The sequence below is a fragment of the Procambarus clarkii genome, chromosome 11 (genome assembly GCF_040958095.1).
Source record: "Procambarus clarkii isolate CNS0578487 chromosome 11, FALCON_Pclarkii_2.0, whole genome shotgun sequence".
Classification (NCBI taxonomy): domain Eukaryota; kingdom Metazoa; phylum Arthropoda; class Malacostraca; order Decapoda; family Cambaridae; genus Procambarus; species Procambarus clarkii.
In genome coordinates, this window is record NC_091160.1 from 47,814,075 (window position 1) to 47,886,163 (window position 72,089).

A 72,089-nucleotide genomic window follows, 5' to 3' on the forward strand; every position below is an offset into this window, starting at 1 on the left:
ACCGAGGTAACGAAAAAACATGAGGCCAACAAGGCGCCGTCGGAAAAAGCAAAACGGCGCCTCGTAGTCCTCATTTCCACTACTCACGTCAACCCTCACAGTTGGGCTCACTCCTCAACTTGAGAACGTAAAACAGGTGTAACTCACACGTCTCCAATTCCCATCACCTCACCAGGTGGTCAACAGGGACAATGGCCAGACGAAACACTGGGTGCGAAACCAGCTTCAGAGGTTTCGCACAGAAACAGTGTACTTACATCAATCTCACCGGCCGGTCACATATATACACTCACACATACGACAACCCCACTTGCTGCTGCTGTAGGTGGTGAAGTAGGCGTTCTCACTACTTTGTACACGTGGTCGGCAGGACCACGGGGTGGCTGGACCACGGTGTCCTCACATACAGGCTAGGGTGGCGCAGTGGCAGGTACCTCTCGCTCGGCCTAGGGTAGGCGGGATGAGCAAGACACGGCGGTACGACCAGGGTACAGCGCTACGACGGTACGGCACGTGAGAATGACAAGAGTCCTGCACTGTTCACTGTTAATTCCTCGGAATTATGAATTTAAGGTTTCCAACACAACACTGAAACCTTCCCAAGATCGTCTCTCCCAGGTACCTTGTAGCTAAGGCACGATAGACGACGGATGTCACTACCACACGACGATAACAGCCTCCCCCAGTCCAGTTTACTCTGGGATGGCGTCCCACAATCACGAGGCTCGGGTGACAATCCCTCAAAGTTCACACTTTAATATCGCCGATTCCTCTCCCCACGATGCCGGATTCTTACTCCCACGGTATCGGGATGATGGCACGACGACGAGAGTGACTTGAGTCGTTTCAGGTGGTATTTTAGGTGCCTGGCCCTAGCACGAGGAATTACGTCCACCTCAAGCAACGTCCACTGTAAGAATCCTTTGTGGTGCCAAAGATGGCCCCAAGGCGCTCACGCGGCATCCTTGGCTTCTTGACCAATCACGGCTCAGCATCTCAGGAGGCCTGGAGCCTCAACCAATCACTGTCCTTCCATGACAACGCTACCCCCTCTATCACAAGGGAAACATGTGATAGGGGTCAGCTCACAACCGTTAACCCCCCCCCCTCACTACACTTGAACTAGTACACAATTTCAACAGAAATCAACTCTTTGCTGTAACTTTCCCCACAGACCTGATACAGCGATCACAATGACATTGATGACTAGCACTCGTCATGGGCTGTCCACCGACACCCAGCACGACTGTTTAAGAGTTGTATTTCGAAAATTGAGTCAAGGTGCACATGCACTCGTGCACACTGCACTGTGTATCCATTCAGTGCACATGGGAGCTGGAAAAATCCATCTTCTTACATATACCTACTTATGATACTATGTGGGGGGAGTTACCTTCAACACAGTGACTCACTATCGAGGAGCAACGCCAAGTCAAACTTGAATCAACGTTGAAGTAACGTTGATTCTACGATGAAATAACATTGATTCAATATCGATCCAACTCCATTCTTGGACATTGTGCTCACTTGGAACTGCCTTCTCTTAATTGTCACTCAGTCAACCTGCTCAGTATGCTTACACTGAGGAACTGTTTCCTTGCATCACTGTGGCTCATCTAAAGTTCTATCGTAGTCTTCTCGTAACAACTCGGGATGTCACCACTGCAACATTTGCAACAATGGCAGCAGCTACCAATGTAGCGTTTGTGTATACGAACAATTCGCTGCAATGGTTGCTATAATCTTGTAACACTTTTAGGCTGTAATAATTGAAGTTATATAACCCAGAGAGCTGGAAGAGTCCGTCCTCACAGCAAGAAATTCTCAGACCAGTTAGCAAGGAAGGAGGGAGAGTTGATCAAGGTGTTAGAGATATCTCGACAGTTAATACAGACCAGAATGAAGATAAGGTTACTAATAAAACAAATATTGCCGCCACCACTCCTCTTGGAACTTTAATTATCAGGTTAATTGACTTGGGAGGAAACTAGTCAACTAACACCAAGTGCTTAGGGAATTTAATCTTTTAATACTTACTGGGTGAATGGAATTTTTTTACATTTTACTTCATGACTTACAAGGGGAATATATTTACTCATAAAAATGCTCATAAGATCACAGGTAATGTCCAGAACAATTCAATATCTATGTCTCAATTAATTAAGGGAAAATATATAAAATACACAGCAGATAATTAAACAGTAACTTTATTTAATAATGCAAATTAGTTAACCCTAAGCTAGTAACATCTTACTTCTAAAAGGCATGGTAATGGACTACAAATTGTAAAAGGAACTGAAAACAAACAATTACGTTCATCCACTGTTTCTACTCTGGCGATGTGGTGGCCCGGTGGCCGGTAACCCCTACCTCCTCTAGCACTCCAGGTCACACTGAAAGATCTTTTACTCTCCATCCTTCAAGGTGAAGTACAGCATCACCCTCAGGCTGTTATACTCTAGAAACTCCGCCCCTCTACTAGGCCTACACCCAATCAGTTTGAACCAAGGCCTCGGACCTGGCACCCTCAGCCAATGACGATTAATCTTTGTCCCTTCTCCAATGAACAACTTAAAAACTCTGGCGGCGAAGTTTTCTCACAAAACTGGATAAAAGTGAGTCTGGCCTACAGAAGGGGAACATTTGACTGCAACTTCTTAATACGACACAGTTGTAACCTTACTCACTCGCCGACCCAGAGGAAAAACAATTAAACGTATATGGTTCAACCACTAGACGAGGGCCGGGATAGTAGGGGAGAGGGTGTGGGAACCGACCTGTGAGATTTATATTTATTTAATTGATATGAATTTATATATAATTTATATTTACGTTAATTTATATATTTCGATAGCAATTGTATGATGTTAAGTGGACTGTATTTCTGCAATAATCTCACAAATCGATCCACTACACATTAGGGGGGGGGGGTTATATTGAATTTATATATATGCAGCCAATCAAACTACAGTATTAAACTACATATATTAGTATATATTGAGGAGGTTCCTTATCTTATTATACAGCAGGCTTAGTTCACCAGATATAACTAGGATGTGGACACCAAATTTCCTCTTTGAGGCAGCTTCCATCACCAAGTAACTGATGCACAAAGTTTGCTTCCTCTTCTTGACCTGTCAAAAGGGCGCTAGCTATGAAGCCAGAATCCTAATATATGACAGCTATATCAGAGAAAACACTGTATAATTAATCAGATAAGGACCAAGGATTAATTACCTTTTATTAAGAGGCTGTTCGCATTCTAACCGGTACGCCCTATCTACTGACATTAATGGCCAAAAATGATTAGATAAATGGGTTTTGGCAGAACACTTTCCTTGTATTTGTTGACAGCGTGTTGATGATGGCAGACCTTTGGTTTCCATAACACTTCGTCTAAGAGAAATTAACAGGAGCCGAATTTGCTCCCGTGCGCCTCTGGTCTAAGAACAACAATAGCTGACCACTCCCTCACCACTGACGCCTCCCTCACTTTACAGAGATGTCAGGAAGTGATAGAAGGGTCACATTTACTCTATTTTAATATTGATAATTTAATTAATTTAAATGAGATGTTTTTATGATGGTAAAAGTCCATAGACTAATGTATTTAAGAACAGTTCCCACCATAATAGGTGGTGAATTTATAATAGTATGTGGCAATGATATCCCATTTTCTTTTGATGGAAAATTCCACTACAAGCTACATTTTCTATGGGTAACTTGTGTAGCGAGTAGATTATCCCAATAATATACTCGCTCCAAATGCATTGTTAATATTCCTGTCAACCTTTGGAGATGAATGAGGTGAGGCGTTGCCCGGGCAACACGGTGAGGTGTTGCCCGGGCAACGCCTCACCTCATTCATCTCCAAAGGTTGACAGGAATATTAACAATGCATTTGGAGCGAGTATATTATTGGGATAATCTACTCGCTACAGACTCAAATGTAAACACAAATAACAGAAGTCAGGTTTCCCAGTTGCTGTCATTCAATGCATAACCCCAACGCCACTTATCACACCCCCAGACCCCACTTTTGTCCAGAAATTACGGGCGGCCATGACAAACATTCGGCCTACACCACCACGCCAACCGACAACTCGTGCTACATATGTGCCTCATGAGCTCCACACAACTGAACACGTGTTTGTAAGAGTCGACGATGTTCGACGCCCTCTACAGTCACCTTACGAAAGACCATTTAAAGTGGTTTCTCGAACACCGAAGTTCTTCACCATTGAACGCCGAGGACAGCGGGTAAACATCTCCATCGATCGCCTTAAACCAGCACACTGTGACGCTGCCCCAGACATCCCTCCAGAGACACATCCGCCGACTACGCAGTTCACTTTTTGACCACAGTTACCAGCAGCACCGCCACCTACGACAACGGACGATCCTGTACGACCTCCCACCCTACAACCCCAGTTACCAGCCGCACCACAACCTGATCCTACGACGACGGACGATCCTGTGCGACCTTCCACCCTATGACCCCAGTTAGATGACATCAGCGAAGAGGGGGAAGTTAACTTTGATGGTTATGTAACGCGAGCAGGGCGTACAATTCACCGACCAGCTAAGTTCCATGATCAAGTATTTTTCCTTTCATCCCCTGGGAGGGAGAGTTCTGTAGCGAGTAGATTACCCCAATAATATACTCGCTCCAAATGCATTGTTAATATTCCTGTCAACCTTTGGAGATGAATGAGGTGAGGCGTTGCCCGGGCAACACGGTGAGGTGTTGCCCGAAGCATATAAGCAGCGGAGTAGCGAACATTGGCTAGTCTACTTTCAAGTGTGGTCTAGAGCAGACACTTGCGAGATACTGTACCGACGCTCAGTGCGCTCAACTCACACCAAAGTATCACCTGTGTACTTCTGTATATTCGACCAAATATATATATAGTATCTTAGTGTCTGTGTTTATTTGTCACCATACTTTACGTAACAATAGAACCGTTACACTTGTGTATACAACGCAGCAATATTATCTGCAATTGCATTGATATTATTAAATGGTGTCGGATTTTCCGACATAATTCCCCGGGGGCTGCTCACGGGTCGAAGTCCTATTTAGAACAGACAAACACCGATACTCCTCCTTTGAATTATTAGATTAATTTGATGTTAGTAGTTAGTAATCACACATTTGTGCGTCTGTACAGGACGGATGTCCCGTACTAGAGTTGCAGGGGTTAGAAGTCTAATGCGATTTCATTTCCCTGTTATGTCTTGAGAGGCTAAAATTATAGCCTAAATACATATTATTTAACCCAGAAGACTGAATGTGATCAAGTACTACAGTCAAGTATGATTCAGGGACTGCAGTGAGATCAGTGACATTATATATAACTTGAAACTTGTTCAGGTAACTGGTCACTGATATATAAACACTGAGGCCCATGGAATTCATCTTGATTAAATAATAAATGTATCAAAATCGGTCATCAGATTTATTGGGGTTTAATTTAGTTAATTGATTCAGGGGATTGAATAGCCCATCATTAAAGTCAAGAATGGTTCTGAGACTGCAGTGGGTTCAGTGACATTGGTCGCAGTGACTTGTAGCTGTTTAGGCTACTGTTCACTGATTTGCCACTGAGGCCTCATGAACTCATCTTCAGCTTTAAATGATGATATTAACATCAACCTCTGCTACTATAGTCAGCTGTAATCTCATTAGTATAATGCTACTGGAGAAATATAATCAGCTGACAAATTTAGATTTCTACTGGTATTGTTTATCTGCAGCCGTAGGTCTCCTCAGGCTTGATACTGGGCCTGAGAGTAATTTACCTCCTGCAGAATTTAACATAGTTATGCCCTGATATTTAGTAGGGCTACCGATGAATCGATGGCAATAGTCTGTCCCTACAGGGAGACCGAAGTCGATGAGGTGATCAAACTTAATATTATCTGCCAATTTTTTTCCTCTGTCTCTCAGGAATTTGGCTGTTGTTCTCAGACCTTGAACATGTAGGTCTACTGGTATTTTGTCCACCACAATGGCTTGTACTCGACAGACGTACCTGCCTAAACGTACTGATGGTTGTACCACCTGGTAGACTTGAGGTCCTGCATCTGTTACAAACCCTGAGATGTTGAATGACGTCTGGGCTACAGGCTTTAATTGTAGTTCATCTGCCAACCTTTTAGTGACATATGTTTTCTGGGATCCTTGGTCAAACAACCCACGGGTATGGACCTTGGCCCTCTTATTCAGGATGGTAATTTGGGCAGTAGGCAAAGTCGTATTACCTTTAGACTTTGCCGATTGGACACTCTTTGTTTATTGCACCTTGCAGTACTGTACTGTGGTGGGAATGCTATCTTCCACCTTGGGTCTTGAATACGTTAATTTCGTATATTTGCACAGTGCTGCATGGTGTCTACCTCTTCTACACCTGTTGCAGGTGTTGAATTGGGTATCACAATAGTCTATGTTGTGTGACTTGAGACACCTTGAACATCTCCCTAATTCCTGGAGTCGCTTAATACGAGTGTCTCTGTCTGGATAATTAGCACAACAGTATGTTGAATGTTTCTTTTTGCAGAACATACATGTCCCCCAGCCTACTGCACGTATGGAAGTTACGGGTTTGGGTGAACTAGTAACAGTAGGCTTGGAGGATGCTGCTGCATTGTCAGATTTTCTGCAACTTGATGTTAGAGTAATTGGTTGATGTTTATTTGGGGTAGTTGTTTTACCCTTTAATTGACTATTATTTTCTATTTCTGAAGGCTTGCATGAGGCTTTAACTTCCTCATTTGCACGTCATTTGTTTATTTTGGAATGTAAACCTTCATTGATGTCCTGTACTGTCAGGATGGTGTTATGTTGATGTGTATATAATTCATCAAGTATATCGCTGGACAATTTTCGTTGAAGGACTACTCTGGTCATCCATTCACTAGTAGTTATATCAACCTTAAGACTGAATGTTCTTAGTAGCGACTCAAACTAAATGCTGAAGGATTGTAATGAGTCAGCAGTCTGATCAGGTTGAGGTAAGTCCAGCAATTGTAGTACTAGATGTATGACAGTTTTCTCATTGCCAACATTATTCATATTGGCTAGTTGATACAGCCTTGTGGGGCTTGTACTTGGGTTGTTCATAATGCTGAACAAGTACTGATGGTAGCCTAGAGTAAAAATTCTGCACTCGCTAGGCGATAATCCTACCTCTACTAGAGGTTAGCACTTAAAATTAATACACATTATATATATATATATATATATATATATATATATATATATATATATATATATATATATATATATATATATATATATATATATATATGTCGTACCTAATAGCCAGAACGCACTTTTCAGCCTACTATTCAAGGCCCGATTTGCCTAATAAGCCAAGTTTTCATGAATTAATGTATTTTCGACTACCTAACCTACCTAACCTAACCTAACCTAACTTTTTCTGCTACCTAACCTAACCTAACCTATAAAGATAGGTTTGGTTAGGTTAGGTAGGGTTGGTTAGGTTCGGTCATATATCTACGCTAATTTTAACTTCAATAAAAGAAAATTGACCTCATACATAATGAAATGGGTAGCTTTATCATTTCATAAGAAAAAAAATAGAGAAAATATATTAATTCATGAAAACTTGGCTTATTAGGCAAATCGGGCCTTGCATAGTAGGCTGAAAAGTGCGTTCTGGCTATTAGGTACGACATATATATATATATATATATATATATATATATATATATATATATATATATATATATATATACACAATCATACACACTAATGATTTGAGTGATAAACCAATGTCACTAGAAGTACCTTTAGGTTAGCTCTTCTATATCACCCTAGGATGGTATAAACACTAATTAATCACTCAATGGTGTAATGATCATATATAAATTATTATATATACAACTCAACTCGAGTTGACAAAAATTATACCCAAAATAGGGTCTGCACCATTCATTAATGGTGCTAGGTTGTTTAATATAGTACAACTAGACTATGGTAATAATGGGACTAGGATGAACAATAAATAGTTCAACTAGTCAATGGTAATATCCTACCCTGTTGTGGGTTGGCAATTGGTAAATATTATATTGTGAACACTAGTGCAATATAATTAAATAATTCTCTATTTTGGAGAAATAATATACACAATTATTGATGATAGCCTCTTAATTGCCTCTATGAAACTTCTAATATTATCATGAAGTATTAAATATTATTAGTGACCTCGCGAAATTAACTGTACAAAATTCGTTGATAATCTCTCACGAAATTTAACACTACAAAATCTGTGAACAATCTCGCAAAGACACGGCCACTAATTTGGCTGGCTTCAATATAAGCGCTGTCATTTCACGGAATAAGAACCCACCAAATCTGTGGTTGACTATGAAACGCTGATGAAGCTGGACTGAGCTGTGGGGTTCCTGAGCTCGCTCGAGGGAGGCTACGCCGCCAGTCATTGACTGGCTTTGTATAAATCACACTGCACTAGTATATTTAATGAATCCACTGGTTAACTGGTTCATCCGGTACTAAGATGACCAAATAATCTGTCATCCGACTCGAAGATGACCAATAATGTGGGTTCAAAGGACCAAATAATGTGGGAACCAACCTGTGAGATTTATATTTATTTAATTTATATGAATTTATATTTAGGTTAATTTATATATTTCGATAGCAATTGTATGATGTTAAGTGGACGGTATTTCTGCAATAATCTCACAAATCGATCCACTACACATTAGGGGGGTTTATATTGAATTTATATAAATGCAGCCAATCGAACTACAGTATTAAACTACATATATTAGTATACATTGAGGAGGTTCCTTATCTTATTATACAGCAGGCTTAGTTCACCAGATGGATGTGGACACCAAATTTCCTCTTTGAGGCAGCTTCCATCACCCAGTAACTGATGCACAGAGTTTGCTTCCTCTTCTTGACCTGTTAAAAGGTTGCTAGATATGAAGCCAGAATCCTAATATATGAGAGCTATATCAGAGAAAACATTGTATAATTAATCAGATAAGGACCAAGGATTAATTACCTTTTATTAAGAGGATGTTCGCATTCTAACCGGTACGCCCTATCTACTGACATTAATGGCCAAAAATGATTAGATAAATGGGTTTTGGCAGAACACTTTCCTTGTATTTGTTGACAGCGTGTTGATGATGGCAGACCTTTGGTTTCCATAACACTTCGTCCAAGAGAAATTAACAGGAGCTGAATTTGCTCCCATGCGCCTCTGGTCTAAGAACAACAATGGCTGACCACTCCCTCACTTTGTAGAGATGTCAGGAAGTGATAGAAGGGTCACATTTACTCTATTTTAATATTGATAATTAAATTAATTTAAATGAGGTGTTTTTATGATGGTAAAAGTCCATAGACTAATGTTTTTAAGAACAATTCCCACCATAATAGGTGGTGAATTTATAATAGTATGTGGCAATGATATCCCATTTTCTTTTGACAAAATTCCACTACAAGCTACATTTTCTATGGGTAACTTGTGTATACAACACAGCAATATTATCTGCAATTGCATTGGTATTATTAAATGGTGTCGGATTTTCCGACAGAGAAGAGAGGGGAGATGCGAGGAAGGGGGGAAGGAAAGGAGGAAGGATAATTAGGAAGAGGGAAAGAGAGGAGAGGGGAGGGGGAGAAGGGAACTATCAGGAGAAAGCACCAAGCTACCACAACTATATAGCACTTGGAAGGGGTCAGGATAAGGATTTGGGATGGAACAGGTTATCGGTTAATATCATCACAGCCTCTCACGCTCCAGAGAAACTGTGACGATATCAACACCTTCTCTGGAGCGAGGTGTGGCGATAGTGGCGCCACGGCTCTGTACTCCAACTCCAAGTCATTAGGTGTAACGAAGGCAACGCCATCTGTTGACGGAGGTGTGGCAGGTTCAGTTCTGCTAGCATGTAGATAGACTTCTGCCAGGGTGTTGGTAAAGACACCTAGAAATGTTATTTGTGACCCCTGTCAGCGTGTTGCTGAAGACCTCTGCCAGCGTATTTCTGGAGAGCAGACTGATACTGAATCTGAATGAAGGGGTTGACACCGTGAACTCATCACAAAACCATAAATTTTGAGTTAAGGATGCAATTGAAAACAGGATTGCACCAGATGACCTCTCTTATGACAATCAGAGCACAAACGGTCAGACTGGGGCCTAGAGGGGGCTCATAGAATTTCTAACATTATTGTTAGATCTGAAACCAGACTGAGAAATCTGAACCGGTAGCTTAGGATTATGAGAAGTCATCTGAGTTGTATCAGGCACGGGTGAGGATGGGGTATTTGTCAGTGATCTCAAAGGGGGCTTGGTGATGTTACCATTAACAGGCGAAGAATTATTTGATGCTCTATAAGCCATTTTTTGCAAAAAGCTCATGATCATCGGCCTTCAAGGCCAGTTGGTGAACAGATTTAGTGTTACATTTCTCAGTCATATGGGCTGCAGTTTTGTCTGGTAAGCAGGAGAGAACTGCCTCCTTAAGAAGATCTTCTAAGCCTTAAAAAGTGTTTATATTAATGGAGTGTAGCCATCTCTCGAATATTCCTACCTTTCTAAGAAAATCAACATAAGATTGGGTAGGTGAGCGTCTTATATTTCTATATTGTTACCTATGGGCCTCGGGGTTCAATTCTTAACCATTTAAGATGCTTAACGAAGTTATACTCAAAACATTGAGATATGGGTAACGAAGCAAATATTTCCTAGGCCTTACCAGTTAACTTATCTTGAAACCTAGCTGCCCACTGATTCTCAGGCCATGTAAAACTGGTTGCCACTTTCTCAAAGTGGTTAAAAAATATATCGGGATCTGACTCGGTAAAGGTAGGTAACGTTATCTCCTTATGCAAATTGGCAAAAGTTAAGGAATGCTTAAGGTCCTCCTGAAGATTTCCCACAACGTCTAATCTACCTTGCTGAACTACGTTTTTGCTATCCGCTATTTGCTGCTGGATAAACAGCTGCTTGGTCTGTTCTTCCAAAGCCTTCTGCTGCATTTCCAGCTCTAAATGGTGCTGTTTATAAGGTGTCTCAACTTTAAAGGTTTCGAGTTCCAGCCGTTTAAGAGCTAGTACATCTTGGAACCTGCCTCTCGCTCCCCCAAGGCCTCCTCGTAAAAAATTTCCTCCTCCGCCAATTTCGCCACAATGGTAGTTACCAGCTGCCTTTTCAGCGAGTTGGGGTTAAGGGTTAATTCTACTTTCTCCCCAACCACGACGAGAATGGCCTTCTTAAGACCTTGAAGTTCCTGAACTGAAGGAGACTTAAAAAAGTCAGCTACTAGGGCTTCCATAATGCGGGTAAAAAAACGGGGCTCATTAAAATCATTGGAGCACTTTAACACAGCACTGTACTCAATAATATAGTACTAAAGGTACTAAACACAATTAAGCATGGCCAACCTGGCACAAGCTATGACATGTACCTTAATCCATAAGTGTTGAATATTGAGTCAAACCCTCGCTCACAAAGTTTTTCTTCCAGGTGATACAAATGACAGTTACTAGGCTCCAGAATCAGTATCGTACCTAGGACACCGACCGATGCATTAGCAAGATACAATAAAATGTAGTAAAACTGAAGTAATATTAATGTTTACTAAATGCATTCGAAATAAAGGCTCAGGCAAAATATAAACCTTAGCAGTGATCACTTAAAAACTAAAAATCAATAACAACATGCCACAGTAAAACAGGCAACACAAATTAATTCACTACTAAAACAAATATCACAGGCAACAAAATAGGCAGCTCAATAAATTAACTATAATGAACTAATTAAAAATATGCAGACTCTTATACACTACCAGGCAATAAATACAGGGTAATGTATAAGTGGTCCTGTCATGGCCGCCAAAATATGTTACGTGACCGTCTAATAATGCTCAACAATAGCACAAAATCCCACTAATTCCCCGACTCCTAACATTGGCACAGAAAATGTGGATAAAGAAAGTTAGGACTGCCTAATCTCCAGTCTATTTACAAGTCCGTAACATACAATTAAAACAAAGGTTAATCAGATACCCTATAGTACACCACGTGGCTCACTCTGAAGGACTCAGACACGGGCAAAGAATTATCTATGAATTTCAATATTACAAGACGCTAGTCAAGAGGGTTCAAATTTTCCCACGCACTGTGAAGGCTAACAATAAAAAAAGGCTATCACTGCTCACTTAACATACAACACAATTAAACAACTATGTCCTACTTAAACATAACAAACAATACTTAAACCTCGGGAACCACATGGGCCAGCGGAGATCACAGTACCATCCTAGCTCCACCTTGCACCTGGAACAAATGAGGGTGAGGGAGAGTTGCTCCTTCCTTATATGGAGACAGGTGCCGTGTTCGAACATAAAGTTGCGTTCGGACGCAGGTCTAATTATTAGTAGCTATTAGGTCATTTTCATAATCACTGATTAAGAAAATGATTTCTCACCGATTCCCGGTGTCGGCGAGAAACAATGGGCAGAGTTTCTTTCACCCTTATGCACCTGTTACCTAGCAGTAAATAGATACTGGGAGTTAGACAGTTGTTACAGGCTGCTTCCTGTGTGTTTGTACTTACCTAGTTGTGCTTGGGGGGTTAAGCTCTGGCTCTTTGGTCCCGCCTCTTAACTGTCAATCAACTAATGTACAGGTTCCTGAGCCTACTGGGCTCGATCATATCTACACTTCAAGCTGTGTATGGAGTTAGCCTCCGCCACATCATTTCCTAATGCATTCCATTGTCTACTGCTCTGACACTGAAAAATTCTTTCTAACGTCTCTATCGCTTATTTGGGCACTCAATTTCCACCTGTGTTCCCTAGTGCGTGTGCCCCTTGTGGTAAATAGCCAGTCTTTATCTACCCTATCAATTCCTCTGAGAATTTTATATGTGGTGATCATGCCCCCTCCAACTCTTCTGTCTCCCAGTGACGTGAGGTTTAATTCCCATTCCTTAATTCTCATACCCCTCGTAGCTCATTCCCCTCGTAGCTCATACCCCTCAGTTCGGGTATTAGTCTGGTGGCAAACCTTTGAACCTTTTCCAGTTTAGTCTTATGCTTTAGTCTTATGGATATGGACTCCATGCTGGAGGTTGCATACTCCAGGATTGGTCTGACATATGTGTCATACAAAGTTCTGAAAGATTTCTTACACAAGTTTCTAAAGGCCATTCTTATGTTAGCCAACCTGGCATATGCCGCTGATGTTATCCTCTTGATATGAGCTTCAGGGACAGATCTGGCGTTATATCAACCCCCAGGTCTTTTTCTCTCTCAGACTCTTGAAGGATTTCATCTCCCAAATGATACCTTGTATCTGATCTCCTGCTCCCTACACCTATCTTCCTTACATTGCATTTGCTTGGGTTAAACTCTAACAACCATTTGTTGAACCATTCCTTCAGCTTGTCCAGGTCTTCTTGAAGCCTCAAGCTGTCCTCCTCTGTCTTAACCCTTCTCATAATTGTGTATTCACCTAGTTGTGTTTTCAGGAATTGAGTTTAGCTCTTTCGGCCCACCTCTCAACTGTCAATCACCTGTTTACTATTTACTTTTTTTTCCCCACACCACACACACACACACACCCCCAGGAAGCAGCCCGTGATAACTGACTAACTCCCAGGTATCTATTTACTGCTAGGTAAAAGGGGCATTCAGGGTGAAAGAAACTTTGCCCATTTGTTTCTGCCTGGTGCGGGAATCAAACCCGCGCCACTGAATTACGAGTCCTGCGCGCTATCCACCAGGCTACCAGGCCCCTGTAATGTGTGTGTGTGTGTGTGTGTGTGTGTGTGTGTGTGTGTGTGTGTGTGTGGAAAACAAAATTAGTACTTAATAACAGTTGATTGACAGTTGAGAGGCGGGTCGAAAGAGCAGAGCTCAACCCCCACAAGCACAACTAAGTGAATACACACACACACACACACACACACAAGGAAGAGCCAACTGCAACATGTGGGAGAAATAAAAAATGTATTCCTCCAGAGGGACAAGACGAGGAAGGAGAGAGCCATGGCGGCAGAAGCAATGAGAAGGGCAGGGTGAGAGGGGAAAACCAGGAAATCACAGCTCTCAACACAACATCCCCAGAGATGAGGGGGGAACCCACAACCAGCTACCCAGTAACACCAGAGGGGAAGGCAACTGCACCACCCTCCACTACATAGAAACCCCCCTACCCCAAACCCTCCCTGCCCCCACTCAAATGCTCAGCCAAATCTTTCTCCCCTCATATCCCATTCCCACCCTTCTACCCCTCCTCTCCTCCCACCATGTCCCCCTCCCCCCTTCTTCCTGTCCTCCCTCCCCCTTCATCCCATACCCTCTCTGCCCCTCCTCCTTCACTTGACTCCCCAGCCCCTCACCCCAGTATCCTCTGACACCGTTATCCATCTCTCAAATCCTCCCACCCATGGAACAGCTTTCCCTACCAGCAGAACACTCACCAAGGAGGCGATTTGAGAAGGGACAGATAAAGTGAGCCTCAAGGCAATGTATACTAACATAGACGAAATTACAAATAAAGCAAATGAACTTGGAGAACTAGGGTACAAGAAGAAAACCCAGACATAATAGCACTCACAGAAACAAAGCTAATGAAAACCATAACAAATGCAGTGTTCCCAAAGGACTATTATGTTATGAGGAAACAGAGAGAAGGAAGAGGCAGTGATGGTGTAGCTCTGCTGGTAAGAAAAGGCTGGGATTTTGAGGAGATGATTATTCAAGGCTGTGAAGGTTTCAGTGACTACATAACAGGTACCGTAACAACTGGAGGACAAAAAATTATAGTCGTAGTCAAATATAATCCACCACCAAATGACAGAAGACCCAGACAGGAATATGACAGAAACAACATGGCCACCATTAACATAATAGAGAGAGCAGCTTCTGTTGCTAGCAGGAATGGATCTGGACTACTAATCACGAGAGACTTCAACCACGGGAAGATAGATTGGGAGAACAGACATCCGCATGGAGGACCAAAAACATGGAGAGCTAAGCTGCTGGACGTGGCAACAAGACACTTTCTAAGCCAACACATCTAGGAATCAACAAGAATGAGGAGAAGATGAACGAGCCATGCTCGATCTGATATTTACCATAAATGAGTGGGATATAAGGGAAGTTAAGATGGAAGCACCCTTGGGAATGAGTGACCACAGTGTATTGAACTTTGAGTACCTGGAAGAGCTAGGAATTATCTCCCCCAAAAAGGAACTAGGAAACAAAAGGCAGGCATACCGGAAGGGGAACTATGAGGAGATGAGAAGTTTCCTAAGGAAAATACCATGGGACACAGACCGTAGAGCTAAGTCTGTACAAGATATGATGGACTATGTCACCCAAAAGTGTCAGGAGGCAGTAAACAGGTTCATCTCGGCCCAAAGGGAAAAATCCAAGAAGCAAAAGAAGAATTCATGGTATAATAGGGCATGTATGGAAGCAAAGGGACTGAACAAAAGGGCGAGGAGGAACTTCGGGAATAACAGAACACCAGAAAGCAGAGAGAGATACCAGAGAACCAGGAATGAGTATGTTAGTGTGAGAAGAGAAGCAGAGAAAAATTATGAAAATGATATAGCAAACAAAACCAAGACCGAACCAAAGCTACTACACAGTCACATCAGTAGGAAAACAACATTGAAAGAACAGGTAATGAAACCTAGAATAGGCAAGGACAGGTATAAAGAGAATGACAAAGAGGTGTGTGAATAACTCAACAAGAGGTTCCAGGAGGTGTTCTTAATAGAACAAGGTGAGGTCACTGTGCTAGGAGAAAGGGAAGTAAATCAGGCGGCCTTGGAAGGGTTGGAAATTATGAGAGAGGTCAAGAGACACTTGCTAGATCTGGATGTTAGAAAGGCTGTTGATCCAGACGGGATATCACCATGGGTATTGAAAGATTGTGCAGAGGCACTTTGCTTGCCACTCTCCATCGTGTATAGTAGGTCCCTGGAGATGGGAGACCTACCAGAAATATGGAAGACGGCGAATGTGGTCCCAATATACAAAAAAGGCGACAGACATGAGGCACTGAACTACAGTCCAGTGTCCATGACTTGTATACCATGCAAGGTAATGGAGAAGATCGTGAGAAAAAACCTAGTAACACAACCGGAGAGAAGGGACTTCGTGACAAATCGCCAACATTTACCCAAGAGGGTAAATCTTGCCTGACTGGCTTAATAGATTTCAACGACCAGGTGACAAAGATTAAGCAAGAAAGAGAAGGCTGGGCGGACTGCATTTTCTTGGATTGTCAGGAAGCCTTTGATACAGTACCGCATAAGAGGCTGGTACATAAGCTGGAGAGACAGGCAGGGATGCTGGTAAGGTGCTCCAGTGGATAAGGGAGTTTCTAAGTAATAGGAAGCAGAAAGTTACGGAGAGGAGTGAGACCTCAGATTGGCTTGAAGTTACCACTGGAGTCCCACAAGGCTCTGTACTCGGTCCTATCTTGATTCTGATGTATGTAAATGATCTTCCGGAGGGTATAGATTCATTTCTCTCAATATTTGCTTACAATGCCAAAATTATGAGAAGGATTAAGACAGAGGACTGCTTGAGGCTTCAAGAAGACCTGGGCAAGCTGAAGGAATGGTCGAACAAATGGCTGTTAGAGTTTAACCCAAGCAAATGCAATGTAATGAAGATAGGTGTAGGGAGTAGGAGGCCAGATACTAGGTATCATCTGGGAGATGAAATTCTTCAAGAGTCAGAGAGAGAAAAAGACTTGGGGGTTGACATCACGCCAAACCTGTCGCCTGCATTCCATATCAAGATTATAATATCAGCGGCATATGCCAGGCTGGCCAACATAAGAACGGAATTCAGAACCTTGTGTAAGGAATCATTCAGAACTTTGTATACCATATTTGTCAGGCCAATCCTGGAGTATGCAGCCCCAGCATGGAGTCCATATCTAGTCAAGAATAAGACTAAACTAGAAAAGGTTCAAAGGTTTGCCACCAGATTAGTACCCAAGTTGAGGGGTATGAGCTACGAGAAGAGACTACGAGAATTAAACCTCACTTCGCTGGAAGACGGAAGAGTAAGGGGGAACATGATCACCACATTCAAGATTCTCAAGGGAATTGATAGGGTAGATAAAGACAGGCAATTTAACACAATGGGCACACGCACTAGGGGACACAGGTGGAAACTGAAAGTGAGTGCCCAAATGAGCCACAGAGATATTAGAAAGAACTTTTTAGTGTCAGAGTGGTTGACAAATGGAATGCATTAGGAAGTGATGTGGTGAAGGCTGACTCCATACACAGTTTCAAGTGTAGATATGATACAGCCCAATAGGCTCAGGAACCTGTACACCTGTTGATTGATGGTCGAGAGACGGGACCAAGGAGGCAGAGCTCAACCCCCGCAAGCACAATTATGTGAGTACACACACACCGGCGACGGTAGTCCTCTGTAATCTCTCTTTTGACACTTTTGACCCGCCCGCAATGGAAGGCCTTAAACTATCAGCCATGTACTGTTACTCTCATTATAAATTAAGAACTGCAGTGTATGTAAATCTAGCTTTCGTAAAATATAGATGATATATGAATGCATATATTTTGCACAAATATTAAATACGGTTGAAGTATACAAGTGGATAATCCGGAGGAAGTATTAATAGGACCATCAGCAGTTTTATATAGGTAACATGATTAAAGTTGATGAATGGGTATAAGGGGGGTATCAATAGGGTATTTATTCAACATTAAGAAAGTCATTTGTAAATGCAGGTATGTGAACATTGTGCTATTTCCTTACTTCTTATGTATAGGCTAACTGCAGTTTATTTAATTTCTTAGCGACAATTAATGATTGGTTCAACATAGGTCAAAATAAATAGGAGATACTGTATAGGTCTACATTCATGTATATATATTCAATAGGTAATCATTACCTAGCTATTTAGCAGAAATAAGCAATCTTTCAAAATATAAATAAATTTTCAAATGGTATTAAACATGCAATCATTTTAAACGGACATATTGAGGGAGGATGAGGACTGATGAGGCTGATGACGTCATTAAAAATTAGGGATAGCTGGTACCGCGCGTCGCCCAGGTAACTAAAATTAGGGATGACAATGATGATTCTGTGGTTGGGCGCCAGGGGGTTCAGACCTGCTCGCCTGACCTGCCAGTTGCTGCCTAGAGTAGCGAGGGGCGGGTGCAGTTTGGCGTGTCGACGCCATGGAGGGTCCCCCCTCCCCCACTGTTGTGCGTGCCCAGTCTATAGGCCTCGAGTTTTCTGATATAGCAGGCTATCTTGAGGTGGGGGTTAGTGTTGTGTGAAATGCTGTGAGTCCCTGTGGGGAATGTTTATGGTATCGAGCTGGTGATTGACCGTAGGGTGATCGTCAAGTTAACAACGCAGGAAGTGTATTGGGCGTTTTTACATCGTTACGAGGGGTGGACTTTGCCCCTGCCAGAGGGTGCAGGCAGTGTGACTGTCTCCAATCGAAGTGGTGCCATCACGTATATTAGCGTGCATGGGGCGCCCTGGAATTGCTGGAGGGGCTGTTGGGGCGTTATTTCGGCCAGTTTGGAGCGGTCGTCAGTGTGTGGTTGCACCTGCTCTCCTTGGGTCTGCTAAAGGGTGTGCGGTCGAACATTCGCACCCTAGGAATGAGGCTGCGGGCGGACATTCCGTCTCAAGTGAAGCTTCTGGGTTGTTACGTTAGGGTGTATTATGTCCGCCAGCCCCATACGTTTTACCGTTGTGGCCTCTTGGGCCATCAGGCTGCTGGGTGCTTTGGACCTGCCGTCGCACCCGTCAACCTCTTCCGTGAGGAGGACTTCCCGCTGCTCCCTGTGGAGGATGCTTCGGTGGCTGTGGCTGTGGACGTCTCTTTGGCTGCTGCCGTGCCCCATGTGTCACCTGATGCGCCTCCTGTTGCTATCACCCCTCCTCAGGAGGCTGTGTCGCCTGTTGCGCCTCCTGTTGCTGTTGCCTCTCCTCAGGAGGTTGTGTCTCTGTCGGGTCTTCTTCCTGCCCCGGTTGCTGTCCTGGATGCTCCTGTGGTTCTTCCGGCTCCCATTTGCAAAGCTCCCTCGTCTCCCTGTTCTTCAACTGTGGTGCCTGTCACCGCGCCCTCGCCATGTGCGCAGGCTGTGCTGGGGTGGCTGTGGCGCCTCCTACTGTGCTCGACCTGGATCCCCGTGTGGTTGAGGATGCTGCCATCTTGCGGCGAGCGTTGGTTCACCTGGCGTGTGTTAACCAGGTCTCTGGGTCGACATCCGGCTCTGATGATGTGCAACCTGTGCTCTAACGTTCCTGGCAATCTTCTGCTTGGGCTGATGTGGGAGAATTCGACGATGATGGGTCTTCCAGCGACAGCGGTGTGGCTCTGGTTGCGTCGCATTCTTCGGTGGTGGCGGAGGTCCATGTGGCTGTCGGTGACAGTGTTTCGGACTTCCTTTCTGGTGTGGTGCCTGTGGAGCTTGCTTCCGGTGCGTCGCCAACGTCGGATAGTTCTCGTTCTGCGAGGGTAGGGGGGGGGGGGGGTTCCTCCTGCTGGTGAGCATAGTGACCTGGTGGTTGTGTTGAAAAAGGCTGCCCGCTCTGGATGCTCCATGACCCCAGTTTTGTTCTCTGTTTCCTCGGCGGCGGTTTTGCCGCTTTTCCCGTCTCCGGCCGTCTCTTCTGCATCTCCTGTGGTATCAGTGTGGTGTTGCCGTCTCAGCGGCCTTCGTCTTCTTCTCGTGTGCGTCCGGCGGCGGGGCCATCTCGGTGGCCTAACGTCAGCTTCTTCCGTGTCTACTGCTTCCAGGGAGCGGGTGGTTCCCTCTACCTTCCCTTGTTTCACGACTACTGCCGCTCCGGGAGCTGCTGCCTCCGCCTGATTTGGTGTTTCCTGAGTTTATGCACCTGCCCCCCCCCCCCCTGAGGCAGGGGGATCGTTGTCCTACCGATATGGAGTATTTCATCTGGGAGGCCTATAAGCAGAGATATCCTATGCATGAGTTCCCCAAAAAGTATTCACCTCCCATTGAGGTGTTGCCTCCTTTCAAGTGTTTTTTTTTTGTGTGTGCTATGTGTTGTGGTGTTGTGTCTGGTTGTGTGCGTGGACGTGGGGGTGCGGTTGCGTGCGTGCGTACGTGCGTGTGTGGGAGTGTGGGTGGGCCATGTTTGTTTTCTCGGTTCTTGCGTGCTCCGTGCTTGGTGTGTGGTAGTTGCTGCCCTTCGGGGTGCTTGTGCGGCCCTGCTTGTTTTTGTTCCCTTTATCTTGTATTGCCGCTGTTATTTTGTTTTTGTTTTTGTGTTCATTTTTGTGTTTCATTTCTTATTGTTGTGTTTTTGTTGTCGGCTCTTCAGTCCGGTATTTTGTGTATTTGTTAATTTGTACTTTTGTGAATATGTTATTTGTGATTTTGTGCTCTGTTTGTCTGTGCTCGTAGTATTGTACTTGTACACATGCTTGCCTGTACACTTAAAGAATGAAAGACGTGCCTTGTACTGTTCCTTTGGTACTATCTTGCATTATGTTTGGTGTTTGTTGTTTGCCCTTCAGGCCGGTATTTAATGTATTTGTACTTTTGTACTTTTGTGCTTTTGTAATTTGTGTTTGTGTCCTGTTTGTTTTGTTCTCGTTTTATTGTATTTATATCTCGGAAAATCCGACACCATTTAATAATATTACATACAATAGGTAGAAATATTGCTGCTGCCGTTGTATAAACAAGTTACCCATAGAAAATGTAGCTTGTAGTGGAATTTTCCGTCAATAGAAAACGAAATATCATTGCCACGTAGTATTATAAATTCATCAGCTATTTGTTGGGAATTATTCTTAAATACATTAGTCTTTGGACTTTTTTACATCATAAAACATCTCATTTGAATTAACTTAATTATCAGTATCAAAATAAAGTAAATGTGACCCTTCTATCAGCAACCCGTTCTCGCAAATTTAATATGTCAATATTGACTTATTAAATATGTGCATAGGTGACATATTTAACATAATAGATACCCTTAAAAAGATTCATAGAAAACACCGACCTTACCTAACCTACTTAGTATGTTAAGATAAGCATCTTATTGCTTCGTAATTACAATTATTACCTAACCTATAATAGGTATAGGTTAAGTAATAATTGTAATTACGAAGCAATAAGTTACTTATCTTAAGATACTAACAAGGTTAGGTAAGGTCGGTGTTTTCTATGAATCTTTTTAAGGGTATCTATTATGTTTAGTATATCACCTATGCACGTAGTTAATAAGTCAATATTGACTTTACGAATTTGCGAGAACGGGTTGCTATCACTTACTGACGTCTCTACAAAGTGAGGGAGGCGTCAGTGGTGAGGAAGTGGTCAGCCATTGTTGTTAAAACCAGAGGCGCAGTGGAGCAAATTCAGCTCCTATAATTTCTCTTGGACGAAGTGTGATGGAGATCAGAGTAGTGTTCTACCATCATCAACACGATGTCAACATAATCTAGGGAAGTGTCCTACCGAAACCCGTTTATCTTATCATTTCTGGCCAGTTAAATGTTGGGTAGATAAGGGCGAACCGATTAGAATGTGAACCAGCCTCTTAAATAAAGGTAATTAAGCCTTGGTCCTTATTATCTATTATACAGTGTTTTCTCTGATATGGCTGTCATATATTAGGATTCTGGCTGTACAGCTAGTGCCCTTTGACAGGAACAAGAAGAGGAAGCAAGACTTGACACATCAGTTACTGGGTGACGGAAGCTAGCCTCAAACGAGGATAATTTGGTGTCTACATCCTAGTTATACCTGGTGGACTAAGCCTACTGTCCAATAAGATAAAGAACCTCCTCAATGTATGCCAATATATGTAGTTTAATACTGTAGTTTGATTGGCTGTATATATATATAAATTTAATATAACCCCCTCCCTAATGTGTAAGGATCGATTTGTGATATTATTGCAGAAATACAGTCCACTTAACATCATACCAATTGCAATCAAAATATATAAATTAACGTAAATATGAATTCTATATAAATTCATATAAATTAAATATAAATCTCACATGTCGGTTCCCACATTATACGCATGCGCGCATGTAAAAGTATTAATAAAAAATAATTAATCTTCACAGATATTCAGAAGCCGTTAGAAAAAAATAAAACGGCCTGGATCTTGCCCGGTTTATACTAATGAGGGAACATGTTGAATAACAAAGCTGAGCTCAAAATATATTATTTGTATTAGAATGTGAGGATTTGTCAATGCAAATTATTTTAAACAATCAATAAACATCAAATACATCACATTCGATCACATTATCTTTGCAATGTGTATTGTGTTGCAATAATCTGAAGTGTTGCTGATGTTCAAAAAAGCTTGATTATACAAAATAATGATATGATCGTATCATATGAAATAATGATATGGTATGATAGCGACCAACAGTACCTGGGAGGTGGTATGATAGTGACCAACAGTACACGGGAGGTGGTATGATAGTGACCAACAGTATCTGGGAGGTGGTATGATAGTGACCAACAGTACCCAGGAGGTGGTATGATAGTGACCAACAGTACCTGGGAGGTGGTATGATAGTGACCAACAGTACCTGGGAGGTGGTATGATAGTGACCAACAGTACCTGGGAGGTGGTATGATAGCGACCAACAGTACCTGGGAGGTGGTATGATAGTGACCAACAGTACCTGGGAGGTGGTATGATAGTGACCAACAGTACCTGGGAGGTGGTATGATAGTGACCAACAGTACCTGGGAGGTGGTATGATAGTGACCAACAGTACCTGGGAGGTGGTATGAAGGTGACCAACAGTACACGGGAGGTGGTATGATAGTGACCAACAGTACCCAGGAGGTGGTATGATAGTGACCAACAGTACCCAGGAGGTGGTATGATAGTGACCAACAGTACCTGGGAGGTGGTATGATGGTGACCAACAGTACACGGGAGGTGGTATGATAGTGACCAACAGTACCCAGGAGGTGGTATGATAGTGACCAACAGTACCTGGGAGGTGGTATAATAGTGACCAACAGTACCTGGGAGGTGGTATGATAGTGACCAACAGTACCTGGGAGGTGGTATGATGGTGACCAACAGTACCTGGGAGGTGGTATGATGGTGACCAACAGTACCTGGGAGGTGGTATAATAGTGACCAACAGTACACGGGAGGTGGTATGATAGTGACCAACAGTACCTGGGAGGTGGTATGATAGTGACCAACAGTACACGGGAGGTGGTATGATAGTGACCAACAGTACCTGGGAGGTGGTATGATAGTGACCAACAGTACCTGGGAGGTGGTATGATAGTGACCAACAGTACCCAGGAGGTGGTATGATAGTGACCAACAGTACCTGGGAGGTGGTATAATAGTGACCAACAGTACCTGGGAGGTGGTATGATAGTGACCAACAGTACCTGGGAGGTGGTATGATGGTGACCAACAGTACACGGGAGGTGGTATGATAGTGACCAACAGTACCTGGGAGGTGGTATGATAGTGACCAACAGTACCCAGGAGGTGGTATGATAGTGACCAACAGTACCTGGGAGGTGGTATGATGGTGACCAACAGTACACGGGAGGTGGTATGATAGTGACCAACAGTTCCCAGGAGGTGGTATGATAGTGACCAACAGTACCTGGGAGGTGGTATAATAGTGACCAACAGTACCTGGGAGGTGGTATGATAGTGACCAACAGTACCTGGGAGGTGGTATGATAGTGACCAACAGTACCTGGGAGGTGGTATGATAGTGACCAACAGTACCCAGGAGGTGGTATGATAGTGACCAACAGTACCTGGGAGGTGGTATGATAGTGACCAACAGTACCTGGGAGGTGGTATAATAGTGACCAACAGTACCTGGGAGGTGGTATGATAGTGACCAACAGTACCCAGGAGGTGGTATGATAGTGACCAACAGTACCTGGGTGGTGGTATGATAGTGACCAACAGTACCTGGGAGGTGGTATGATAGTGACCAACAGTACCCGGGAGGTGGTATGATAGTGACCAACAGTACACGGGAGGTGGTATGATAGTGACCAACAGTACACGGGAGGTTGCATGATAGTGACCAACAGTACCTGGGAGGTGGTATAATAGTGACCAACAGTACCTGGGAGGTGGTATAATAGTGACCAACAGTACCTGGGAGGTGGTATGATAGTGACCAACAGTACCTGGGAGGTGGTATGATGGTGACCAACAGTACCTGGGAGGTGGTATGATGGTGACCAACAGTACCTGGGAGGTGGTATGATAGTGACCAACAGTACCTGGGAGGTGGTATAATAGTGACCAACAGTACCTGGGAGGTGGTATGATAGTGACCAACAGTACCCAGGAGGTGGTATGATAGTGACCAACAGTACCTGGGAGGTGGTATGATAGTGACCAACAGTACCTGGGAGGTGTAATGATGGTGACCAACAGTACCTGGGAGGTGGTATGATAGTGACCAACAGTACCTGGGAGGTGGTATGATAGTGACCAACAGTACCCAGGAGGTGGTATGATAGTGACCAACAGTACCTGGGAGGTGGTATGATAGTGACCAACAGTACCTGGGAGGTGGTATGATGGTGACCAACAGTACCTGGGAGGTGGTATGATAGTGACCAACAGTACCTGGGAGGTGGTATGATAGTGACCAACAGTACCCAGGAGGTGGTATGATAGTGACCAACAGTACCTGGGAGGTGGTATGATAGTGGCCAACAGTACCTGGGAGGTGGTATGATGGTGACCAACAGTACCTGGGAGGTGGTATGATAGTGACCAACAGTACCTGGGAGGTGGTATGATAGTGACCAACAGTACACGGGAGGTGGTATGATAGTGACCAACAGTACCTGGGAGGTGGTATGATAGTGACCAACAGTACACGGGAGGTGGTATGATAGTGACCAACAGTACCTGGGAGGTGGTATGATAGTGACCAACAGTACCTGGGAGGTGGTATGATAGTGACCAACAGTACCCAGGAGGTGGTATGATAGTGACCAACAGTACCTGGGAGGTGGTATAATAGTGACCAACAGTACCTGGGAGGTGGTATGATAGTGACCAACAGTACCTGGGAGGTGGTATGATGGTGACCAACAGTACACGGGAGGTGGTATGATAGTGACCAACAGTACCTGGGAGGTGGTATGATAGTGACCAACAGTACCCAGGAGGTGGTATGATAGTGACCAACAGTACCTGGGAGGTGGTATGATGGTGACCAACAGTACACGGGAGGTGGTATGATAGTGACCAACAGTACCCAGGAGGTGGTATGATAGTGACCAACAGTACCTGGGAGGTGGTATAATAGTGACCAACAGTACCTGGGAGGTGGTATGATAGTGACCAACAGTACCTGGGAGGTGGTATGATAGTGACCAACAGTACCTGGGAGGTGGTATGATAGTGACCAACAGTACCCAGGAGGTGGTATGATAGTGACCAACAGTACCTGGGAGGTGGTATGATAGTGACCAACAGTACCTGGGAGGTGGTATAATAGTGACCAACAGTACCTGGGAGGTGGTATGATAGTGACCAACAGTACCCAGGAGGTGGTATGATAGTGACCAACAGTACCTGGGTGGTGGTATGATAGTGACCAACAGTACCTGGGAGGTGGTATGATAGTGACCAACAGTACCCGGGAGGTGGTATGATAGTGACCAACAGTACCTGGGAGGTGGTATGATAGTGACCAACAGTACCTGGGAGGTGGTATGATGGTGACCAACAGTACCTGGGAGGTGGTATGATAGTGACCAACAGTACACGGGAGGTGGTATGATAGTGACCAACAGTACACGGGAGGTTGCATGATAGTGACCAACAGTACCTGGGAGGTGGTATAATAGTGACCAACAGTACCTGGGAGGTGGTATGATAGTGACCAACAGTACCCGGAAGGTTGCATGATAGTGACCAACAGTACCTGGGAGGTGGTATGATAGTGCCCAACAGTACACGGAAGGTTGCATGATAGTGACCAACAGTACCTGGGAGGTGGTATGATAGTGACTAACAGTACCTGGGAGGTGGTATGATGGTGACCAACAGTACCTGGGAGGTGGTATGATAGTGACCAACAGTACACGGGAGGTGGTATGATAGTGACCAACAGTACCCGGGAGGTGGTATGATGGTGACCAAACAGTACCTGGGAGGTGGTATGATAGTGACCAACAGTACACGGGAGGTGGTATGATAGTGACCAACAGTACCTGGGAGGTGGTATGATAGTGACCAACAGTACCCGGGAGGTGGTATGATGGTGACCAAACAGTACCTGGGAGGTGGTATGATAGTGACCAACAGTACACGGGAGGTAGTATGATAGTGACCAACAGTACCTGGGAGGTGGTATGATAGTGACCAACAGTACCCGGGAGGTGGTATGATGGTGACCAAACAGTACCTGGGAGGTGGTATGATAGTGACCAACAGTACCTGGGAGGTGGTATGATAGTGACCAACAGTACCCGGGAGGTGGTATGATGGTGACCAAACAGTACCTGGGAGGTGGTATGATAGTGACCAACAGTACACGGGAGGTAGTATGATAGTGACCAACAGTACCTGGGAGGTGGTATGATAGTGACCAACAGTACCCGGGAGGTGGTATGATGGTGACCAAACAGTACCTGGGAGGTGGTATGATAGTGACCAACAGTACCTGGGAGGTGGTATAATAGTGACCAACAGTACCTGGGAGGTGGTATGATAGTGACCAACAGTACCTGGGAGGTGGTATGATAGTGACCAACAGTTCCCGGGAGGTGGTATGATAGTGACCAACAGTACCCGGGAGGTGGTATGATAGTGACCAACAGTACCCGGGAGGTGGTATGATGGTGACCAACAGTACCTGGGAGGTGGTATGATAGTGACCAACAGTACCTGGGAGGTGGTATAATAGTGACCAACAGTACCTGGGAGGTGGTATGATAGTGACCAACAGTACCCAGGAGGTGGTATGATAGTGACCAACAGTACCTGGGTGGTGGTATGATAGTGACCAACAGTACCTGGGAGGTGGTATGATAGTGACCAACAGTACCCGGGAGGTGGTATGATAGTGACCAACAGTACCTGGGAGGTGGTATGATAGTGACCAACAGTACCTGGGAGGTGGTATGATGGTGACCAACAGTACCTGGGAGGTGGTATGATAGTGACCAACAGTACACGGGAGGTGGTATGATAGTGACCAACAGTACACGGGAGGTTGCATGATAGTGACCAACAGTACCTGGGAGGTGGTATAATAGTGACCAACAGTACCTGGGAGGTGGTATGATAGTGACCAACAGTACCCGGAAGGTTGCATGATAGTGACCAACAGTACCTGGGAGGTGGTATGATAGTGCCCAACAGTACACGGAAGGTTGCATGATAGTGACCAACAGTACCTGGGAGGTGGTATGATAGTGACTAACAGTACCTGGGAGGTGGTATGATGGTGACCAACAGTACCTGGGAGGTGGTATGATAGTGACCAACAGTACACGGGAGGTGGTATGATAGTGACCAACAGTACCCGGGAGGTGGTATGATGGTGACCAAACAGTACCTGGGAGGTGGTATGATAGTGACCAACAGTACACGGGAGGTGGTATGATAGTGACCAACAGTACCTGGGAGGTGGTATGATAGTGACCAACAGTACCCGGGAGGTGGTATGATGGTGACCAAACAGTACCTGGGAGGTGGTATGATAGTGACCAACAGTACACGGGAGGTAGTATGATAGTGACCAACAGTACCTGGGAGGTGGTATGATAGTGACCAACAGTACCCGGGAGGTGGTATGATGGTGACCAAACAGTACCTGGGAGGTGGTATGATAGTGACCAACAGTACCTGGGAGGTGGTATGATAGTGACCAACAGTACCCGGGAGGTGGTATGATGGTGACCAAACAGTACCTGGGAGGTGGTATGATAGTGACCAACAGTACACGGGAGGTAGTATGATAGTGACCAACAGTACCTGGGAGGTGGTATGATAGTGACCAACAGTACCCGGGAGGTGGTATGATGGTGACCAAACAGTACCTGGGAGGTGGTATGATAGTGACCAACAGTACCTGGGAGGTGGTATAATAGTGACCAACAGTACCTGGGAGGTGGTATGATAGTGACCAACAGTACCTGGGAGGTGGTATGATAGTGACCAACAGTTCCCGGGAGGTGGTATGATGGTGACCAAACAGTACCTGGGAGGTGGTATGATAGTGACCAACAGTACCTGGGAGGTGGTATAATAGTGACCAACAGTACCTGGGAGGTGGTATGATGGTGACCAAACAGTACCTGGGAGGTGGTATGATAGTGACCAACAGTACCCGGGAGGTGGTATGATGGTGACCAAACAGTACCTGGGAGGTGGTATGATAGTGACCAACAGTACCTGGGAGGTGGTATGATAGTGACCAACAGTACACGGGAGGTGGTATGATAGTGACCAACAGTACCCGGGAGGTGGTATGATAGTGACCAACAGTACCCGGGAGGTGGTATGATGGTGACCAACAGTACCTGGGAGGTGGTATGATAGTGACCAACAGTACACGGGAGGTGGTATGATAGTGACCAACAGTACCCGGGAGGTGGTATGATAGTGACCAACAGTACCCGGGAGGTGGTATGATGGTGACCAACAGTACCTGGGAGGTGGTATGATGGTGACCAACAGTACCTGGGAGGTGGTATGATAGTGGCCAACAGTACCCGGGAGGTGGTACGATAGTGACCAACAGTACCCGGGAGGTGGTACGATGGTGACCAACAGTACCCGGGAGGTGGTATGATAGTGACCAACAGTACCCGGGAGGTGGTATGATGGTGACCAACAGTACCTGGGAGGTGGTATGATGGTGACCAACAGTACCTGGGAGGTGGTATGATAGTGACCAACAGTACCTGGGAGGTGGTATGATGGTGACCAAACAGTACCTGGGTGGTGGTATGATAGTGACCAACAGTACCTGGGAGGTGGTATGATAGTGACCAACAGTACCTGGGAGGTGGTATGATAGTGACCAACAGTACCCGGGAGGTGGTATGATGGTGACCAAACAGTACCCGGGAGGTGGTATGATAGTGACCAACAGTACCCGGGAGGTGGTATGATAGTGACCAACAGTACCCGGGAGGTGGTATGATAGTGACCAACAGTACCCGGGAGGTGGTATGATAGTGACCAACAGTACAACAGTTCAACCACCTAGGAGGTGGTTGAAACAGATCAGTAAACTGGTAGTGGTTGTTGATTATAGAACTGGTGAGAATGGAGATAGAGTTAGTGTTGGTGGTTGGAAACAGTCTAGAAGTGGTTGATCAGTGAGATCAGGAGATTGATGGTGGTTGAAAGTAAGAACAGTGGTAGTTATTGATGGCTAGAATAATGGTGGTGGTGAATATGCTGTTCATTCATGATATAAGTTGCCTCATATATAAATATTATGACATATTTGTATATTATACATATTTAGGTGTAGGTTTGGTTAGATATTTAGGATCTGTTGACAATTATTTGTATTTGCAGAACGTGAGTGTAGTATTTCAATCCGTCTTCGACTCAAGTCCATTATATCCAACGGTCGACCTGGATGTCACAAAACGGGGTGTCACACACGACTCACAAATGATGACGTTCGAACATTTCTCGAACAGTGCTTCGCAGACGACGTCTGTTAGAATCGCAACTCTTTAAATGCAGAGTATTTGCAGTACTCACGAACTTCAAGTGCAAAAAAGTGTCAACAGAGTCTAAATATCAAACCCAACCTACGCCTATATATGGACAATATGCAAATATATAATAATATTGATTTATGTGTGAGAACGTTCCTAGTATTAATGAACAGCAGTCTAATATTGATGAATCCATCATTGGGGTCGGCTGGTTAATGGAATGAACATATAGCATGAGGATGTTAACATTTTGAACATTATATTTTCATAGTAATATGGAAACATGTAGGAAAAACCATTATCAATGAGAAATATGTGTGTGGCAATAGCTTAGTCTCGATAGGAATTTCCGGAACAATTCTAGTTCATATTCGCGGTCCGATACAGGCGGAACAGCTGCCAATCACTCGTAATGATCACTCTAGCCTTCTCGTCTCTATATTGTGTGAGTTTATGTAAACTTTCGCTTATTCCGATGAGTGAGTCTTGTTGACCTTTGTAACCTGAGCTTTTTGTAGAGCAGAATGACGTCGCCTGATGACAATGGGTTCCTCCCCCTGTCGAAACCCACACGGTGATAAGCCTCCGGGTATAAGTGTTGGAGCCATGGCAGCAGCTGGCGCAGTTTACACCTGCACCCAGAGCACATCTGCACCCCACAACAGCATATCTGTTTACCTGTCTCACGTCAAGTGCCGGAAGAAACACAACAGAGCCCGGTAGTCCAGTAGTGTCCAGTGTCTTGTGTACAGCGTCAGGTGTCCAGGTCGTCCAACATGATCAAGCGCAGTCTTCTCATCATTACCCTGGCGGTGAGGAACAGTATGGGCCCCAGGACGCTCCCAGGGGCATTATCGGGGGGTAATTAATGAAGTAATGCTTCCAATCTCCTAAACACACGTCACACATCTCAGGGGCTGAGGTTTATTACAGTTAGAATATTTACACATTTTACATATTGGATGTCTCCAATATGTAATATGTCCGAATATATTAATAACGGTCCGACTTAGTAATACCATTATTAAATCGGACCATTATCAATAAAATATCATAACATTTCTGCTCTCCTTCAATCAGGTGGTGTGCGCCGTTGGGATTCTCCAGCAAGACGCCTGTCTCCCCGACTGTAATGGGAAAAATCCTCTTGACAAAGTACCTGATCCCAAGAACTGCACCAACTATTACATCTGTATTGATGATGGTATTTATTCGGATCACGCTGTTCCCTGCCCAAGTGGCAATTATTTTGATCCAAGTTCATCTGCGTGTGCCCCTGGATCTGCAGACGATTGTGAAGCTCCCTGCAAGCCTTCAGATTGCCACATCACCTGCAACGGCTCCTTCAGCTTAATTAGTGATCCATTAGAATGTGGTAAATACTATGTTTGCATTGCGGGATCACCAGGCTTACCAGTTACCTGTAGCCCTGACGCGCCCTACTTCAACGGTGTAAACTGTGTCGATGACAAAGAAGTGTGTTGCATAGTCTCGTGTGATCCCTACTGTCAGCCAGGGATCGTGGAGACCCCCGACCCCACAGACTGCACCAAGTACTACATGTGCAATGAAGAGGGAGCTGTGGACCCAAATTTACACTTTTCTTGTGGTAGCGGTGAACACTTTGACTACCAAATTGGTCGATGTGCCTCAGGTGCTACTTGCAACCCCTTGTGTCCTCCCACAACTTATTAAGTACATTGCTGTCGGGAACTTGAATAACTACCACAACCACATCAATAACTACCACATCAATTACTACCACATCAACAACCACCACATCAACAACCACCACATCAACAACAATCACATCAACAACTACCACATTAACAACATCAACAACAATCACATCAACAACTACCACATTAACAACCACCACATTAACAACCACCACATTAACAACCACCACATCAACAACCACCACATCAACAACCACCACATCAACAACCACCACATTAACAACCACCACATTAACAACTACCACATCAACAACCACCACATCAACAACCACCACATTAACAACTACCACATCAACAACCACCACATCAACAACCACCACATTAACAACCACCACATCAACAACCACCACATCAACAACCACCACATCAACAACCACCACATTAACAACCACCACATTAACAACCACCACATTAACAACCACCACATCAACAACCACCACATTAACAACCACCACATTAACAACCACCACATTAACAACTACCACATCAACAACCACCACATTAACAACCACCACATTAACAACCACCACATTAACAACCACCACATTAACAACTACCACATCAACAACCACCACATTAACAACCACCACATCAACAACCACCACATCAACAACCACCACATCAACAACTACCACATCAACAACCACCACATTAACAACCACCACATCAACAACCACCACATCAACAACCACCACATTAACAACTACCACATCAACAACAATCACAGCAACATCTTCCACTTTTACTAGCCAGACTTTAACCAGTCAGCCAGACTATGACCAGTCAGCCAGACTGTGACCAGTCAGTCAGACTGTGACCAGTCAGTCAGACTGTGACCAGTCAGTCAGACTCATAACAGTCAGCCAGACTGTGACCAGTCAGCCAGACTGTGACCAGTCAGCCAGACTGTGACCAGACTCATAACAGTCAGCTAGACTGTTACTAGACAGCCAAGCTGTTGCCAGTCAGCTAGACTGTTACTAGACAGCCAAGCTGTTGCCAGTCAGCTAGACTGTTACTAGACAGCCAAGCTGTTGCCAGTCAGCTAGACTGTTGCCAGTCAGCTAGACTGTTACTAGACAGCCAAGCTGTTACCAGTCAGCTAGACTGTTACTAGACAGCCAAGCTGTTACCAGTCAGCTAGACTGTTACCAGTCAGGTAGACTGTTACTACACAGCCAAACTGTTACCAGTCAGGTAGACTGTTACTAGACAGCCAAGCTGTTGCCAGTCAGCTAGACTGTTACTAGACAGCCAAGCTGTTGCCAGTCAGCTAGACTGTTGCCAGTCAGGTAGACTGTTACTACACAGCCAAACTGTTACCAGTCAGCTAGACTGTTACTAGACAGCCAAGCTGTTGCCAGTCAGCTAGACTGTTACTACACAGCCAAACTGTTACCAGTCAGCTAGACTGTTACTAGACAGCCAAACTGTTTCCAGTCAGCTAGACTGTTACTACACAGCCCAACTGTTACCAGTCAGCTAGACTGTTACTAGACAGCCAAACTGTTTCCAGTCAGCTAGACTGTTACCAGTCAGCTAGACTGTTACTAGACAGCCAAGCTGTTGCCAGTCAGCTAGACTGTTACTACACAGCCAAACTGTTACCAGTCAGCTAGACTGTTACTAGACAGCCAAACTGTTTCCAGTCAGCTAGACTGTTACCAGTCAGCTAGACTGTTACTAGACAGCCAAGCTGTTACCAGTCAGCTAGACTGTGGAAATGAAATTTTTTCTTATTGATTGTTTACATGATTTGCATTTAGAAAATAAATCTTTAAATGTTGATAAAGTGAATTTATTCAGGGCTGAACTGTGTATATTTACATCTTGGTTCTGTATAATGTAATGGAATATATAATGTAATGGAATATATAATGTAATGGAATATATAAATGATGAATTAATATTATGTATGTTATGCTTGTTAAATGTAATAAAATAAATATTAGTGAGACTTAGAGTGCCATTTTTACCTCTGATGCATATAGTCTTATGTGTGGGAACTCAAGATTAAAATGTCATTGACGGTGCCAGTCTGAAGGATATGTAGGATGTAGGCTGTTGCCACAACCTCTTCTCCTTCAGTTTCCTCAAAATACTACAAATACGACCACTGGAATATTTCCATAATGGAGAATATTATCCCAATAATGCTCGGTAATGTGTCCAAGATGGACAAAGCTGTTCTTCTAGCCACGAGGGCTCCTCATACTGGAGATTTTCCTCTGGCTGCATCTAATTCCTGATTGGACACTTTGCATTCTCACCTTTGTCGTCTCCAAACATCCGAGTATCTGCAGCAGTTCAGCAGCTGACCATTATGTGCGTGATATAATTATGTATGTGAGCGGGAAGGAAATCATGACATGAACATGTCAGATGTTAATAACATAACATTTGTAATAGTTTGTTTCACGGCACAAAGAGAACTTCAACTGTTCAGACTCGATGACAGTCTGAGGTCTTCAGATCTGGGTCAGTATGGAAGACATTACTGAGATATATTTCCTTATGACATAGAGATTAACAGATTAACAAATTCACAGATCTAACAACTAGTTAGACTGTTGACAATCAAGAGCAGAGTTTCTCAACATTTTTACCCTTGTGGAACCCTTGAAATAATGTTCTTGTCAAGTTGTTCTTGTTCTGCACCCCCCCCCCCGCCAGCATAAATATTATTATATAATATATTTACAATCTAAAATATATTTAATCACAAAAAACTCCAACGTATCTTCAAACACAAATAATAAACACTGACAATCTTCCATGAAACCCCCGGTGTAGAGACGCTAGTCAAGAGGGTTCAGATTCAGGCTACAAGACTACATGCTACAAGCAGGTAGTGTGAGGCTACACATGTTGACCCACACTTACCTCCAGCACAGTGGGTCTCAAGATGGTGGCACCGCTCTACTCTGAGAGACTTGCTTGTAATTAAAGCGACATTTTAATATGCTTAGTGAGCCTTCGTTTCTTGGATTACTACGCACTAAAGAATGAAGGAATTAGAGAATTTATTTTTGCGAGGGGTTATCTTGAGATGATTTAGGGGCTTAGCATCCCCGTGACCCGGTTCTCGACCAGGCCTCCTTTTTGTTACACACCCCCAGGAAGCAGCCCGTAGCAGCTGTCTAACTCCCGGGTACCCATTTACTGCTAGGTAACAGGGGCATCAGGATGAACTAAATATTTTGCTCATTTGTCTCCATCTTCACCCGGATCCTCAGGACTAAGAATCCGAAGCGCTGTCCACCCAGCTGTCAGGCGCCCATTGGTGGGGAAGGGGAAACGAGACCCCAAAACAACCAATGTCCTGTTTCAGCATTTCAGAATTACAATCCAGAGTGGAAACGACAGCTGCATGAGGGGAAAACAACTTAGAAAACGGATACAGACGGGGAGGGAAAATCTCACCGAGGTAACGAAAAAACATGAGGCCTACAAGGCGCCGTCGGAAAAAGCAAAACGGCGCCTCGTAGTCCTCATTTCCACTACTCACGTCAACCCTCACAGTTGGGCTCACTCCTCAACTTGAGAACGTTAAACAGGTGTAACTCACACGTCTCCAATTCCCATCACCTCACCAGGTGGTCAACAGGGACAATGGCCAGACGAAACACTGGGTGCGAAACCAGCTTCAGAGGTTTCGCACAGAAACAGTGTACTTACATCAATCTCACCGGCCGGTCACATATATACACTCACACATACGACAACCCCACTTGCTGCTGCTGTAGGTGGTGAAGTAGGCGTTCTCACTACTTTGTACACGTGGTCGGCAGGACCACGGGGTGGCTGGACCACGGTGTCCTCACATACAGGCTAGGGTGGCGCAGTGGCAGGTACCTCTCGCTCGGCCTAGGGTAGGCGGGATGAGCAAGACACGGCGGTACGACCAGGGTACAGCGGTACGACGGTACGGCACGTGAGAATGACAAGAGTCCTGCACTGTTCACTGTTAATTCCTCGGAATTATGAATTTAAGGTTTCCAACACAACACTGAAACCTTCCCAAGATCGTCTCTCCCAGGTACCTTGTAGCTAAGGCACGATAGACGACGGATGTCACTACCACACGACGATTACAGCCTCCCCCAGTCCAGTTTACTCTGGGATGGCGTCCCAAAATCACGAGGCTCGGGTGACAATCCCTCAAAGTTCACACTTTAATATCGCCGATTCCTCTCCCCACGATGCCGGATTCTTACTCCCACGGTATCGGGATGATGGCACGACGACGAGAGTGACTTGTGTCGTTGCAGGTGGTATTTTAGGTGCCTGGCCCTAGCACGAGAAATTACGTCCACCTCAAGCAACGTCCACTGTAAGAATCCTTTGTGGTGCCAAAGATGGCCCCAAGGCGCTCACGCGGTATCCTTGGCTTCTTGACCAATCACGGCTCAGCATCTCAGGAGGCCTGGAGCCTCAACCAATCACTGTCCTTCCATGACAACGCTACCCCCTCTATCACAAGGGAAACATGTGATAGGGGTCAACTCACAACCGTTAACCCCCCCCCCCCTCACTACACTTGAACTAGTACACAATTTCAACAGAAATCAACTCTTTGCTGTAACTTTCCCCACAGACCTGATACAGCGATCACAATGACATTAATGACTAGCACTCGTCATGGGCTGTCCAACGACACCCAGCACGACTGTTTAAGAGTTGTATTTCGAAAATTGAGTCAAGGTGCACATGCACTCATGCACACTGCACTGTGTATCCATTCAGTGCACATGGGAGCTGTAAAAATCCATCTTCTTACATATACCTACTTATGATACTATGTGGGGGGAGTTACCTTCAACACAGTGACTCAATATCGAGGAGCAACGCCAAGTCAAACTTGAATCAACGTTGAAGTAACGTTGATTCTACGATGAAATAACATTGATTCAATATCGATCCAACTCCATTCTTGGACATTGTGCTCACTTGGAACTGCCTTCTCTTAATTGTCACTCAGTCAACCTGCTCAGTATTCTTACACTGAGGAACTGTTTCCTTGCATCACTGTGGCTCATCTAAAGTTCTATCGTAGTCTTCTCGTAACAACTCGGGATGTCACCACTGCAACATTTGCAACAATGGCAGCAGCTACCAATGTAGCGTTTGTGTATATGAACAATTCGCTGTAATGGTTGCTATAATCTTGTAACACTTTTAGGCTGTAATAATTGAAGTTATATAACCCAGAGAGCTGGAAGAGTCCGTCCTCACAGCAAGAAATTCTCAGACCAGTTAGCAAGGAAGGAGGGAGAGTTGATCAAGGTGTTAGAGATATCTCGACAGTTAATACAGACCAGAATGAAGATAAGGTTACTAATAAAACAAATATTGCCGCCACCACTCCTCTTGGAACTTTAATTATCAGGTTAATTGACTTGGGAGGAAACTAGTCAACTAACACCAAGTGCTTAGGGAATTTAATCTTTTAATACTTACTGGATGAATGGAATTCCTTTACATTTTACTTCATGACTTACAAGGGGAATATATTTACTCATAAAAATGCTCATAAGATCACAGGTAATATCCAGAACAATTCAATATCTATGTCTCAATTAATTAAGGGAAAATATATACAATACACAGGAGATAATTAAACAGTGACTTTATTTAATAATGCAAATTAGTTAACTCTAAGCTAGTAACATCAACTTCTAAGAGGCATGGTAATGGACTACAAATTGTAAAGGGAACTGAAAACAAACAATTACGTTCATCCACTGTTTCTACTCTGGCGATGTGGTGGCCTGGTGGCCGGTAACCCCTACCTCCTCTAGGACTCCACGTCACACTGAAAGATCTTTTACTCTCCATCCTTCAAGGTGAAGTACAGCATCACCCTCAGGCTGTTATACTCTAGAAACTCCGCCCCTCTACTAGGCCTACACCCAATCAGTTTGAACCAAGGCCTCGGACCTGGCACCCTCAGCCAATGACGATTAATCTTTGTCCCTTCTCCAAGGAACAACTTAAAAACTCTGGCGGCGAAGTTTTCTCACAAAACTGGATAAAAGTGAGTCTGGCCTACAGAAGGGGAACATTTGACTGCAACTTCTTAATACGACACAGTTGTAACCTTACTCACTCGCCGACCCAGAGGAAAAACAATTAAACGTATATGGTTCAACCACTAGACGAGGGCCGGGATAGTAGGGGAGAGGGTGTGGGAACCGACCTGTGAGATTTATATTTATTTAATTGATATGAATTTATATATAATTTATATTTACGTTAATTTATATATTTCGATAGCAATTGTATGATGTTAAGTGGACTGTATTTCTGCAATAATCTCACAAATCGATCCACTACACATTAGGGGGGGGGGGGTTTATATTGAATTTATATATATGCAGCCAATCAAACTACAGTATTAAACTACATATATTAGTATATATTGAGGAGGTTCCTTATCTTATTATACAGCAGGCTTAGTTCACCAGATATAACTAGGATGTGGACACCAAATTTCCTCTTTGAGGCAGCTTCCATCACCAAGTAACTGATGCACAAAGTTTGCTTCCTCTTCTTGACCTGTCAAAAGGGCGCTAGCTATGAAGCCAGAATCCTAATATATGACAGCTTTATCAGAGAAAACACTGTATAATTAATCAGATAAGGACCAAGGCTTAATTACCTTTTATTAAGAGGCTGTTCACATTCTAACCGGTACGCCCTATCTACTGACATTAATAGCCAAAAATGATTAGATAAATGGGTTTTGGCAGAACACTTTCCTTGTATTTGTTGACAGCGTGTTGATGATGGCAGACCTTTGGTTTCCAAAACACTTCGTCTAAGAGAAATTAACAGGAGCCGAATTTGCTCCCGTGCGCCTCTGGTCTAAGAACAACAATAGCTGACCACTCCCTCACCACTGACGCCTCCCTCACTTTACAGAGATGTCAGGAAGTGATAGAAGGGTCACATTTACTCTATTTTAATATTGATAATTTAATTAATTTAAATGAGATGTTTTTATGATGGTAAAAGTCCATAGACTAATGTATTTAAGAACAGTTCCCACCATAATAGGTGGTGAATTTATAATAGTATGTGGCAATGATATCCCATTTTCTTTTGATGGAAAATTCCACTACAAGCTACATTTTCTATGGGTAACTTGTGTAGCGAGTAGATTATCCCAATAATATACTCGCTCCAAATGCATTATTAATATTCCTGTCAACCTTTGGAGATGAATGAGGTGAGGCGTTGCCCGGGCAACACGGCGAGGTGTTGCCCGGGCAACGCCTCACCTCATTCATCTCCAAAGGTTGACAGGAATATTAACAATGCATTTGGAGCGAGTATATTATTGGGATAATCTACTCGCTACAGACTCAAATGTAAACACAAATAACAGAAGTCAGGTTTCCCAGTCGCTGTCATTCAATGCATAACCCCAACGCCACTTATCACACCCCCAGACCCCACTTTTGTCCAGAAATTACGGGCGGCCATGACAAACATTCGGCCTACACCACCACGCCAACCGACAACTCGTGCTACATATGTGCCTCATGAGCTCCACACAACTGAACACGTGTTTGTAAGAGTCGACGCTGTTCGACGCCCTCTACAGTCACCTTACGAAAGACCATTTAAAGTGGTTTCTCGAACACCGAAGTTCTTCACCATTGAATGCCGAGGACAGCGGGTAAACATCTCCATCGATCGCCTTAAACCAGCACACTGTGACGCTGCCCCAGACATCCCTCCAGAGACACATCCGCCGACTACGCAGTTCACTTTTTGACCACAGTTACCAGCAGCACCGCCACCTACGACAACGGACGATCCTGTACGACCTCCCACCCTACAACCCCAGTTACCAGCCGCACCACAACCTGATCCTACGACGACGGACGATCCTGTGCGACCTCCCACCCTATGACCCCAGTTAGATGACATCAGCGAAGAGGAGGAAGTTAACTTTGATGGTTATGTAACGCGAGCAGGGCGTACAATTCACCGACCAGCTAAGTTCCATGATCAAGTATTTTTCCTTTCATCCCCTGGGAGGGAGAGTTCTGTAGCGAGTAGATTATCCCAATAATATACTCGCTCCAAATGCATTGTTAATATTCCTGTCAACCTTTGGAGATGAATGAGGTGAGGCGTTGCCCGGGCAACACGGTGAGGTGTTGCCCGAAGCATATAAGCAGCGGAGTAGCGAACATTGGCTAGTCTACTTTCAAGTGTGGTCTAGAGCAGACACTTGCGAGATACTGTACCGACGCTCAGTGCGCTCAACTCACACCAAAGTATCACCTGTGTACTTCTGTATATTCGACCAAATATATATATAGTATCTTAGTGTCTGTGTTTATTTGTCACCATACTTTACGTAACAATAGAACCGTTACACTTGTGTATACAACGCAGCAATATTATCTGCAATTGCATTGATATTATTAAATGGTGTCGGATTTTCCGACATAATTCCCCGGGGGCTGCTCACGGGTCGAAGTCCTATTTAGAACAGACAAACACCGATACTCCTCCTTTGAATTATTAGATTAATTTGATGTTAGTAGTTAGTAATCACACATTTGTGCGTCTGTACAGGACGGATGTCCCGTACTAGAGTTGCAGGGGTTAGAAGTCTAATGCGATTTCATTTCCCTGTTATGTCTTGAGAGGCTAAAATTATAGCCTAAATACATATTATTTAACCCAGAAGACTGAATGTGATCAAGTACTACAGTCAAGTATGATTCAGGGACTGCAGTGAGATCAGTGACATTATATATAACTTGAAACTTGTTCAGGTAACTGGTCACTGATATATAAACACTGAGGCCCATGGAATTCATCTTGATTAAATAATAAATGTATCAAAATCGGTCATCAGATTTATTGGGGTTTAATTTAGTTAATTGATTCAGGGGATTGAATAGCCCATCATTAAAGTCAAGAATGGTTCTGAGACTGCAGTGGGTTCAGTGACATTGGTCGCAGTGACTTGTAGCTGTTTAGGCTACTGTTCACTGATTTGCCACTGAGGCCTCATGAACTCATCTTCAGCTTTAAATGATGATATTAACATCAACCTCTGCTACTATAGTCAGCTGTAATCTCATTAGTATAATGCTACTGGAGAAATATAAACAGCTGACAAATTTAGATTTCTACTGGTATTGTTTATCTGCAGCCGTAGGTCTCCTCAGGCTTGATACTGGGCCTGAGAGTAATTTACCTCCTGCAGAATTTAACATAGTTATGCCCTGATATTTAGTAGGGCTACCGATGAATCGATGGCAATAGTCTGTCCCTACAGGGAGACCGAAGTCGATGAGGTGATCAAACTTAATATTATCTGCCAATTTTTTTCCTCTGTCTCTCAGGAATTTGGCTGTTGTTCTCAGACCTTGAACATGTAGGTCTACTGGTATTTTGTCCACCACAATGGCTTGTACTCGACAGACGTACCTGCCTAAACGTACTGATGGTTGTACCACCTGGTAGACTTGAGGTCCTGCATCTGTTACAAACCCTGAGATGTTGAATGACGTCTGGGCTACAGGCTTTAATTGTAGTTCATCTGCCAACCTTTTAGTGACATATGTTCTCTGGGATCCTTGGTCAAACAACCCACGGGTATGGACCTTGGCCCTCTTATTCAGGATGGTAATTTGGGCAGTAGGCAAAGTCGTATTACCTTTAGACTTTGTCGATTGGACACTCTTTGTTTATTGCACCTTGCAATACTGTACTGTGGTGGGAATGCTATCTTCCACCTTGGGTCTTGAATACGTTAATTTCGTATATTTGCACAGTGCTGCATGGTGTCTACCTCTTCTACACCTGTTGCAGGTGTTGAATTGGGTATCACAATAGTCTATGTTGTGTGACTTGAGACACCTTGAACATCTCCCTAATTCCTGGAGTCGCTTAATACGAGTGTCTCTGTCTGGATAATTAGCACAACAGTATGTTGAATGTTTCTTTTTGCAGAACATACATGTCCCCCAGCCTACTGCACGTATGGAAGTTACGGGTTTGGGTGAACTAGTAACAGTAGGCTTGGAGGATGCTGCTGCATTGTCAGATTTTCTGCAACTTGATGTTAGAGTAATTGGTTGATGTTTATTTGGGGTAGTTGTTTTACCCTTTAATTGACTATTATTTTCTATTTCTGAAGGCTTGCATGAGGCTTTAACTTCCTCATTTGCACGTCATTTGTTTATTATGGAATGTAAACCTTCATTGATGTCCTGTACTGTCAGGATGGTGTTATGTTGATGTGCGTATAATTCATCAAGTATATCGCTGGACAATTTTCGTTGAAGGACTACTCTGGTCATCCATTCACTAGTAGTTATATCAACCTTCAGACTGAATGTTCTTAGTAGCGACTCAAACTCCATGCTGAAGGATTGTAATGAGTCAGCAGTCTGATCAGGTTGAGGTAAGTCCAGCAATTGTAGTACTAGATGTATGACAGTTTTCTCATTGCCAGCATTATTCATATTGGCTAGTTGATACAGCCTTGTGGGGCTTGTACTTGGGTTGTTCATAATGCTGAACAAGTACTGATGGTAGCCTAGAGTAAAAATTCTGCACTCGCTAGGCGATAATCCTACCTCTACTAGAGGTTAGCACTTAAAATTAATACACATTATATATATATATATATATATATATATATATATATATATATATATATATATATATATATATATATATATATATATATATATATATATATATATATATATATATATATATATATATATATATATATATATATACAATCATACACACTAATGATTTGAGTGATAAATCAGTGTCACTAGAAGTACCTTTAGGTTAGCTCTTCTATATCACCCTAGGATGGTATAAACACTAATTAATCACTCAATGGTGTAATGATCATATATAAATTATTATATATACAACTCAACTCGAGTTGACAAAAATTATACCCAAAATAGGGTCTGCACCATTCATTAATGGTGCTAGGTTGTTTAATATAGTACAACTAGACTATGGTAATAATGGGACTAGGATGAACAATAAATAGTTCAACTAGTCAATGGTAATATCCTACCCTGTTGTGGGTTGGCAATTGGTAAATATTATATTGTGAACACTAGTGCAATATAATTAAATAATTCTCTATTTTGGAGAAATAATATACACAATTATTGATGATAGCCTCTTAATTGCCTCTATGAAACTTCTAATATTATCATGAAGTATTAAATATTATTAGTGACCTCGCGAAATTAACTGTACAAAATTCGTTGATAATCTCTCACGAAATTTAACACTACAAAATCTGTGAACAATCTCGCAAAGACACGGCCACTAATTTGGCTGGCTTCAATATAAGCGCTGTCATTTCACGGAATAAGAACCCACCAAATCTGTGGTTGACCATGAAACGCTGATGAAGCTGGACTGAGCTGTGGGGTTCCTGAGCTCGCTCGAGGGAGGCTACGCCGCCAGTCATTGACTGGCTTTGTATAAATCACACTGCACTAGTATATTTAATGAATCCACTGGTTAACTGGTTCATCCGGTACTAAGATGACCAAATAATCTGTCATCCGACTCGAAGATGACCAATAATGTGGGTTCAAAGGACCAAATAATGTGGGAACCAACCTGTGAGATTTATATTTATTTAATTTATATGAATTTATATTTAGGTTAATTTATATATTTCGATAGCAATTGTATGATGTTAAGTGGACGGTATTTCTGCAATAATCTCACAAATCGATCCACTACACATTAGGGGGGTTTATATTGAATTTATATATATGCAGCCAATCGAACTACAGTATTAAACTACATATATTAGTATACATTGAGGAGGTTCCTTAGCTTATTATACAGCAGGCTTAGTTCACCAGATGGATGTGAACACCAAATTTCCTCTTTGAGGCAGCTTCCATCACCCAGTAACTGATGCACAGAGTTTGCTTCCTCTTCTTGACCTGTTAAAAGGTTGCTAGCTATGAAGCCAGAATCCTAATATATGAGAGCTATATCAGAGAAAACATTGTATAATTAATCAGATAAGGACCAAGGATTAATTACCTTTTATTAAGAGGATGTTCGCGTTCTAACCGGTACGCCCTATCTACTGACATTAATGGCCAAAAATGATTAGATAAATGGGTTTTGGCAGAACACTTTCCTTGTATTTGTTGACAGCGTGTTGATGATGGCAGACCTTTGGTTTCCATAACACTTCGTCCAAGAGAAATTAACAGGAGCTGAATTTGCTCCCATGCGCCTCTGGTCTAAGAACAACAATGGCTGACCACTCCCTCACTTTGTAGAGATGTCAGGAAGTGATAGAAGGGTCACATTTACTCTATTTTAATATTGATAATTAAATTAATTTAAATGAGGTGTTTTTATGATGGTAAAAGTCCATAGACTAATGTTTTTAAGAACAATTCCCACCATAATAGGTGGTGAATTTATAATAGTATGTGGCAATGATATCCCATTTTCTTTTGACAAAATTCCACTACAAGCTACATTTTCTATGGGTAACTTGTGTATACAACACAGCAATATTATCTGCAATTGCATTGGTATTATTAAATGGTGTCGGATTTTCCGACAGAGAAGAGAGGGGAGATGCGAGGAAGGGGGGAAGGAAAGGAGGAAGGATAATTAGGAAGAGGGAAAGAGAGGAGAGGGGAGGGGGAGAAGGGAACTATCAGGAGAAAGCACCAAGCTACCACAACTATATAGCACTTGGAAGGGGTCAGGATAAGGATTTGGGATGGGACAGGTTATCGGTTAATATCATCACAGCCTCTCACGCTCCAGAGAAACTGTGACGATATCAACACCTTCTCTGGAGCGAGGTGTGGCGATAGTGGCGCCACGGCTCTGTACTCCAACTCCAAGTCATTAGGTGTAACGAAGGCAACGCCATCTGTTGACGGAGGTGTGGCAGGTTCAGTTCTGCTAGCATGTAGATAGACTTCTGCCAGGGTGTTGGTAAAGACACCTAGAAATGTTATTTGTGACCCCTGTCAGCGTGTTGCTGAAGACCTCTGCCAGCGTATTTCTGGAGAGCAGACTGATACTGAATCTGAATGAAGGGGTTGACACCGTGAACTCATCACAAAACCATAAATTTTGAGTTAAGGATGCAATTGAAAACAGGATTGCACCAGATGACCTCTCTTATGACAATCAGAGCACAAACGGTCAGACTGGGGCCTAGAGGGGGCTCATAGAATTTCTATCATTATTGTTAGATCTGAAACCAGACAGAGAAATCTGAACCGGTAGCTTAGGATTATGAGAAGTCATCTGAGTTGTATCAGGCACAGTTGAGGATGGGGTATTTGTCGGTGATCTCAAAGGGGGCTTGTTGATGTTACCATTAACAGGCGAAGAATTATTTGATGCTCTATAAGCCATTTTTTGCAAAAAGCTTGTGTTCATCGGCCTTCAAGGCCAGTTGGTGAACAGATTTAGTGTTACATTTCTCAGCCATATGGGCTGCAGTTTTGTCTGGTAAGCAGGACAGAACTGCCTCCTTAAGAAGATCTTCTAAGCCTTCAAAAGTGTTTATATTAGTGGAGTGTAGCCATCTCTCGAATATTCCTACCTTTCTAAGAAAATCAACATAAGATTGGGTAGGTGAGCGTCTTATATTTCTAAATTGTTACCTATGGGCCTTGGGGTTCAATTCTTAACCATTTAAGATACTTAACGAAGTTATACTCAAAACATTGAGATATGGGTAACGAAGCAAATATTTCCTAGGCCTTACCAGTTAACTTATCTTGAAACCTAGCTATCCACTGATTCTCAGGCCATGTAAAACTGGTTGCCACTTTCTCAAAGTGGTTAAAATATATATCGGGATCTGACTCGGTAAAGGTAGGTAACGTTATCTCCTTATGCAAATTGGCAAAAGTTAAGGAATGCTTAAGGTCCTCCTGAAGATTTCCCACGGCGTCTAATCTACCTTGCTGAACTACGTTTTTGCCTTCCGCTATTTGCTGCTGGATAAGCAGCTGCTTGGTCTGTTCTTCTAAAGCCTTCTGCTGCATTTCCAGCTCTAAATGCTGCTGTTAATGAGCTGCCTCAACTTTAAAGGTTTCGAGTTCCAGCCGTTTAAGAGCTAGTACATCTTGGAACCTGCCTCTCGCTCCCCCAAGGCTCCTGCCTCTCGCTCCCCCAAGGCCTCCTGGTAAAAAATTTCCTCCTCCGCCAATTTCGCCACAATGGTAGTTACCAGCTGCCTTTTCAGCGAGTTGGGGTTAAGGGTTAATTATTATTTTTTTTTTTTTTTTGAGATATATACAAGAGTTGTTACATTCTTGTACAGCCACTAGTACGCGTAGCGTTTCGGGCAAGTCCTTAATCCTATGGTCCCTGGAATACGATCCCCTGCCGCGAAGAATCGTTTTTTCATCCAAGTACACATTTTACTGTTGCGTTAAACAGAGGCTACAGTTAAGGAATTGCGCCCAGTAAATCCTCCCCGGCCAGGATACGAACCCATGACATAGCGCTCGCGGAACGCCAGGCGAGTGTCTTACCACTACACCACGGAGACTGCTGAATTCTACTTTCTCCCCAACCACGACGAGAATGGCCTTCTTAAGACCTTGAAGTTCCTGAACTGAAGGAGACTTAAAAAAGTCAGCTACTAGGGCTTCCATAATGCGGGTAAAAAAACGGGGCTCATTAAAATCATTGGAGCACTTTAACACAGCACTGTACTCAATAATATAGTACTAAAGGTACTAAACACAATTAAGCATGGCCAACCTGGCACAAGCTATGACAAGTACCTTAATCCATAAGTGTTGAATAATGAGTCAAACCCTCGCTCACAAAGTTTTTCTTCCAGGTGATAAAAATGACAGTTATTAGGCTCCAGAATCAGTATCGTACCTAGGACACCGATGCATTAGCAAGATACAATAAAATGTAGTAAAACTGAAATAATATTAATTTTTACTAAATGCATTCCAAATAAAGGCTCAGGCAAAATATAAACCTTAGCAGTGATCACTTAAAAACTAAAAATCAATAACAACATGCCACAGTAAAACAGGCAACACAAATTAATTCACTACTAAAACAAATATCACAGACAACAAAATAGGCAGCTCAATAAATTAACTATAATGAACTAATTAAAAATATGCAGACTCTTATACACTACCAGGCAATAAATACAGGGTAATGTATAAGTGGTCCTGTCACGGCCGCCAAAATATGTTACGTGACCGTCTAATAATGCTCAACAATAGCACAAAATCCCACTAATTCCCCGACTCCGTACATTGGCACAGAAAATGTGGATAAAGAAAGTTAGGACTGCCTAATCTCCAGTCTATTTACAAGTCTGTAACATACAATTAAAACAAAGGTTAATCAGATACCCTATAGATACCCACGTGGCTCACTCTGAAGGACTCAGACACGGGCAAAGAATTATCTATGAATTTCAATATTACAAGACGCTAGTCAAGAGGGTTCAAATTTTCCCACGCACTGGGAAGGCTAACAATAAAAAAAGGCTATCACTGCTCACTTAACATACAACACAATTAAACAACTGTGTCCTACTTAAACATAACAAACAATACTTAAACCTCGGGAACCACATGGGCCAGCGGAGATCACAGTACCATCCTAGCTCCACCTTGCACCTGGAACAAATGAGGGTGAGGGAGAGATGCTCCTTCCTTATATGGAGACAGGTGCCGTGTTCGAACATGAAGTTGCGTTCGGACGCAGGTCTAATTATTAGTAGCTATTAGGTCATCTTCATAATCACTGATGAAGAAAATAATTTCTCACCGATTCCCGGTGTCGGTGAGAAACAATGGGCAGAGTTTCTTTCACCCTTATGCACCTGTTACCTAGCAGTAAATAGGTACTGGGAGTTAGACAGCTGTTACAGGCTGCTTCCTGTGTGTGTGTGTACTTACCTAGTTGTGCTTGGGGGGTTAAGCTCTGGCTCTTTGGTCCCGCCTCTCAACTGTCAATCAACTAATGTACAGGTACCTGAGCCTACTGGGCTCGATCATATCTACACTTGAAGCTATGTATGGAGTTAGCCTCCGCCACATCATTTCCTAATGCATTCCATTGTCTATTGCTCTGACACTGAAAAAATTCTTTCTAACGTCTCTATCGCTCATTTGGGCACTCAATTTCCACCTGTGTTCCCTAGTGCGTGTGCCCCTTGTGGTAAATAGCCAGTCTTTTTCTACCCTATCAATTCCTCTGAGAATTTTATATGTGGTGATCATGCCCCCTCCAACTCTTCTGTCTCCCAGTGACGTGAGGTTTAATTCCCATTCCTTAATTCTCATACCCCTCGTAGCTCATTCCCCTCGTAGCTCATACCCCTTAGTTCGGGTATTAGTCTGGTGGCAAACCTTTGAACCTTTTTCAGTTTAGTCTTATGCTTGACTAGATATGGACTCCATGCTGGAGGTTGCATACTCCAGGATTTGCCTGACATATGTGGCATACAAAGTTCTGAAAGATTTCTTACACAAGTTTCTAAAGGCCATTCTTATGTTAGCCAACCTGGCATATGCTGCTGATGTTATCCTCTTGATATGAGCTTCAGGGACAGATCTGGCGTGATATCAACCCCCAGGTCTTTCTCTCTCAGACTCTTGAAGGATTTCATCTCCCAAATGATACCTTGTATCTGATCTCCTGCTCCCAACAACTATCTTCCTTACATTGTATTTGCTTGGGTTAAACTCTAACAACCATTTGTTGAACCATTCCTTCAGCCTGTCCAGGTCTTCTTGAAGTCTCAAGCTGTCCTCCTCTGTCTTAACCCTTCTCATAATTGTGTATTCACCTAGTTGTGTTTTCAGGAATTGAGTTTAGCTCTTTCGGCCCACCTCTCAACTGTCAATCAACTGTTTACTAACTACTTTTTTTTCCCACACCACACACACACACACACCCCAGGAAGCAGCCCGTGATAGCTGACTAACTCCCAGGTACCTATTTACTGCTAGGTAACAGGGGCATTCAGGGTGAAAGAAACTTTGCCCATTTGTTTCTGCCTGGTGCGGGAATCAAACCCGCGCCACTGAATTACGAGTCCTGCGCGCTATCCACCAGGCTACCAGGCCCCTGTAATGTGTGTGTACTCACCTCACCTAATTGTGCTTGCGGGGGTTGAGCTTTGGCTCTTTGGTCCCGTGTGTGTGTGTGTGTGTGTGTGTGTGTGTGTGTGTGTGTGTGTGTGTGTGTGTGTGTGTGTGTGTGTGTGTGTGGAAAACAAAATTAGTACTTAATAACAGTTGATTGACAGTTGAGAGGCGGGTCGAAAGAGCAGAGCTCAACCCCCACAAGCACAACTAAGTGAATACAACTAAGTGAATACACACACACACACACACACACACACACACACACACACACACACACACACACACACACACACACACACACACACACACACACACACAAGGAAGAGCCAACTGCAACATATGGGAGAAATAAATAATGCATTCCTCCAGAGGGACAAGACGAGGAAGGAGAGAGCCATGGCGGCAGAAGCAAGGGAGAAGGGCAGGGTGAGAGGGGGAAAACCAGAAATCTCAGCTCTCAACATATCATCCCCAGAGATGAGGGGGGAACCCACAACCAGCTACCCAGTAACACCAGAGGGGAAGGCAACTGCACCACCCTCCGCTGCATAGAAACCCCCCCCTACCCCAAACCCTCCCTGCCCCCACTCAAATGCTCAGCTAAATCTTCCTCCCCTCATATCCCATTCCCACCCTTCTACCCCTCCTCTCCTCCCACCATGCCCCCCTCCCCCCTTCTCCTTCCTGTCCTCCCTCCCCCTTCATCCCATACCCTCTCTGCCCCTCCTCCTTCACTTGACTCCCCAGCCCCTCACCCCAGTATCCTCTGAGACCCTGTTATCCATCTCTCAAATCCTCCCACCCATGGAACAGCTTTCCCCACCAGCAGAACACTCACCAAGGAGGTGATTTGAGAAGGGACAGATAAAGTGAGCCTCAAGGCAATGTATACTAACATAGATGAAATTACAAATAAAGCAAATGAACTTGGAGAACTAGGGTACTAGAAGAAAACCCAGACATAATAGCACTCACAGAAACAAAGCTAATGAAAACCATAACAAATGCAGTGTTCCCAAAGGACTATTATGTTATGAGGAAACAGAGAGAAGGAAGAGGCAGTGATGGTGTAGCTCTCCTGGTAAGAAAAGGCTGTGATTTTGAGGAGATGATTATTCAAGGCTGCGAAGGTTTCAGTGACTACATAACAGGTACCGTAACAACTGGAGGACAAAAAATTATAGTCGTAGTCAAATATAATCCACCACCAAATGACAGAAGACCCAGACAGGAATATGACAGAAACAACATGGCCACCATTAACATAATAGAGAGAGCAGCTTCTGTTGCTAGCAGGAATGGATCTGGACTACTAATCATGGGAGACTTCAACCATGGGAAGATAGATTGGGAGAACAGAGACCCGCATGGAGGACCAGAAACATGGAGAGCTAAGCTGCTGGACGTGGCAACAAAACACTTTCTAAGCCAGCACATCTAGGAATCAACAAGAATGAGAGAAGATGAACGAGCCATGCTCGATCTGATATTTACCCTAAATGAATGGGATATAAGGGAAGTTAAGATGGAAGCACCCTTGGGAATGAGTGACCACAGTGTATTGAACTTTGAGTACCTGGTACAGCTAGGAATTATCTCCCCCAAAAAGGAACTAGGAAACAAAAGGCAGGCATACCGAAAGGGGAACTATGAGGAGATGAGAAGTTTCCTAAGGGAAATACCATGGGACACAGACCGTAGAGCTAAGTCTGTACAAGATATGATGGACTATGTTACCCAAAAGTGTCAGGAGGCAGTAAACAGGTTCATGCCGGCCCAAAGGGAAAAATCCGAGAAGCAAAAGAAGAATCCATGGTATAATAGGGCATGTATGGAAGCAAATGGACTGAACAAAAGGGCGAGGAGGAACTTCCGGAATAACAGAACACCAGAAAGCAGAGAGATACCAGAGAACCAGGAATGAGTATGTTAGGGTGAGAAGAGAAGCAGAGAAAAATTATGAAAATGATATAGCAAACAAAACCAAGACCGAACCAAAGCTACTACACAGTCACATCAGGAGGAAAACAACATTGAAAGAACAGGTAATGAAACCTAGAATAGGCAAGAACAGGTATAAAGAGAATGACAAAGAGGTGTGTGAAGAACTCAACAAGAGGTTCCAGGAGGTGTTCTCAATAGAACAAGGTGAGGTCACTGTGCTAAGAGAAAGGGAAGTAAATCAGGCGGCCTTGGAAGGGTTGGAAATTATGAGAGAGGTCAAGAGACACCTGCTAGATCTGGATGTTAGAAAGGCTGTTGGTCCAGACGGGATCTGGACCAACAGTGCCTTATGTCACTGTTCAGTGCCATAACAGTTCAGTGCCTTATGTCTACAAAAAAGGCGACAGACATAAGGCACTGAACTACAGTCCAGTGTCCATGACTTGTATACCATGCAAGGTGATGGAGAATATCGTGAGAAAAAACCTAGTAACACAACCAGAGAGAAGGGACTTCGTGACAAATCGCCAACATTTACCCAAGAGGGTAAATCTTGCCTGACTGGCTTAATAGAATTCAACGACCAGGTGACAAAGATTAAGCAAGAAAGAGAAGGCTGGGCGGACTGCATTTTCTTGGATTGTCAGGAAGCCTTTGATATAGTACCGCATAAGAGGCTGGTACATAAGCTGGAGAGACAGGCAGGTGATGCTGGTAGGGTGCTCCAGTGGATAAGGGAGTTTCTAAGTAATAGGAAGCAGAGAGTTACGGTGAGGGGTGAGACCTCAGATTGGCTTGAAGTTACCACTGGAGTCCCACAGGGCTCTGTACTCGGTCCTATCTTGTTTCTGATGTATGTAAATGATCTCCCGGAGGGTATAGATTCATTTCTCTCAATATTTGCTTACGATGCCAAAATTATGAGAAGGTTTAAGACAGAGGACTGCTTGAGGCTTCAAGAAGACCTGGGCAAGCTGAAGGAATGGTCTAACAAATGGCTGTTAGAGTTTAACCCAAGCAAATGCAATGTAATAAAGATAGGTGTAGGGAGTAGGAGGCCAGATACTAGGTATCATCTGGGAGATGAAATTCTTCAAGAGTCAGAGAGAGAAAAAGACTTGAGGGTGGACATCACGCCAAACCTGTCGCCTGCATTCCATATCAAGATTATAATATCAGCGGCATATGCCAGGCTGGCCAACATAAGAACGGAATTCAGAAACTTGTGTAAGGAATCATTCAGAACTTTGTACACCATATTTGTCAGGCCAATCCTGGAGTATGCAGCCCCAGCATGGAGTCCACATCTAGTCAAGGATAAGACTAAACTAGAAAAGGTTCAAAGGTTTGCCACCAGATTAGTACCCGAGCTGAGGGGTATGAGCTACGAGGAGAGACTACGAGAATTAAACCTCACTTCGCTGGAAGACAGAAGAGTAAGGGGGAACATGATCACCACATTCAAGATTCTCAAGGGAATTGATAGGGTAGATAAAGACAGGCTATTTAACACAAGGGGCACACGCACTAGGTGACACAGGTGGAAACTGAAACTGAGTGCCCAAATGAGCCACAGAGATATTAGAAAGAACTTTTTAGTGTCAGAGTGGTTGACAAATGGAATGCATTAGGAAGTGATGTGGTGGAGGCTGACTCCATACACAGTTTCAAGTGTAGTTATGATAGAGCCCAATATGCTCAGGAACCTGTATACCTGTTGATTGATGGTTGAGAGGCGGGACCAAGGAGCCAGAGCTCAACCCCCGCAAGCACAGTTAGGTGAGTACACACACACAAACACACACACACACACACCCTCGACGGTAGTCTTCTGTAATCTCTGACACTTTTGACCCGCCCGCAATGGAAGGCTTAAACTATCAGTCATGTACTGTTACTCTCTTTTAAGAACTGCAGTGTATGTAAATCTCGCTTTCGTAAAATATAGATGATTTAAGAATGCATATATTTTGCACAAATATTAAATACGGTTGAAGTATACAAGTGGATAAACGGGTATCCGGAGGAAGTATTATTAGGACCATCAGCAGTTTTATATAGGTAACATGATTAAAGTTGATGAATGGGTATAAGGGGGTATCAATAGGGTATTTATTCAACATTAAGAAAGTCATTTGTAAATGCAGGTATGTGAACATTGTGCTATTTCCTTACCTTTTATGTATAGGCTAACTGCAGTTTATTTCATTTCTTAGCGACAATTAATGATTGGTTCAACATAGGTCAAAATAAATAGGAGATACTGTATAGGTATCGAGGGGCGGACCCGGAAGCACCTCAAGGTAACCTCAAGGTAGGTCTACATTCATGTATATATATTCAATAGGTAATCATTACCTAGCTATTTAGCAGAAATAAGCAATCTTTCAAAATATAAATAAATTTTCAAAAGGTATTAAACATGCAATAATTTTAAACGGACATATTGAGGGAGGATGAAGACTGGCTGGCTGATGACGTCATTAAAAATTAGGAATAGCTGGTACCGCGCGTCGCCCAGGTAATTAAAATTAGGGATGACAATGATGATTCTGTGGTTGGGCGCCAGGGGGTTCAGACCTGCTAGTTGCTGCCTAGAGTTGCGAGGGGCGGGTGCAGTTTGGCGTGTCGACGCCATGGGGGGGTCCCCCCTCCCCCCCTGTTGTGCGTGCCCAGTCTATAGGCCTCGAGTTTTCTGATATAGCAGGCTATCTTGAGGTGGGGGTTAGTGTTGTGTGAAATGCTGTGAGTCCCTGTGGGGAATGTTTATGGTATCGAGCTGGTGACTGACCGTAGGGTGATCGTCAAGTTAACAACGCAGGAAGTGCATTGGGAGTTTTTACATCGTTACGAGGGGCGGACCTTGCCCCTGCCAGTGGGTGCAGGCAGTGTGACTGTCTCCGATCGAAGTGGTGCCATCACGTATATTAGCGTGCATGGGGCGCCCCTGGAATTGCTGGAGGGGCTGTTGGAGCGTTATTTCGGCCAGTTTGGAGCGGTCGTCAGTGTGTGGTTGCGCCTGCTCTTCTTGGGTCTGCTAAAGGGTGTGCGGTCGAACATTCTCACCCTAGGAATGAGGCTGCGGGCGGACATTCCGTCTCAAGTGAAGCTTCTGGGTTGTTACGTTAGGGTGTATTATGCCCGCCAGCCCCATACGTTTTACCGTTGTGGCCTCTTGGGCCATCAGGCTGCTGGGTGCTTTGGACCTGCCGTCGCACCCGTCAACCTCTTCCGTGAGGAGGACTTCCCTCTGCTCCCTGTGGAGGATGCTTCGGTGGCTGTGGCTGTGGACGTCTCTTTGGCTACTGCCGTGCCCCATGTGTCACCTGATGCGCCTCCTGTTGCTATCACCCCTCCTCAGGAGGCTGTGTCGCCTGTTGCGCCTCCTGTTGCTGTTGCCTCTCCTCAGGAGGTTGTGTCTCCGTCGGGTCTTCTTCCTGCCCCGGTTGCTGTCCTGGATGCTCCTGTGGTTCTTCCGGCTCCCATTTGCAAAGCTCCCTCGTCTCCCTGTTCTTCAACTGTGGTGCCTGTCACCGCGCCCTCGCCATGTGCCCAGGCTGTGCTGGGTGCTGGGGTGGCTGTGGCGCCTCCTACTGTGCTCGACCTGGATCCCCGTGTGGTTGAGGATGTTACCGTCTTGCGGCGAGCGTTGTTGACCTGGCGTCACCTGGCGTGTGTTGACCAGGTCTCTGGGTCGACATCCGGCTCTGATGATGTGCAACCTGTGCTCTAACGTTCCTGGCACTCTTCTGCTTGGGCTGATGTGGGAGAATTCGACGATGATGGGTCTTCCAGCGACAGCGGTGTGGCTCTGGTTGCGTCGCATTCTTCGGTGGTGGCGGAGGTCCATGTGCCTGTGGCTGTCGGTGACAGTGTTTCGGACTTCCCTTCTGGTGTGGTGCCTGTGGAGCTTGCTTCCGGTGCGTCGCCCACGTCGGATAGTTCTCGTTCTGCGTGGGAAGGGGGGGGGGGGGGGGGGTTCCTCCTGCTGGTGAGCGTAGTGACCTGGTGGTAGTGTTGAAAAAGGCTGCTCGCTCTGGATGCTCCATGCCCTAAGTTTTGTTCTCTGTTTCCTCGGCGGCGGTTTTGCCGCTTTTCCCGTCTCTTCTGCATCTCCTGTGGTATCAGTGTGGTGTTGCCGTCTCAGCGGCCTTCGCCTTCTTCTCCTGTGCGTCCGGCGGAGGGGCCATCTCGGTGGCCTACGTCAGCTTCTTCCGTGTCTACTGCTTCCAGGGAGCGGGTGGTTCCCTCTTCCTTCCCTTATTTCGCGACTACTGCCGCTCCGGGAGCTGCTGCCTCCGCCTGATTTGGTGATTCCTGAGTTTATGCACATGCCCCCCCCCCTGAGGCAGGGGGATCGTTGTCCTACCGATATGGAGTATTTCATCTGGGAGGCCTATAAGCAGAAATATCCGATGCATGAGTTCCCCAAGAAGTATTAACCTCCCATTGAGGTGTTGCCTCCTTTCAAGTGATTTTTGTGTGTGTGCTATGTGTTGTGGTGTTGTGTCTGGTTGTGTGCGTGGACGTGGGGGTGCGGTTGCGTGCGTGCGTACGTGCGTGTGTGGGAGTGTGGGTGGGCCATGTTTGTTTTCCCGGTTCTTGCGTGCTCCGTGCTTGGTGTGTGGTAGTTGCTGCCCTTCGGGGTGCTTGTGTGGCCCTGCATGTTTTTGTTCCCTTTATCTTGTATTGCCGCTGTTATTTTGTTTTTGTTTTTATGTTTATTTTTGTGTTTCATTTCTTATTGTTGTGTTTTTGTTGTCGGCCCTTCAGGCCGGTATTTTGTGTATTTGTTAATTTGTACTTTTGTGCTTTTGTGAATATGTTAGTTGTGATTTTGTGCTCTGTTTGTCTGTGCTCGTAGTATTGTACTTGTACACATGCTTGCCTGTACACTTAAAGAATGAAAGACGTGCCTTGTACTGTTCCTTTTGTAGTATCTTGCATTATGTTTGGTGTTTGTTGTTTGCCCTTCAGGCCGGTATTTAATGTATTTGTACTTTTGTACTTTTGTGCTTTTGTAATTTGTGTTTGTGTCCTGTTTGTTTTGTTCTCGTTTTATTGTATTTATATCTCTGAAAATCCGACACCATTTAATAATATTACATACAATAGGTAGAAATATTGCTGCTGCCGTTGTATAAACAAGTTACCCATAGAAAATGTAGCTTGTAGTGGAATTTTCCGTCAATAGAAAACGGGATATCATTGCCATGTAGTATTATAAATTCATCAGCTATTTGTTGGGAATTATTCTTAAATACATTAGTGTTTGGACTTTTTTACATCATAAAACATCTCATTTGAATTAACTTAATTATCAGTATCAAAATAAAGTAAATGTGACCCTTCTATCAGTTACTAACGTCTCTACAAAGTGAGGGAGGCGTCAGTGGTGAGGAAGAGGTCAGCCATTGTTGTTAAAACCAGAGGCGCAGTGGAGCAAATTCAGCTCCTATAATTTCTCTTGGACGAAGTGTGATGGAGATCAGAGTAGTGTTCTACCATCATCAACACGCTGTCAACATAATCAAGGGAAGTGTCCTACCGAAACCCGTTTATCTAATCATTTCTGGCCAGTTAAATGTTAGGTAGATAAGGGCGAACCGGTTAGAATGTGAACCAGCCTCTTAAACAAAGGTAATTAAGCCTTGGTCCTTATTATCTATTATACAGTGTTTTCTCTGATATGTCTGTCATATATTAGGATTCTGGCTGTACAGCTAGCGCCCTTTGACAGGAACAAGAAGAGGAAGCAAGACTTGATACATCAGTTACTGGGTGACGGAGGCTAGCCTCAAACGAGGATAATTTGGTGTCTACATCCTAGTTATACCTGGTGGACTAAGCCTACTGTCCAATAAGATAAAGAACCTCCTTAATGTATACAATATATGTAGTTTAATACTGTAGTTTGATTGGCTGTATATATATATATATATATATATAAATTTAATATAACGCCCCCCCCCTAATGTGTAAGGATCGATTTGTGATATTATTGCAGAAATACAGTCCACTTAACATCATACCAATTGCTATCAAAATATATAAATTAACGTAAATATAAATTCTATATAAATTCATATATATTAAATATAAATCTCACAGGTCGGTTCCCACATTATACGCATGCGCGCATGTAAAAGTATTAATACAAAATAATTAATCTTCACAGCTATTCAGAAGCCGTTAGAAAAAAATAAAACGGCCTGGATCTTGCCCGGTTTATACTAATGAGGGAACATGTTGAATAACAAAGCTGGGCTCAAAATATATTATTTGTATTAGAATGAGAGGATTTGACAATGCAAATTATTTAAACAATCAATAAACATCAAATACATCACATTCGATCACATTATCTTTGCAATGTGTATTGTGTTGCAATAATCTGAAGTGTTGCTGATGTTCAAAAAAGCTTGATTATACAAAATAATGATATGATCGTAAAATATCAAATAATGATATGGTATGATAGCGACCAACAGTACCTGGGAGGTGGTATGATAGTGACCAACAGTACCTGGGAGGTGGTATGATGGTGACCAACAGTACACGGGAGGTGGTATGATAGTGACCAACAGTACACGGGAGGTGGTATGATAGTGACCAACAGTACCTGGGAGGTGGTATGATAGTGACCAACAGTACCTGGGAGGTGGTATGATGGTGACCAACAGTACCTGGGAGGTGGTATGATAGTGACCAACAGTACCCAGGAGGTGGTATGATAGTGACCAACAGTACCTGGGAGGTGGTATGATAGTGACCAACAGTACACGGGAGGTGGTATGATAGCGTCCAACAGTACACGGGAGGTGGTATGATGGTGACCAACAGTACCTGGGAGGTGGTATGATAGTGACCAACAGTACCTGGGAGGTGGTATGATAGTGACCAACAGTACCTGGGAGGTGGTATGATAGTGACCAACAGTACCCGGGAGGTGGTATGATAGCGTCCAACAGTACACGGGAGGTGGTATGATAGTGACCAACAGTACACGAGAGGTGGTATGATAGTGACCAACAGTACACGAGAGTTGGTATGATAGCGACCAACAGTACCTGGGAGGTGGTATGATGGTGACCAACAGTACCTGGGAGGTGGTATGATGGTGACCAACAGTACCTGGGACGTGGTATGATAGTGACCAACAGTACCCGGGAGGTGGTATGATAGTGACCAACAGTACCCGGGAGATGGTATGATAGTGACCAACAGTACCTGGGACGTGGTATGATAGTGACCAACAGTACCTGGGAGGTGGTATGATAGTGACCAACAGTACCTGGGAGGTGGTATGATAGTGACCAACAGTACCTGGGAGGTGGTATGATAGTGACCAACAGTACCCGGGAGGTGGTATGATAGTGACCAACAGTACCTGGGAGGTGGTATGATAGTGACCAACAGTACACGAGAGGTGGTATAATAGTGACCAACAGTACCTGGGAGGTGGTATGATAGTGACCAACAGTACCTGGGAGGTGGTATGATGGTGACCAAACAGCACCTGGGAGGTGGTATGATAGTGACCAACAGTACCTGGGAGGTGGTATGATGGTGACCAAACAGTACCTGGGAGGTGGTATGATGGTGACCAAACAGTACCTGGGAGGTGGTATGATAGTGACCAACAGTACCCGGGAGGTGGTATGATGGTGACCAAACAGTACCTGGGAGGTGGTATGATGGTGACCAACAGTACCCGGGAGGTGGTATGATGGTGACCAAACAGTACCTGGGAGGTGGTATGATAGTGACCAACAGTACCCGGGAGGTGGTATGATAGTGACCAACAGTACCTGGGAGGTGGTATGATAGTGACCAACAGTACCCGGGAGGTGGTATGATAGTGACCAACAGTACCCGGGAGGTGGTATGATGGTGACCAACAGTGCCTGGGAGGTGGTATGATAGTGACCAACAGTACCTGGGAGGTGGTATGATAATGACCAACAGTACCCGGGAGGTGGTATGATGGTGACCAAACAGTACCTGGGAGGTGGTATGATAGTGACCAACAGTACCCGGGAGATGGTATGATAGTGACCAACAGTACCTGGGAGGTATGATAGTGACCAACAGTACCGGGAGGTGGTATGATAGTGACCAACAGTACCTGGGAGGTGGTATGATAGTGACCAACAGTACCTGGGAGGTGGTATGATAGTGACCAACAGTACCTGGGAGGTGGTATGATAGTGACCAACAGTACCGGAAGGTGCATGATAGTGACCAACAGTACCTGGGAGGTGGTATGATAGTGACCAACAGTACCTGGAGGTGGTATGATAGTGACCAACAGTACCTGGGAGGTGGTATGATAGTGACCAACAGTACCTGGGAGGTGGTATGATAGTGACCAACAGTACCTGGGAGGTGGTATGATGGTGACCAACAGTACCTGGGAGGTGGTATGATAGTGACCAACAGTACCGGGAGGTGGTATGATGTGACCAACAGTACCTGGGAGGTGGTATGATAGTGACCAACAGTACCGGGAGGTGGTATGATGGTGACCAACAGTACCTGGGAGGTGGTATGATAGTGACCAAACAGTACCCGGGAGGTGGTATGATAGTGACCAACAGTACCCGGGAGGTGGTATGATGGTGACCAAACAGTACCTGGGAGGTGGTATGATAGTGACCAACAGTACCTGTGAGGTGGTATGGATAGTGACCAACAGTACCCGGGAGGTGGTATGATAGGTGACCAACAGTACCGGGAGGTGGTATGATAGTGACCAACAGTACCTGGGAGGTGGTATGATAGTGACCAACAGTACCTGGGAGGTGGTATGATGGTGACCAACAGTACCTGGGAGGTGGTATGATAGTGACCAACAGTACCCGGGAGGTGGTATGATGGTGACCAAACAGTACCTGGGAGGTGGTATGATAGTGACCAACAGTACCTGGGAGGTGGTATGATGGTGACCAAACAGTACCTGGGAGGTGGTATGATGGTGACCACAGTACCTGGGAGGTGGTATGATGGTGACCAAACAGTACCCTGGGAGGTGGTATGATAGTGACCAACAGTACCTGGGAGGTGGTAATGATAGTGACCAAACAGTACCTGGGAGGTGGTATGATGGTGACCAACAGTACCCGGGAGGTGGTATGATAGGTGACCAACAGTACCCGGGAGGTGGTATGATGGTGACCAACAGTACCTGGGAGGTGGTATGAATAGGTGAACGACAACAGTACCCTGGGAGGTGGTATGATATGTGACCAACAGTACCCTGGGAGGTGGTATGATGGGACCAACAGTAACCTGGGAGGTGGTATGATAGTTTGACCAACAGTACCCTGGGAGGGTGGTATGATAGTGACCAACAGGTACCTGGAGAGGTGGTATGAATAGTGACCAACAGTACCCTGGGAGGTGGTATGGATAGGTGAACAAAAGTACCCGGGAGGTGGGTCTGATAGTGACCTAACAGTACCCTGGGAGGTGGTATGATTAGTGGACCAACAGTACCTGGGAGGGTGGTATGATAGGTGACGCAACAGTAACCGAGGGAGGTGGTAATGAATAGTGACCAACAGTACCCTGGGAGGTGGTATGCATAGTGACCACAGTACCTGGGAGGTGGTGATAGTGACCAACAGTACCTGGGAGGTGGTATGATAGTGACCAACAGTACCGGAGGTTGCATGATAGTGACCAACAGTACCTGGGAGGTGGTATGATAGTGACCAACAGTACCTGGGAGGTGGTATGATAGTGACCAACAGTACCTGGGAGGTGGTATGATAGTGACCAACAGTACCGGGAGGTGGTATGATAGTGACCAACAGTACCTGGGAGGTGGTATGATGTGACCAACAGTACCTGGGAGGTGGTATGATAGTGACCAACAGTACCGGGAGGTGGTATGATAGTGACCAACAGTACCTGGGAGGTGGTATGATAGTGACCAACAGTACCCGGGAGGTGGTATGATGGTGACCAACAGTACCTGGGAGGTGGTATGATAGTGACCAACAGTACCGGGAGGTGGTATGATAGTGACCAACAGTACCTGGGAGGTGGTATGATAGTGACCAACAGTACCCGGGAGGTGGTATGATGTGACCAACAGTACCTGGGAGGTGGTATGATGGTGACCAAACAGTACCTGGGAGGTGGTATGATAGTGACCAACAGTACCTGGAGGTGGTATGATAGTGACCAACAGTACACGGGAGGTGGTATGATAGTGACCAACAGTACACGGGAGGTGGTATGATAGTGACCAACAGTACACGGGAGGTGGTATGATAGTGACCAACAGTACCGGGAGGTGGTAGGATAGTGACCAACAGTACACGGAGGTGGTATGATGGTGACCAACAGTACCGGGAGGTGGTATGATAGTGACCAAACAGTACCCTGGGAGGTGTATTATAGTGACCAACAGTACCTGGGAGGTGGTATGATAGTGACCAAACAGTACCTGGGAGGTGGTATGATAGTGACCAACAGTACCGGGGAGGTGGTATGATGGTGACCAAACAGTACCTGGGAGGTTGGTATGATGGGGGGGGGAACAAACAGTACCTGGGAGGTGGATGATAGTGACCAACAGTACCTGGGAGGTGGTATGATAGTGACCAAACAGTACCTGGGAGGTGGTATGATGGTGACCAAACAGTACCTGGGAGGTGGTATGATAGTGACCAACAGTACCTGGGAGGTGGTATGATAGTGACCAACAGTACCTGGGAGGTGGTATGATAGTGACCAACAGTACCTGGGAGGTGGTATGATAGTGACCAACAGTACCTGGGAGGTGGTATGATGTGACCAACAGTACCTGGGAGGTGGTATGATAGTGACCAACAGTACACGGGAGGTGGTATGATAGTGACCAACAGTACCGGGAGGTGGTATGATAGTGACCAACAGTACCGGGAGGTGGTATGATAGTGACCAACAGTACCGGGAGGTGGTATGATAGTGACCAACAGTACACGGGAGGTGGTATGATAGTGACCAACAGTACCGGGAGGTGGTATGATAGTGACCAACAGTACCCGGGAGGTGGTATGATGTGACCAACAGTACCCGGGAGGTGGTATGATAGTGACCAACAGTACCCGGAGGTGGTATGATGGTGACCAAAAGTACCTGGGAGGTGGTATGATAGTGACCAACAGTACCTGGGAGGTGGTATGATGGTGACAAACAGTACCTGGAGGTGGTATGATAGTGACCAACAGTACCTGGGAGGTGGTATGATGGTGACCAACAGTACCCTGGGAGGTGGTATGATGGTGACAAACAGTACCTGGGAGGTGGTATGATGGTGACCAAACAGTACCTGGGAGGTGGTATGATAGTGACCAAACATACCTGGGAGTGGTATGATAGTGACCAACAGTACCCTGGGAGTGTATAGATAGTGACCACAGTACCTGGGAGGTGGTATAATATTGACCAACAGTACCTGGGAGGTGGTATGATAGTGACCACAGTACAACAGTTCAACCACCTGGAGGTGGTTGAAACAGATCAGTAAACTGGTAGTGGTTGTTGATTATAGAACTGGTGAGAATGGAGATAGAGTTAGTGTTGGTGGTTGGAAACAGTCTAGAAGTGGTTGATCAGTGAGATCAGGAGATTGATGGTGGTGAAAGTAAGAACAGTGGTAGTTATTGATGGCTAGAATAATGGTGGCGGTGAATATGCTGTTCATTCATAATATAAGTTGCCTCATATATAAATATTATGACATATTTGTAATATTATACATATTTAGGTGTAGGTTTGGTTAGATATTTAGGATCTGTTGACAATTATTTGTATTTGCAGAACGTGAGTGTAGTATTTCAATCCGTCTTCGACTCAAGTCCATTATATCCAACGGTCGACCTGGATGTCCACAAAACGGGGTGTCACACACGACTCACAAATGATGACGTTCGAAACATTTCTCGAACAGTGCTTCGCAGACGACGTCTGTTAGAATCGCAACTCTGTAAATGCAGAGTATTTGCAGTACTCACGAACTTCAAGTGCAAAAAAGTGTCAACAGCGTCTAAATATCAAACCCAACCTACGCCTATATATGGACAATATGCAAATATATAATAATATTGATTTATGTGTGAGAACGTTCCTAGTATTAATGAACAGCAGTCTAATATTGATGAATCCATCATTGGGGTCGGCTGGTTAATGGAATGAACATATAGCATGAGGATGTTAACATTTTGAACATTATATTTTCATAGTAATATGGAAACATGTAGGAAAAAAAACCATTATCAATGAGAAATATGTGTGTGGCAATAGCTTAGTCTCGATAGGAATTTCCGGAACAATTCTAGTTCATATTCGCGGTCCGATACAGGCGGAACAGCTGCCAATCACTCGTATGATCACTCTAGCCTTCTCGTCTCTATATTGTGTGAGTTTATGTAAACTTTCGCTTATTCCGATGAGTGAGTCCTTGTTGACCTTTGTAACCTGAGCTTTTTGTAGAGCAGAATGACGTCGCCTGATGACAATGGGTTCCTCCCCCTGTCGAAACCCACACTGTGATAAGCCTCCGGGTATAAGTGTTGGAGCCATGGCAGCAAGCTGGCGCAGTTTACACCTGCACCCAGAGCACATCTGCACCCCACAACAGCATATCTGTTTACCTGTCTCACGTCAAGTGCCGGAAGAAACACAACAGAGCCCGGTAGTCCAGTAGTGTCCAGTGTCTTGTGTACAGCGTCAGGTGTCCAGGTCGTCCAACATGATCAAGCGCAGTCTTCTCATCATTACCCTGGCGGTGAGGAACAGTATGGGCCCCAGGACGCTCCCAGGGGCATTATCGGGGGTAATTAATGAAGTAATGCTTCCAATCTCCTAAACACACGTCACACATCTCAGGGGCTGAGGTTTATTACAGTTAGAATATTTACACATTTTACATATTGGATGTCTCCAATATGTAATATGTCCGAATATATTAATAACGGTCCGACTTAGTAATACCATTATTAAATCGGACCATTATCAATAAAATATCATAACATTTCTGCTCTCCTTCAATCAGGTGGTGTGCGCCGTTGGGATTCTCCAGCAAGACGCCTGTCTCCCCGACTGTAATGGGAAAAATCCTCTTGACAAAGTACCTGATCCCAAGAACTGCACCAACTATTACATCTGTATTGATGATGGTATTTATTCGGATCACGCTGTTCCCTGCCCAAGTGGCAATTATTTTGATCCAAGTTCATCTGCGTGTGCCCCTGGATCTGCAGACGATTGTGAAGCTCCCTGCAAGCCTTCAGATTGCCACATCACCTGCAACGGCTCCTTCAGCTTAATTAGTGATCCATTAGAATGTGGTAAATACTATGTTTGCATTGCGGGATCACCAGGCTTACCAGTTACCTGTAGCCCTGACGCGCCCTACTTCAACGGTGTAAACTGTGTCGATGACAAAGAAGTGTGTTGCATAGTCTCGTGTGATCCCTACTGTCAGCCAGGGATCGTGGAGACCCCCGACCCCACAGACTGCACCAAGTACTACATGTGCAATGAAGAGGGAGCTGTGGACCCAAATTTACACTTTTCTTGTGGTAGCGGTGAACACTTTGACTACCAAATTGGTCGATGTGCCTCAGGTGCTACTTGCAACCCCTTGTGTCCTCCCACAACTTATTAAGTACATTGCTGTCGGGAACTTGAATAACTACCACAACCACATCAATAACTACCACATCAATTACTACCACATCAACAACCACCACATCAACAACCACCACATCAACAACAATCACATCAACAACTACCACATTAACAACATCAACAACAATCACATCAACAACTACCACATTAACAACCACCACATTAACAACCACCACATTAACAACCACCACATCAACAACCACCACATCAACAACCACCACATCAACAACCACCACATTAACAACCACCACATTAACAACTACCACATCAACAACCACCACATCAACAACCACCACATTAACAACTACCACATCAACAACCACCACATCAACAACCACCACATTAACAACCACCACATCAACAACCACCACATCAACAACCACCACATCAACAACCACCACATTAACAACCACCACATTAACAACCACCACATTAACAACCACCACATCAACAACCACCACATTAACAACCACCACATTAACAACCACCACATTAACAACTACCACATCAACAACCACCACATTAACAACCACCACATTAACAACCACCACATTAACAACCACCACATTAACAACTACCACATCAACAACCACCACATTAACAACCACCACATCAACAACCACCACATCAACAACCACCACATCAACAACTACCACATCAACAACCACCACATTAACAACCACCACATCAACAACCACCACATCAACAACCACCACATTAACAACTACCACATCAACAACAATCACAGCAACATCTTCCACTTTTACTAGCCAGACTTTAACCAGTCAGCCAGACTATGACCAGTCAGCCAGACTGTGACCAGTCAGTCAGACTGTGACCAGTCAGTCAGACTGTGACCAGTCAGTCAGACTCATAACAGTCAGCCAGACTGTGACCAGTCAGCCAGACTGTGACCAGTCAGCCAGACTGTGACCAGACTCATAACAGTCAGCTAGACTGTTACTAGACAGCCAAGCTGTTGCCAGTCAGCTAGACTGTTACTAGACAGCCAAGCTGTTGCCAGTCAGCTAGACTGTTACTAGACAGCCAAGCTGTTGCCAGTCAGCTAGACTGTTGCCAGTCAGCTAGACTGTTACTAGACAGCCAAGCTGTTACCAGTCAGCTAGACTGTTACTAGACAGCCAAGCTGTTACCAGTCAGCTAGACTGTTACCAGTCAGGTAGACTGTTACTACACAGCCAAACTGTTACCAGTCAGGTAGACTGTTACTAGACAGCCAAGCTGTTGCCAGTCAGCTAGACTGTTACTAGACAGCCAAGCTGTTGCCAGTCAGCTAGACTGTTGCCAGTCAGGTAGACTGTTACTACACAGCCAAACTGTTACCAGTCAGCTAGACTGTTACTAGACAGCCAAGCTGTTGCCAGTCAGCTAGACTGTTACTACACAGCCAAACTGTTACCAGTCAGCTAGACTGTTACTAGACAGCCAAACTGTTTCCAGTCAGCTAGACTGTTACTACACAGCCCAACTGTTACCAGTCAGCTAGACTGTTACTAGACAGCCAAACTGTTTCCAGTCAGCTAGACTGTTACCAGTCAGCTAGACTGTTACTAGACAGCCAAGCTGTTGCCAGTCAGCTAGACTGTTACTACACAGCCAAACTGTTACCAGTCAGCTAGACTGTTACTAGACAGCCAAACTGTTTCCAGTCAGCTAGACTGTTACCAGTCAGCTAGACTGTTACTAGACAGCCAAACTGTTACCAGTCAGCTAGACTGTGGAAATGAAATTTTTTCTTATTGATTGTTTACATGATTTGCATTTAGAAAATAAATCTTTAAATGTTGATAAAGTGAATTTATTCAGGGCTGAACTGTGTATATTTACATCTTGGTTCTGTATAATGTAATGGAATATATAATGTAATGGAATATATAATGTAATGGAATATATAAATGATGAATTAATATTATGTATGTTATGCTTGTTAAATGTAATAAAATAAATATTAGTGAGACTTAGAGTGCCATTTTTACCTCTGATGCATATAGTCTTATGTGTGGGAACTCAAGATTAAAATGTCATTGACGGTGCCAGTCTGAAGGATATGTAGGATGTAGGCTGTTGCCACAGCCTCTTCTCCTTCAGTTTCCTCAAAATACTACAAATACGACCACTGGAATATTTCCATAATGGAGAATATTATCCCAATAATGCTCGGTAATGTGTCCAAGATGGACAAAGCTGTTCTTCTAGCCACGAGGGCTCCTCATACTGGAGATTTTCCTCTGGCTGCATCTAATTCCTGATTGGACACTTTGCATTCTCACCTTTGTCGTCTCCAAACATCCGAGTATCTGCAGCAGTTCAGCAGCTGACCATTATGTGCGTGATATAATTATGTATGTGAGCGGGAAGGAAATCATGACATGAACATGTCAGATGTTAATAACATAACATTTGTAATAGTTTGTTTCACGGCACAAAGAGAACTTCAACTGTTCAGACTCGATGACAGTCTGAGGTCTTCAGATCTGGGTCAGTATGGAAGACATTATTGAGATATATTTCCTTATGACATAGAGATTAACAGATTAACAAATTCACAGATCTAACAACTAGTTAGACTGTTGACAATCAAGAGCAGAGTTTCTCAACATTTTTACCCTTGTGGAACCCTTGAAATAATGTTCTTGTCAAGTTGTTCTTGTTCTGCACCCCCCCCCCCGCCAGCATAAATATTATTATATAATATATTTACAATCTAAAATATATTTAATCACAAAAAACTCCAACGTATCTTCAAACACAAATAATAAACACTGACAATCTTCCATGAAACCCCCGGTTGAGAGACGCTAGTCAAGAGGGTTCAGATTCACGCTACAAGACTACATGCTACAAGCAGGTAGTGTGGGCTACACATGTTGACCCACACTTACCTCCAGCACGGTGGGTCTCAAGATGGTGGCACCGCTCTACTCTGAGAGACTTGCTTGTAATTAAAGCGACATTTTAATATGCTTAGTGAGCCTTCGTTTCTTGGATTACTACGCACTAAAGAATGAAGGAATTAGAGAATTTATTTTTGCGAGGGGTTATCTTGAGATGATTTAGGGGTTTAGCATCCCCGTGACCCGGTTCTCGACCAGGCCTCCTTTTTGTTACACACCCCCAGGAAGCAGCCCGTAGCAGCTGTCTAACTCCCGGGTACCCATTTACTGCTAGGTAACAGGGGCATCAGGATGAACTAAATATTTTGCTCATTTGTCTCCATCTTCACCCGGATCCTCAGGACTAAGAATCCGAAGCGCTGTCCACCCAGCTGTCAGGCGCCCATAGGTGGGGAAGGGGAAACGAGACCCCAAAACAACCAATGTCCTGTTTCAGCATTTCAGAATTACAATCCAGAGTGGAAACGACAGCTGCATGAGGGGAAAACAACTTAGAAAACGGATACAGACGGGGAGGGAAAATCTCACCGAGGTAACGAAAAAACATGAGGCCTACAAGGCGCCGTCGGAAAAAGCAAAACGGCGCCTCGTAGTCCTCATTTCCACTACTCACGTCAACCCTCACAGTTGGGCTCACTCCTCAACTTGAGAACGTAAAACAGGTGTAACTCACACGTCTCCAATTCCCATCACCTCACCAGGTGGTCAACAGGGACAATGGCCAGACGAAACACTGGGTGCGAAACCAGCTTCAGAGGTTTCGCACAGAAACAGTGTACTTACATCAATCTCACCGGCCGGTCACATATATACACTCACACATACGACAACCCCACTTGCTGCTGCTGTAGGTGGTGAAGTAGGCGTTCTCACTACTTTGTACACGTGGTCGGCAGGACCACGGGGTGGCTGGACCACGGTGTCCTCACATACAGGCTAGGGTGGCGCAGTGGCAGGTACCTCTCGCTCGGCCTAGGGTAGGCGGGATGAGCAAGACACGGCGGTACGACCAGGGTACAGCGCTACGACGGTACGGCACGTGAGAATGACAAGAGTCCTGCACTGTTCACTGTTAATTCCTCGGAATTATGAATTTAAGGTTTCCAACACAACACTGAAACCTTCCCAAGATCGTCTCTCCCAGGTACCTTGTAGCTAAGGCACGATAGACGACGGATGTCACTACCACACGACGATAACAGCCTCCCCCAGTCCAGTTTACTCTGGGATGGCGTCCCACAATCACGAGGCTCGGGTGACAATCCCTCAAAGTTCACACTTTAATATCGCCGATTCCTCTCCCCACGATGCCGGATTCTTACTCCCACGGTATCGGGATGATGGCACGACGACGAGAGTGACTTGTGTCGTTTCAGGTGGTATTTTAGGTGCCTGGCCCTAGCACGAGGAATTACGTCCACCTCAAGCAACGTCCACTGTAAGAATCCTTTGTGGTGCCAAAGATGGCCCCAAGGCGCTCACGCGGTATCCTTGGCTTCTTGACCAATCACGGCTCAGCATCTCAGGAGGCCTGGAGCCTCAACCAATCACTGTCCTTCCATGACAACGCTACCCCCTCTATCACAAGGGAAACATGTGATAGGGGTCAGCTCACAACCGTTAACCCCCCCCCCCTCACTACACTTGAACTAGTACACAATTTCAACAGAAATCAACTCTTTGCTGTAACTTTCCCCACAGACCTGATACAGCGATCACAATGACATTAATGACTAGCACTCGTCATGGGCTGTCCACCGACACCCAGCACGACTGTTTAAGAGTTGTATTTCGAAAATTGAGTCAAGGTGCACATGCACTCGTGCACACTGCACTGTGTATCCATTCAGTGCACATGGGAGCTGGAAAAATCCATCTTCTTACATATACCTACTTATGATACTATGTGGGGGGAGTTACCTTCAACACAGTGACTCACTATCGAGGAGCAACGCCAAGTCAAACTTGAATCAACGTTGAAGTAACGTTGATTCTACGATGAAATAACATTGATTCAATATCGATCCAACTCCATTCTTGGACATTGTGCTCACTTGGAACTGCCTTCTCTTAATTGTCACTCAGTCAACCTGCTCAGTATTCTTACACTGAGGAACTGTTTCCTTGCATCACTGTGGCTCATCTAAAGTTCTATCGTAGTCTTCTCGTAACAACTCGGGATGTCACCACTGCAACATTTGCAACAATGGCAGCAGCTACCAATGTAGCGTTTGTGTATACGAACAATTCGCTGCAATGGTTGCTATAATCTTGTAACACTTTTAGGCTGTAATAATTGAAGTTATATAACCCAGAGAGCTGGAAGAGTCCGTCCTCACAGCAAGAAATTCTCAGACCAGTTAGCAAGGAAGGAGGGAGAGTTGATCAAGGTGTTAGAGATATCTCGACAGTTAATACAGACCAGAATGAAGATAAGGTTACTAATAAAACAAATATTGCCGCCACCACTCCTCTTGGAACTTTAATTATCAGGTTAATTGACTTGGGAGGAAACTAGTCAACTAACACCAAGTGCTTAGGGAATTTAATCTTTTAATACTTACTGGGTGAATGGAATTTTTACATTTTACTTCATGACTTACAAGGGGAATATATTTACTCATAAAAATGCTCATAAGATCACAGGTAATGTCCAGAACAATTCAATATCTATGTCTCAATTAATTAAGGGAAAATATATAAAATACACAGGAGATAATTAAACAGTAACTTTATTTAATAATGCAAATTAGTTAACCCTAAGCTAGTAACATCTTACTTCTAAAAGGCATGGTAATGGACTACAAATTGTAAAGGAACTGAAAACAAACAATTACGTTCATCCACTGTTTCTACTCTGGCGATGTGGTGGCCCGGTGGCCGGTAACCCCTACCTCCTCTAGCACTCCAGGTCACACTGAAAGATCTTTTACTCTCCATCCTTCAAGGTGAAGTACAGCATCACCCTCAGGCTGTTATACTCTAGAAACTCCGCCCCTCTACTAGGCCTACACCCAATCAGTTTGAACCAAGGCCTCGGACCTGGCACCCTCAGCCAATGACGATTAATCTTTGTCCCTTCTCCAATGAACAACTTAAAAACTCTGGCGGCGAAGTTTTCTCACAAAACTGGATAAAAGTGAGTCTGGCCTACAGAAGGGGAACATTTGACTGCAACTTCTTAATACGACACAGTTGTAACCTTACTCACTCGCCGACCCAGAGGAAAAACAATTAAACGTATATGGTTCAACCACTAGACGAGGGCCGGGATAGTAGGGGAGAGGGTGTGGGAACCGACCTGTGAGATTTATATTTACGTTATATTTACGTTAATATATATTTCGATAGCAATTGTATGATGTTAAGTGGACTGTATTTCTGCAATAATCTCACAAATCGATCCACTACACATTAGGGGGGGGGGGTTTATATTGAATTTATATATATGCAGCCAATCAAACTACAGTATTAAACTACATATATTAGTATATATTGAGGAGGTTCCTTATCTTATTATACAGCAGGCTTAGTTCACCAGATATAACTAGGATGTGGACACCAAATTTCCTCTTTGAGGCAGCTTCCATCACCAAGTAACTGATGCACAAAGTTTGCTTCCTCTTCTTGACCTGTCAAAAGGGCGCTAGCTATGAAGCCAGAATCCTAATATATGACAGCTATATCAGAGAAAACACTGTATAATTAATCAGATAAGGACCAAGGCTTAATTACCTTTTATTAAGAGGCTGTTCATTCTAACCGGTACGCCCTATCTACTGACATTAATGGCCAAAAATGATTAGATAAATGGGTTTTGGCAGAACACTTTCCTTGTATTTGTTGACAGCGTGTTGATGATGGCAGACCTTTGGTTTCCAAAACACTTCGTCTAAGAGAAATTAACAGGAGCCGAATTTGCTCCCGTGCGCCTCTGGTCTAAGAACAACAATAGCTGACCACTCCCTCACCACTGACGCCTCCCTCACTTTACAGAGATGTCAGGAAGTGATAGAAGGGTCACATTTACTCTATTTTAATATTGATAATTTAATTAATTTAAATGAGATGTTTTTATGATGGTAAAAGTCCATAGACTAATGTATTTAAGAACAGTTCCCACCATAATAGGTGGTGAATTTATAATAGTATGTGGCAATGATATCCCATTTTCTTTTGATGGAAAATTCCACTACAAGCTACATTTTCTATGGGTAACTTGTGTAGCGAGTAGATTATCCCAATAATATACTCGCTCCAAATGCATTGTTAATATTCCTGTCAACCTTTGGAGATGAATGAGGTGAGGCGTTGCCCGGGCAACACGGTGAGGTGTTGCCCGGGCAACGCCTCACCTCATTCATCTCCAAAGGTTGACAGGAATATTAACAATGCATTTGGAGCGAGTATATTATTGGGATAATCTACTCGCTACAGACTCAAATGTAAACACAAATAACAGAAGTCAGGTTTCCCAGTCGCTGTCATTCAATGCATAACCCCAACGCCACTTATCACACCCCCAGACCCCACTTTTGTCCAGAAATTACGGGCGGCCATGACAAACATTCGGCCTACACCACCACGCCAACCGACAACTCGTGCTACATATGTGCCTCATGAGCTCCACACAACTGAACACGTGTTTGTAAGAGTCGACGCTGTTCGACGCCCTCTACAGTCACCTTACGAAAGACCATTTAAAGTGGTTTCTCGAACACCGAAGTTCTTCACCATTGAACGCCGAGGACAGCGGGTAAACATCTCCATCGATCGCCTTAAACCAGCACACTGTGACGCTGCCCCAGACATCCCTCCAGAGACACATCCGCCGACTACGCAGTTCACTTTTTGACCACAGTTACCAGCAGCACCGCCACCTACGACAACGGACGATCCTGTACG

General features: G+C 44.3%; 2 protein-coding genes across 2 annotated transcripts; both read left to right on the plus strand.

Annotated features, from left to right (window-relative positions):
- Positions 1 to 30,355: 30,355 nt before the first annotated feature.
- Positions 30,356 to 31,677, plus strand: LOC138363479 (peritrophin-1-like). Its single transcript, XM_069322825.1, has 2 exons — positions 30,356 to 30,556; positions 30,825 to 31,677. The coding sequence occupies exons 1-2, from the start codon at positions 30,521 to 30,523 to the stop codon at positions 31,437 to 31,439; spliced, it is 651 nt and encodes a 216-aa protein (XP_069178926.1). The 5' UTR covers positions 30,356 to 30,520; the 3' UTR covers positions 31,440 to 31,677.
- A 31,495-nt stretch (positions 31,678 to 63,172) lies between these two features.
- On the plus strand, positions 63,173 to 66,251 carry LOC138363480 (peritrophin-1-like). Its single transcript, XM_069322826.1, has 2 exons — positions 63,173 to 63,364; positions 63,632 to 66,251. Exons 1-2 carry the CDS (start codon positions 63,329 to 63,331, stop codon positions 64,244 to 64,246), a joined length of 651 nt encoding a protein of 216 aa, XP_069178927.1. The 5' UTR covers positions 63,173 to 63,328; the 3' UTR covers positions 64,247 to 66,251.
- The last annotated feature ends 5,838 nt before the right edge of the window (positions 66,252 to 72,089 follow it).

Coding starts and splice junctions, on each gene's coding strand:
- LOC138363480 (XM_069322826.1), top strand. CDS start 63,329: ATGATCAAGCGCAGTCTTCTCATCATTACCCTGGCG. Junction 63,365..63,631: donor TTCTCATCATTACCCTGGCG/GTGAGGAACAGT, acceptor TCCTTCAATCAG/GTGGTGTGCGCCGTTGGGAT.
- LOC138363479 (XM_069322825.1), top strand. CDS start 30,521: ATGATCAAGCGCAGTCTTCTCATCATTACCCTGGCG. Junction 30,557..30,824: donor TTCTCATCATTACCCTGGCG/GTGAGGAACAGT, acceptor TCCTTCAATCAG/GTGGTGTGCGCCGTTGGGAT.